Source organism: Lactuca sativa, chromosome 7 (genome assembly GCF_002870075.4).
Source record: "Lactuca sativa cultivar Salinas chromosome 7, Lsat_Salinas_v11, whole genome shotgun sequence".
Lineage (NCBI taxonomy): Eukaryota > Viridiplantae > Streptophyta > Magnoliopsida > Asterales > Asteraceae > Lactuca > Lactuca sativa.
The window spans coordinates 10,218,999-10,291,087 of NC_056629.2; the positions used below are offsets into that span (position 1 = coordinate 10,218,999).

The 72,089-nt window shown below is 37.1% G+C and overlaps 2 protein-coding genes across 2 annotated transcripts; both read right to left on the minus strand.

The window, feature by feature from the left end:
* Positions 1-16,014: 16,014 nt before the first annotated feature.
* Positions 16,015-17,664, minus strand: LOC111881375 (uncharacterized). Its single transcript, XM_023877769.2, has one exon. The coding sequence runs from the start codon at positions 17,662-17,664 to the stop codon at positions 16,015-16,017; it is 1,650 nt and encodes a 549-aa protein (XP_023733537.2).
* A 224-nt stretch (positions 17,665-17,888) lies between these two features.
* LOC128127194 (uncharacterized) lies at positions 17,889-18,578 on the minus strand. The gene has a single exon (XM_052765617.1). It carries the CDS (start codon positions 18,576-18,578, stop codon positions 17,889-17,891), a length of 690 nt encoding a protein of 229 aa, XP_052621577.1.
* Between the last annotated feature and the right edge of the window lie 53,511 nt (positions 18,579-72,089).

Genomic DNA, 72,089 nt, shown 5'->3' on the forward strand with positions numbered 1-72,089 from the left:
ATTCTATATTTGTTGATATGATATTATTATGTTTATATGAGATTGGTATTTTGGGGTTAGCTCACTAAGCTTTCAGGCTTACAGTTTCAGTTTATTGTTTCAGGTTCAGCGGATGGCCGCGGGAAGGCGAAGGTGTGGCCGTACACTTCCTTGATTGATGATTATGATTTCTGGAAACTCTAATGTTTAAAGTATTTTGAAAACAAATTGTAATAACTGAATGGTTTTAAATAATTTAAAAAGTTTTAGATTGGCTCGAATTTTATGGATGTTACATAAAGTACAAAGGTGTTTCTTTATTGTAAGTTCCTTCGATCCCCCTTCAATATATGATGCTTTTATTAGAAAATTGCTCAGAATCACCCTCTTACTTTCTCTCTTCTGTTTTGATGTATTTTGGGCGAAAATGACGAGTTAATGTCTTTTATTTTTTGGACTGATGACAACTTTGCATCATGACTTTATTAAGGTCGCGTACCGACCAAACGCTTTGCTAACTATCTTCTTGTATTGCGACATAGTACTTGTCATGACCCTTGCATCGGTCAATCAAAGGTTTGTAATAAAAGTAGCATATCAATCTACTTTCAATATGTATCGTGTCTTATTCCTTCACCAGAGGAATCCTAAAAAATACTTTATCATCAATCTTGATTTTACGTAAACTGATTCTCATCTCGAGTTCGCAACCCTTTGCCGGTTGCGCCACGACCTGCTGGTAAATCCTACCTTAAATATTTTCCTTATTTTAGCCTTTTTAATCCATTTAGTTGTATATGCATTTCTTTTCCTCTATAACTCTCATTTCCATTACTATAACAATTATTGACACATCATGTTCTAAAGTTTTAACCACCATACCTCTCGAACATATTAATTTCTTAATATATAACATAAGTTCTACATATAAAGTTATTAGCAAAAATCTCACAAAACTTACAAGGTTATTTAAATGTGATGTTACAAGTTCTCTCTCTCTCTCTCTCTCTCTCTCTCTACCCCCCCCCCCCCCACATACAAGAATTCATCCCTGAAATCATTTCAGAATATGTCGGATATTTAACTCTAAAATCTTCTTATGTCTCCCATGTAACGTCTGATCTATTGTGATGTTTCCAATGGACCTTTACGAGTCATAATTTTTTTATTTCGATGATCCTTTTCCTTACGATGCAATATCTTTTCGGGTTGTTCTTGATATCTCATATTCTCATACACTCTAAGTTCCATAAACATTATAGGAAATAATTTCCAAGGTCATTAACTACTAGTAGTATTTCTAAATAATAACATGGTCCTTCAAGGTTGGCCTCATAACACAATTAGCAATAAGGAAATGAAAAAAAATACTTTTTAATTTATTATTAATTAATAGTTTAATCAGAAATTATTTTGGTATTAAATTAAATAGTTTAATTAATTAAAAGTGTTGAATATTAATTAATTCCTAGAGATTAATTGGAATATTCTAGAAGCCTCTTAGAAGGCAATTAGGGACAAAAATTAGGATAATTATCCTAGTATATGGCAGGTTTTGATACGGATAAGGATTATCCTTAGGAAATTGATTAACTGAAGGATTGTATTTGTTGCCTATAAATAGGGTGCTTGGGATCAAATCGTAGAGCATTTTTTCTGCCAAGATTTTGTGGTTTGTGTTCTTACCTTTATTTACTTTAATATTAAAGTAGGTTGTTATAATTAGTAAAACCAATATATTATGGTGCATGTACACTTAGGTAAATTCTGATTGTTTCCGCTATCTTTTGAAAGTGTATTAATGTATTAATAACCTAACAGTGCCACTTCCTCTCCCTTCACGCCATTCATACTCGAAGGGATGTAACTCCTATGAATATCAACTAAGTCCAAGGAAAGCTTGAACTTCTCCGTGAGTAATAATTTTGTCAATATATATGTTGGATTCTCCTTGGTATCATTCTTCAATATTAAGAACATATCCGCTTCCAAAATATCACGAATGAAATTCAAAATGACATCAATATGCTTCCTATTCTCATGATACATAGGATTCTTTGCAATATTCAATGCACTCTAACTATCACAGTAAAATACAGGCTTCTCCAACTTCAAACCAAAACTCTGAATAAGATCGTGTAACCATATCTCCATTTTGATTCCTTCCGTCATAAACATGTACTCAGATTCAATTGTAGATAAAGAAACGATATTGTAACACTCAATATTAGGTATTACCTTTGAAGCCATTGAAATTTTAAATATTGCATAATAAGTCCCTTAAGTATGTTGGGCGTACTTCATGGGTACGCTTAGCGTACCATGCATGGATGATCATGGAGGGCCAGCACGTACGTTGGGCGTACCAAAGGGTACACAGGGCATACGTGATGGATGTTCAAACCCTAATTTTTGGACTTGAGATCTATATAAGAATCCTTATCTCATTTGAGCTTCACCCTTACCAGCCTCCTTCACCTTCAAACGTCCCTGTAACGCTAAAATGATTAGAGAGTGTGTTCTTGAGCTTTTGAGTGCTTAAACCCCATCCTTTATGTGTGTTAGCCACTAAGAAGAAGAGGAATCAAGATTAAACAAAGAAGAGCCTCTGGATCTTACATTTTGAGCAGTCTAGGAAGCTTAAGGAGGTAAAAAGCTTTCACCTTGGTTATCATTTCCATTTCTAGAGCTAGGGTTTTCTCCTTAGTCCCTTTTTGTGTTCTTGAACCACCTCTTGAGAGTTTGAGCAACTCCAGAGCTTAGGGAGCATAGATCTGAAGTCCTTTGGTCCATTCATAGCATAAAAATAGAGTCTTTATGGATGTTTTGACCTCATGCATGGATTAAGACTCTTGGAAAGGTCTTAATGGGTTGTTGGGAGCATAGGGGACATGCAAAGGCATAAAGTTGCCAACTTTATGCCTTAGGACGTCTTAATGAAATCAGATCTAAAGTTTGGACATTAGGACATCGAGTACTAAGAACTTAATGGAAGATAGTTCTTAATATGATTGTACGTTGGGCGTAAGTTAGAGTACATTGCACGTACAGCTCAGGGACTCAGTACACTACGCGTACCACAGTGGTCGCAAGGAGTAAGCACAACAGATGGACTCGGATTTTTTTAGGCTTGTAAGCTTTTGGGCCTTAATTAGTCATTGGGCCTGGTCATGTTTTGGAGTTGGTGGGCCAACTTATATGTTTTGGGCCATGGATTCTATGGTTGGGCTTTATTGGGCCATGATGCCCATTAAGGATTTTGAAAATGGACTTTGGGCTCATTAGCAAAGGAAGACTTTTTAGGCCATTGTTAAAGGACTTAGGGTTTGGGTTCTTCAAATGGATTGTGTTCAATCCTAACCTTGGGTAATGTTATTACTGTTCAACACGGGTGGTTACGGACTGTTAGGAGAGCATCTTTCGAATTCAGCAGACAGAGGTGAGTCTCCTCACCATACCAATGGGTCTAAGGCACCAAGGCCGGCCCATTTTGTGATATGTGGTACACTAGCTATAGTAGAGTTATGTGGTATGATATTTAGTTGTATGCTAAGTGGTATGCTAGTGTTTATATGATACTTGCAGCGAAGACCATGGGAGGAGGCCATGACACTTGGACAAGACCATGTGGAGGAGCCCATGGCTTGATTATTAAAGACCATGGGGGGAGCCCATGGAATTCGAATGAAAGACCATGGGGGGAGCCCATGGCACTTTGGTATAAGACCATGTGGGGGGAGCCCATGGCATCCATATATGTTTGTATGCATGGATTATGTGATATATGTAGCTTTTATTGCTAATATGATATGTGTTATGTGGATTGTGTGTAAGGTATGCTCTGGGGAACTCACTAAGCATTAGCTTACAGTTTGTGGATTTGTTTCAGGTACATCTAAGCCTAAGGGCAAGCCCAAGGCTTGATGGCGCAGCGTGCACTCTCTCTTAGGCGTTTTTATAAGACACTCAGATGATTTGAAATAAAATTGTATTTGATATGAATTTTGAAAACAATTGTATTTGGGATTTCATGGTTTTTGGAAAGTATTTTGGTTAATCAAAAATGAAATTTTCTTTTGAAAAATCGGGTCGTTACAGATATCTTGTAACTTTGACTTCCAACTAATGACACATCCAAACAAAGTCAAAATATAACACATTTGCAACCCGTGCTTCAACAAATCACCCCCATTATCAAAGTATGCATATCCAATCAAGTCACTTTTCTTATTAGCTCCATACACCAAGAAAACATATGTCGTTCCGTTAAATTATCACATGATCCACTTGACATGTAACATCCTGACTCCCAGGTATGAAATTTTAAGAATTTTTGTACATCATATAATACCTACTCGACGAGTTGGAGGCCCCAAGTCGTGGAGTAAAACCTAATAAGGCCGCATGGATTATGGAACCTACTCGACAAGTTGGAAGACCCCAACTCGGCAAGTTGAGGCTATGGATGAAAACCCTAATTTTTACGGTTTGCACCCTATTTAAAGGACCTTAAGTCCCCTCATCACCCTCCCTTACCACCTTATTGTACAGAGAGAAACCCTAGTTGTGCTTTATTACTTTCTAGAGTGTGTGTGAGCTTTAGAAAGTAAATCTTTTGTTCTTTTGGAGGAAACTAGAAGCTTGAAAAGGTTGGATTGCGTAGAAGGCCTTAGATCCGGGAGCTTCACTGATTTTGCAACCATTTTGAGGTAAAAATTCGCCATCTTGATCATTCCTGATCTCTCCATTAGAGATTGTATGGTATTTTCTAGCTTATTCTTGAGCGATTCTTGGTTTTGAGCATGCTTTGAAACTAGGACTTCAGATTTGAGCATCTTAGGGCCTCGTTCAGTATGAGAGCCTAGATAAAATCTCAAGATATCATAAAAATTGGATCTTAATTTAATGCTGGTGGACGTTGGGAACTATGGTTCATTCTATGAGGTTGTCATTGTTTTTTACCTGACCAGGTTTGTAGATATCATATTAACATGCTTTACTGATTTTGTATTCTTAATTTGATTTGGTTTTTATCATTTTAGATAAGTTTACATAGTTTTCCCCTTTAACATGCAAATCCTTTTTATAACAACAACTAATTTTATGGGGTTTTAGTTTTGCATTCATCAATTTATGAAAATTTGATGGTCTTTAGAGCAATTAAGGGGAAGGATAAAAATGAGATGTTTACATTAAAGTAGTATACTTTCCTACCGATGTGATGAAATATTAGTTTGGGAATTATTTAGTCTGATTACTTCTCATAATTATGGATTCTTTTTTAATATAAAATTCTTGTGAAATGTCTTAGTTTTCAGGCTTTGTCTTGGTGCATGGCCTGATCATGGTGAAAGAACAGGTGGTTTTTATGCATGCAATTGTTATGAGGCAGCAAAACAAGAGGGAGTGGTAAAAGTTAAATTAAGATTTACACCATTTAATAAATCTTTTACACATTTGGAATTATTAAATAATAAATATTATGTATTTTGTTGTCTGCGGTATGATGACATAGAGAAACAAAGAGAGATGGCTAAAAACTTTTTAGAAAGATACACTCATTATTATGAAAGATGGGCTACAAACCAATCTGTAAGCTTACATCATTATGTTTATATTATGTTTCTTTTTTTATATATATAAAAAAAGATTGACTTTTAACATGATAATTTTTGTTTTCTGCTCTGTAGTCTAGACAAAAGGCCCTGGCAGATCTTCAGCAAATGCAAAACACACACATAAGCCATTTTTTAATACATCCTTTATTTTTTTATTAAATCTGTAACAAATACAAAGCATATTTATTAATTTAATTTATTTTTTGTCTTAGTTTTGGGGGAATAATGAATATACAGACGTCGAGTTTGACAAGGTGTGTGAAGAATGGACTATTTATATCGTAAATTTTAATTACTAGTGATATGAATTTGACAATTACTTTTTGATGAATTTGGAACGTATTTTTGAATTTGACATTATAGTTCATGTAAGCCTTTTTATATATGTATGATGTTTTAATTTATGTTATTAGACATTAAATATGTAATTTAGTTTGATTAATAAATCACAATGGCTGATCACTTGTTTTTTGTTGTTAAGTGCTCATAAGTTTTGATCCATCTATTCAAAGCAGGGTTATACTTACCAAAATCCGATTTCTTCAACATGATTGTGGACCACTATGGCTTCTTCGTTGATGAGTTGACCCCGAGCACTGTTAATAAAATCGTAAGTTTTGAACTGATTTTCCGATCTTTGGGCTGTATACCCACCTTCTGGGTTTTCCATTACTTCTTTTGTTCAACTACGAATTCTGGTGTTCGTACTTTAGCGTAAGGCGGGGCATTCGTCAGTTAATCTCTGAACAAGATGCCATAAAGAAAAACTGGCAAAGGAAATGGCTCTGGGTTAACCAGAACCTTGTGGGGCGTGAGTTTCGAAAAACACGAGACTTTACTGATCGCCTTCCTAAATTGTTCGGGAGCAACCTAACCCTCGGCAAACGACTAGGAAAAATCATTGTTGTCAGGGAAAACTGGGAAGATTTCGTTCTTGTTGCGGCCGGTATGAGTGCCACCTATCGAGCTCGTGGGAAGACGGCGCAATTGTACGTCGTGATATGCGTTATCCACTCGTCTCCTTTTCCCCATCCCCACCTTTTTTTATTTTTGAAAAAGGAAAAGGGGTAGGAACATAGTATCTTTTGAGTTCTTATATTCAACTATTATTTGTGCAGGTGCTGAAGCTGATATTTCTTTGGGGATGGCCCTGCGCGATCACTATCGAGGTAAGCTCCATCACCGGGAGATCGATCTTGTAGAGGCTCTTCCCCTTCTTGTGTCCAAAAGGCGTATGCGAGAGCTTTCTGAATTGCTCTTGGTGGAAGGGGGAAATGTTGGTTCTAGAGGGCCTGTATTGCCTTCCCCGCTAGCCGTTGGGGTCGTTTCCCCAGTTTGTTCGCCAGGTCCTGCTCCTTATGGTTTGCCTATGGGGGTATAAGCAGGAAGAGGTAGTGCTCTTATTCGGAAAAAGGTGAAGTTTGTGCGTGGTGCCGTTGTCAGACGAGGATACATAATCTGATGATGTGGGTCTTTGTTCTTGTATAGCGCATAGGACTGTGTCTGTGGCCAGGCTTCTTGGTGGTATTGGGGGTATTCTTAATGATCGATTTTCTGTGCCTGAGCAGAAAGAGATAGTGGTAGTGCCTAATTCTCCGGAGGTGTCATCCTCACCGTTTGCTGGTTCACCCTTGGTTAATCTTGGTTCCAGCTCTATGTCTTGGGGTGCACCGAGTTCGCCTGAAGGTTCTTTTCAGTGTGAGAAGCCTTCCTTGTTTGACGAAATAGGAACTTTGTCTCACTCCCCGTCTTTCGAGGCCTATGCTCCGGGTTGGGCGATTACTAGAGATTCCTTACTGTTGGAAGACACTACCGCCCAGGAGTGGAGTAGATGCGTTCATCCTCTAGCTACAATGAGTTCGCTTGCGGGTCAATCAAATTCACGTATGGATGGTGATCTTTGTTATGCCGTGACCCAGAGTTCTGCCCTTATGGTTGCTGCTGCCGAAGGTGTTTGCCGCGCTGGTGCGAATAAAAGGCGGTTGAAAGTATTGTAGGGTGCCTTGGCAAGCATGAGGGAGGAATTTTGTGATTCAGAGGCGGTGCGCCAAGTTCTCTCCGAGCAGAACTGCATTGTGGCTTGCGAGAAAGCCGCTTTGGAGGACCAAGTGGCCACTTTGGACCGATCAGAGCGACTTGAGGACCAAGTGAGTTGTCTTAATCTGGAGAAAGGTGCGCTGGCAAGTGAGTTGGCTAGGTGCCAACGTCAACTGGCCCGTTCTCGTGTTGATGGTGCGGCCGCTCGAGGTAGTTTGCAATTGATATTGGAGAAGGGAGTGGTTTGTGTAATTAATAAAGTTATTGAAAGGGCGGAATTCGCCAGCGGGATCCAAGGTGTTTGTGAGGCTTGTAAGGCCCTTGGGTTTGAAAAGGGGAAGCAACTGGGTGGTTGTTCCAAAAATACCGGAGAATCTGAAGTCCCAGACCCTAGCCATGTTGCAAGAAGAGCTGAAGAGGTGGATGCCACTCTATCGTCCCTAGCTGAGACAAATTTCGCGGGCCTCTTTCGCTTGGGGGAGCTGGATTATGACGACTTTCACCATTTTTGTTACAGGCCGAATCCGGGAGGTTCTTCCTCAGACTCCGAGGGCTAATTTGTGTCTTGCACTTTTGTTCGTTGTGTAGTTTCCTTTCCATGTACTATGTGTATAGTAAAAAATTTTGGCTGTTAATAACCATAGATTGTGTATTTTGTTTTGTACTTTTGCACGGAAGTGTTCTCTTCCGTTTTCTTTTTGTATGTATACACATTGTTGTGGCATATTAACACATATATTATGAATTGTCTTGTGGTGTCTTTAAGGACAGGCTATTCTACTACACACTTCCTTGTTCTAGGGTTTGCATTAATCGGCTAATGCGTGCTTCAGATGTCATATAACTGCTATTATTGAGCTATGCTCCATTGATTTGTATGCTTAGTTAGGCTTATTGTGTTAAGCCATGAAATGTTAGTCACTGTTGTGGACAGTACTGTATGGTCTATCTACCAATACATAGGTCGAGATCGTCACCTCAAGACCTTTTGTTGTTGTGATATCAGGGTGAAGGTTATGGATCTTTTAGAACCCCTTGTTCTATGCCATTAATTTTGATTTATGCATTCTCAGCTCTAAGATGTTATTGGCACATTGTAGGTAAAGATTATGACTCTTTTAAGACCTACGGTTGCATCCTTGCATAGATTTTGATCAAGTAGCATAGGTGATCAGCCATTGTGATTTATTAATCATAGGATGGAACAATTTGATATGTAATTATACATATCAAATTGAAAAGCAAAAACTAATTTTTATGAAAGGTAGGCGCACCCCATCGGACTTAAGGCGCTTTAAATAGTGAGCCAACCTTGTATCTTGAAATCGTGAGTCCCTAAGACATAAAGTTGGCCCACCTGCGTCTTGGCCTTCTACGCAAAGTAAGAATGCCTCGGTGCCTACAAAATATGTTGATATATGCATACCATAGGTAAACATACAACTCAACATTAAAGATAACATATTAACACCTCTACTAGCCTAACAATATAATATAATCTAACAAGCTCATACAACCTAACCATACCTTAGCACACATAGATACCTATTGCAGTGGAAAGTATAATGAGAATACTCACATGTTCAAAGAGGTGAAATCAACTACTCGAAGTCCAATGAAACAACCACTCGAAACACCTAACAAACAGAGACTAAACCTCTGTATTTAGCTCAAATCCTTAAAGTTGACCAAACATCAAAACATTCAAGAAGTCAAATCCCAATGGTTGAAGTCAACGGTTAAAAAGTCAACAATTGGTCAACCAGGCGCACCGCACCCACTACATGACAAAACAGTCGATTTTCTAGCATAAAATAGACATGTATCTGAAAACCCAAAAAACGCATCGTTCTTTTGAAGGGGGCGCCACGTCGAGACCTTCTTTACAACTAGAAATGACTTAATCCATTACGTCCAGTCCCAAACTTCTAGATCTTGTCCTTAACAATGTATTAATGGATAAAGTTTCGAACTTTTTTTCATTAAGACATTCCAAACAAGCAAGATTTAAACTTTAATACCAAAAAAATGACTTAAAGAACCAATAACTTACATGACTTAAAGGACAAGCACAAGATGACAACTTTCCAAGTCCAAAAGGTCCAAAGAGCATTCCTAGGTGCTCAAAAGATATTGGACTCATCTTAATTCCAATATCATAAACAAAATGGACCAAAAAGCATATAATATGGCCAATAATAATATCTAGCAAAAGAAAGACCAAGTTATGAACTTTATACTACAAAAGACCAAAAATGGAGTAACTTTGCTGGATCCAAACTTGTAACAACTTTCCTTTCAACTAAATAAACTTTCTTGATCTTCAAGCTTCACTAAATCACCACAAAAAAACAATAAAATTGGTTCAATGAGAGATGATAAGCTCACAATACTCAAAGGAGGCTAGGGTTTCACTCAAGGAACATTCTAAGGTTTAAGGAGGTTGAGAAATGATAAATTGTTGGAGTTAATACACCTTTAAAATAGTCACAAAACCGTAAAAACACATTCAGTCCATTGAGCCGAAAGTGTGTCACAATTATTAAGAGGCGTTCCTCTCTTTTGTGATTAATTCCAAATTTTTCAACAAATGCAATAAATGGTTTCCTGTTTCGCCCCATCCTTCTAATTTCTTATGGATTATAAAACCCTCAATTAAAGTGTGGAAAAACACCATCAGAGATAAGGTGTTACACATAATTTATGATAAATTAAAATCTGATTCCAAATTTCTGATAATCTGAAATCTGATTCAAAATTTCTAATAATTTAAAATCCTATTCAACATTTCTTATAATCTAAATTCTGTTTCAGAATTTCTATTCATACAAAATCTTATTAAACATTTATGATAATATGAAATCTGATTCAAAACTTGTGGTAATCTAATAAGAACTTCAACATTCAAGTTATTACAGCAAATTTAGTGATATATAAACATTAAGGGCCAAATTAAATGATAATCTGATTCAAAATTTTAGATTTCGGATAAACATTATTTCATTAATATTACTGATTTTGTCATGTATGGTTCAAGGCTAAACTAGAACATAAACCCAATTTACTGAATACTAATTTAGGGCTAAAGTGCTAAACTAGAACAAAAAGAAAGGGAAATCTCCGGAAAAGTCCCAATATTTTACCTTAATTTACGAAAAAGTCCCAAACTAAAGTTGGTTTATGAAAAAGTCCCAAAAACCGGTAAAAATGACGATTTGACCCTATATTCTCGGTTTACCGGTTTCATTACTTACCCAGAAACATTAAAGTCCTATTATTTTACCATAATTTTCATTAAAGTCCTATTATTTTACCCTAATTTGGGACTTATTCGTAAATTATGGTAAAATAATGGGACTTTATTAAAACCGGTTAAGTAATGAAACCGGTAAACCGGAAAAATAGGGCAAAAACGTCATTTTTACCAGTAATTAGGACTTTTTCATAAACAAATTTTAGTTTGGGACTTTTTTGTAAATTATGGTAAAATATTGGGACTTTTCCGAAGTTTTCCCAAAAGAAAAACATAAAACTTTTACTGAAATATAACCGATTTCAGTCTTCAAATAACTCAAAGTTGCAATTGGTTTCGTTGATTTTGAGGCGAGTCGTCTCATGTATGGATTATGTATTATCGCTTTGGTGGTGGTCGACTCAACTAACTGACTATCGTTGGATGTTGGTTATAATATATATATATATATATATATATATATATATATATATATATATATATATATATATATATATATATAATTGGGCCTGTGTAAATACCCATTTTGCCCCTCAAATTCGGCTCTAATTATGTATTTTACCGATAGATCTATACCACTTTCATTTGTAACTAGATATTAACTACGTTATTATTTGATTTAGTTTCATTTTATACTCTCTGTAGAACAACCTCAATTTGAATTCCATGATTATTTAGAATATTTCAACCTTTTTAATGTTAATTAATCCGGTGATATTTACATACCAACAACCAACATAAAATATATATTTCATCCATCACATTAATAATCAATTATTATTTCAAAATAGTAGTGTTAAATTGTCAAAAACGTCATAAATGGTCTCTATGGTTTTCTAAAATCTGAAGTTTAGTCCTCGTGGTTTAAAAACTTCATAGATGGTCCCTATGTTTTCAAAACTTTTGACGATCGGTCCTTATTGCTAACTCCGTTAATTTTTGTCCGTTAATTGAAGGGCATTTTCGTCATTTCACACCACAGGGACCATTTATGACCTTTTCAGTTATTTTAAAAAATAAATAAATAAAATAATATGCAAAGGGTCTCTCTCTCTCTCTCTCTCTCTCTCTCTCTCTCTCTCTCTCTCTCTCTCTCTCTCTCTCTCTCTCTCTCTCTCTCTCTCTCTCTCTCTCTCTCTGGACTCATGAGAACTTCAAAGAACATCACCCCAAAACACTCACATTCTCTTCATCATAGTCTCTTTTTAATTCATCTGTTGCTTAAATAATATACATGGTTAGACCTTAGTGGTCACCATCCACTTAACCCCTAAATGACAAAAGAGAAACCCAAATCATTTTGTACAATGGGTTAGATCTGCAATAGGAACCAGTGAAATTTAGAGCTAAATTCATCCAAAATGGTGGTTCGTGAAATCGCACACAGAGAATCCTAAATGATAGGGTTTTGAGTTGTAGGTTTTAGAACGAGGAAGAAGAGGCAAAAATATACAAATTGGGATTGATTATTGGAAGAAATCTATTTGGGTTTGTTCTTCAAACACATTAAGACATAAACACATGAATACACCATAATTATATTATGAACATGGAGGAAGGAGGACGAGAGGCAATGAAATAGATTTTTGAAATTGATTCCATCTAGTTGTAAAAGGTCCAATTTTGAAGGTTAACTAAACCTAAACCCAAGCTTCAATTTCAAACCCCAACTTGATGGTCGTCTTTAAAAATCGACTTCATATGAAGGCTTCGAATAAACAATAATGGTGAAGGAAAGATTTCATAGATGGTTTTAATTTATGAAACAATAGGATAGTTATCACCTGTTTCTATTTCAACCTTCTGATTGATCCCCATGTTCTTGCCAAGCTCCACTGTCATAACCCAATTATAATCTAAATGAACTTCCGCCCTTTTCTGCAGGTATTCTAATTCCATTTTTTTTGAAAAGAATAGCTTTGGATGAAGAAGTGTGAAGAAGATGAAGATAGGTCAAAGTGATGGAAGAATACTAATCTCGTTGAATAACAATCAAAGCGGTGGAAGAATAGCAATCAAGGCTTCAATATGTTGTGAAGACCGATCAGATCAGATCTTCTTAGCGACATTATCCGAGAGAGAGAGAGAGAGAGAGAGAGAGAGAGAGAGAGAGAGAGAGACCTTTGCATATTATTTTATTTTTTATTCTTTTTTTTTTAAAATAACTGAAAAGATCATAAATGGTCCTTGTGGTGTGAAATGACGAAAATGCCCCTCAATTAACGGACAAAAGTTAACGGAGTTAGTAATAAGGACCAATTGTCAAAAGTTTGAAAACATAGGGACCATCTATGAGGTTTTTAAACCACGGGGACTAAACTTCAGATTTTGGAAAACCACAGAGACCATTTATGATGTTTTTTCTTTTGAATATATATATATATATATATATATATATATATATATATATATATATATATATATATATATATATATATATATATATATATATATATATATAGTTGCCTTATAATTTAATGAATTTTTTCTAGACCGTAGTCTACAGACAAGAGCAGATCCTATTTAAACATTTAATTTATTGAATGCAAATTGCAGATGCATCATACTTGTTAGTATTTTAAATTTTGAATATTAATTTAAATTTGCAGTCATTTAGCACTGAATTATAAGACATACTGAGAAATTAAATAAAATAATAGACTAATTTCCTTTCTCTTGTTTATTTAACATAGAAAATAATAAAAAGAGAAATATTATTCATTTTTCATGTTTATTTAACATAGACAATAATAAAAAGAGAAATAAACTAATTTCCTTTCCACCTATTTAAAACCTTATTTTTTTTATAGAAAAAACAAAAAAAATATTATGAAGACATTATAATTAACAAAAAGAAATTAAAATGCGCCTAGACACAATCACTCTATTATCACAAACATGTTCTATAACACCCGAAAATTCGACATAAAATACACCCATATATCTTCTTTAAAACATTAAACGATGGGCATACTATATATTAAACAACGAATTGCAAGTAGTTATTACACATAGCAAAAGAAAACCCATAGATCAAACTGAGTAGTTACATTGTTATTTTTTACATGAGAAAAACTATAAAAGCTTTCTTGCGGTTTCTCTATCATTCATTTAAACAATATCACTACTTCCTGAAATATGCATCAATAACAAATAGGGTAAACTATAAGTTTAGTGAGTGAAACTATTTCATACGGTATAACAAACCTATAAGAGCGGAGGGTGTGGGAGGGAAGGTTCCCTCACTTTTGGTGGACCAAACCCCTCTTTCCCTCACTAAAAACCCATGGGATGGGTGGGAAACCCTTCCCTCACTTTTTGGTCCAATAAAAACCCACTTCCCCCGTTTGGAATAAAAAAAGAAAAAAAAAAAGAAAAAAATGCACAACCAATCGTTAGAAGAGAGAGAGAGAGAGAGAGAGAGAGAGAGAGAGAGAGAGGGACTCTCTCCCCCACCCTCTTCCCGCTGCTTCTTTCCCGCACCCCCGGTGCGGTGTTTCACCATGCAGGAAGCCTCCCTGCGGCTTCCCCGCTCCCCACTCCGTCCGGCCTAAAAATATCACTTATTAAAATATCTCCAAAATTTTAATCAATGATTCACCATATTCCAGTATGTGGTATTACAACCACCAAAGTTATCACTACTACTGGTCCATTGATATTACAATCACCAACAGTACCATGACTAACAATTCTTGATATCATGGTCTTACAGTCACCAAGATTACCACTAATTCATTAGATTCATACTTAGGATATTACAGTCACCAAGACTATCCCAAATACATTTCTTCTAGAATCATATCAAATCATTGTTGTGCTTAATCTCTCTCCACAACACATTATTTATATATTGATAAATGCAGTTGATTAATTATACTCAAATCATACTTTGAAAGTAAGACAAGTTTTACTCACCTTATCACCAGTTGGTTGCTTGAAGTCCCGATACTCGAGATTTTATCCACGGCTGCATCTCCCATAATTGCTACAATGACAAAACCATGCTCAAAACCAACCGGCACAAAATCTTATCCGATGCTCAAATCTGAAGTCCTAACATATGATATCTATGAGATGCATCAAGACTTGCTGGACCGGTACCACCAACCCATTAGGCTACGATTACATATGTAATTACACATTTTTGTTTGGCTATCTTTATCAAAATTATTAGCAATAATGATTAATCGTAGGAGTGGCGTTGGAGTAGTGGTACCGGTGGTCATGGTAGAGCACGGTAGTGTATGTGGTAGCGTTGGTGGTTGAGATAAAATTGTGAAGATCATCATTCCCTGTTTTTAGAAATAGAACCACGGATGGGGGAAGAAGAAATAAGAGGATAATATGAAATTTGAAATGGCTCCAGGTAATTAGAGAGATTTTTAGAAGGGGTCAAACCAAATGAAATGAGGATAATGAAACTGAAACGGAGCAAACCCGTGAATCATACAAACACGTTAAACAAAAAATAAGATATATATGTTTTTTTATCTGAGAAAGCATTTCTAGTAGGGAAGAGAAGGCATCATGCTTTCTTGAACCTGCAGGAAACCATAAGCCTTTTGTTAATATGAAACGGGCAAACCAACATTGAATCAAAGAATCACACATCAAGCATTTAGAGAGAGAAAAAAAGCTTGTAGAAATTGGAGGATGTAAAGTTCAGAAGCAAGAGACCAGATATAGGGGAAGGTGGGCGAGAATCGTGAGAAATTTACCAGGATCAAGGGAAGATGAGGATTTAACATTCAACCTAGCAGATTAAAGATGGTTATGTCAAACTCTTAAGGGGGAATTCAAATGAAAAAGTCTCGGTCAAGCTGACGATTAGTATTCACATTAGAGTTTTTAATTTTGTTAACTTTTTTTTATCGTTGACTTTTTGACTTCTTGACCAATTCTAATGCATAAACTTGTTTTATATGATGCTTTATAGGTTGTATCCAGGGCCGGTTCTGAGGATTCAAATGCCCAGGACGAGATGGATAAAAAAGGCCCTTAGGCCTTAACGTGTAACAAATTAACTTACATAAACTAATATTTTTATTAAAATAACGATAAACTTTATGGCAATAAACAAAGCAAAATCATAGTATTTTGATGAGTAATTACATATCCTAACAGCTAACCAAGAATTCTTGAAGCTCTCCTAGCATTCTTGATTGCAAATTGGTTGATCAACTCTTCATAGTCTATACTCTCTAAGATTTCATTCTCGATAGATATCATTGCCAAACCGCTAAGTCTTTCTTGTGTCATTGTGGAGCGTAAGTAAGATTTCACAAACTTCAATTTTGAAAAACTCCTTTCTGCAGATGTAACCGTTACTGGAATAGTTAACAATATTCTATATGCAATGCTTGCATTTGGGAAATAATCAAGTTCTTTCAAAAACTTCAAAACATCTATAGGGTTGCTAAACTCATTGGTTTCCAATGTCTCAAATAATTTCAACTCCGTATAAAGTTCATCGGCATCAATATCCGATCTTTCTTCAAACTTGAGTGCTTTTTCAAGACGATGACAATACGACTTTAGATCTTTATCTTCAATTCCCCTCAAATTATGTGGAAATAAAAAACCAAATACTCTGTCATACTCTTTGAATTGTTCAAATCTTGTCTCAAGAGAAGAAATAGCTTGATCAACAATGAATAAGAAATAATTGACTCTAAAGTTCTCTTCAGGTGTAAATGAAACTTCTTCGCTAGTTGAACTCTCATCAAACCTTCTTTTCCTTTCAATCAAACGCTTTTGTGGAAATATTGGATCAATACCCATTTCAATAGTAATCTCCTTAGCTTCAACAATCGCTTTTGAAAAACCAGTTTCTCTATGATTCTTGAAGTACCCAATCAATTTGTTTATTTCTGTAATAGCATTATCAAGATGCATATCCTTTGATTGTAACTTCTTACTCACAATATTTACATGGTTTAGTACTTCATACCAAATAACAGTTGATACCAAAAATTCAAAGTCACCAAGTTTTTTTTCTGCTAGTGAAGTTGCTTCACTTGCAATTGCAGCATCATTATCTTTTTCTCCAACTTGAAGTAAAGCTTCCCGTACATCCACAAGTTGAAGTTTAATAGCCTTTACACTCTCAACCCGGCTTTCCCAACGAGTTTGACACAATGACTTAAGACTCCAAGCTTTAACATTATCTTTCAAAATTTCCCACCTCTTAGTAGAATTTGCAAAGATAGTATAAATGCGTTGGATGAATCCAAAAAAGTTCTTTCCTTTAACACACTTGTTAGCCATATCACATAATGTAAGATTAAGAGAATGACAACCACAAGGAGTGTAAAATGCTCTAGGATTTATATCTAAAAATCTCTTTTGCACCCCTTGGTGTTTTCCTTTCATGTTTGCTCCATTATCATAGCCTTGTCCACGCATATCATCAATTTCAAGACCAAGAGACTGTAACTCCTCAAGTGTAATATCAAATATTCCTTTTCCAGAGGTATCATCAACATTCAAAAAACCTAAAAAGGACTCCTCGACAGTAACAGAGTTATATGATAACGTCAAATACCTCACTATTATAGTCATCTGTTCCTGGTGACTTGAATCGGGAGTACAATCAAGTATGATTGAGTAGTACTTTGCTTCATTTATCTTCTTGATAAGTTCTTTTTTAATTTCTTGAGCTAGCAAAGATATTAGTTCGTTTTGGATTAAGTGGCCAAGATAATGCACATGAAGCCCATCACTTGTGATCCGCCGCACATGCTCTTTGATAACCGGGTCAAACTCTTCCAACATTTCAATGACACCCAAAAAATTTCCGTTACCTATTAAATAAAATTAACAAATAAGAAGTGAAATCAGTCATAATAATTAACAAAAAGGTATTTGTTGGAATTAGAACAAAAAAATTACAATTTATAGTTACCTTTTTGATACAACTTTTCATTGGATCCACGAAATGCTAAATTATGTTTAGCAAGAAATTTCACTACTACAATGATTCTCAAAAGGACTTGTTTCTAGTAATCTCTTTCTTTCTTGAATTGCTCGTATTGAACTTTATCAATTGTTTCATTTAGGTTCAGTCTTTTACGCATATCAAACCACTTATTCCTATTTGTAAGATGATCCAATGAAATTTCGTGTTCTTTAACCCTAGTGGTGACATGGTGCCAATCTGCATAACCATCACCATCCAATTTACCTTTTGAAATCCCTTTTCTAAACACTTTACAACATAAACAAAATACTTTGTCAATCTCTTTTGAATATACTAGCCATTCTCTATCACACTTCTCCAAATTTGGTAAAGTTCTTGTATATAAAGCTGCAGAAAACCGTCTACCAAATTTATCGTAGGGACCATACATAATACTATTATCTCTTTTAGGGCCTTTCTGGACCAAAAGTTTAATCTCCTCAGAATTAAGTTTTTCCCACCTTCTTGGATCATATATATCAACAAGCTCTTTAACGGGCACTTGCTCTTCTGCCTCTTCTACTTCTATATGCTCTTGCTCTTCAACATGCTCTTCAATGTGCTCTTCAACATGCTCTTCAATGTGCTCTTCAATATGTTCTTCAACATGTTCTTCAATAGGTTGTCTATGGATAAACTTATCTAGAGCACCGGCGTCAGCCTTTCTCTTTTCTTCATCTAGTTTTCTTTTTTTACGTTTTTGACTACCGGATGGTTGTTTATACTTCATGTCTACAATTTTACAAACAATAAACATAATTTGATAAGTAATTATACAATAAACAATTCATTGATTTCATTTATACAATAAACAATTATACAATAAATGTAATCTCATAATTTAATTTCTGATTCTAATAATATATTTCAAAAATTGATTTCATTTAACATTGTGAATCATTCAATCAATTTCAATATGATAATATGACATAATGACAATATGTCATAGTGATAAACAAATAAACAATTAAAAATTCATGAATCACTTTCAAGAATCTGAAAATTAAATAGTTTATCTAAACGAATAAACAGTTACACAAGAATTTGAAAAACTGATAATACATTCAAGTTTTCAACTGATTGTCTAACACTCTAAGTCTCTAATCGTGATTGACCCTAACAACCTAGAATTAGAAGCTGATGTATCAATATTCAATGGATGATGATTGTTGATTATTGGCTTATTGCATGCTGTGAGCCTATGTCGATGTCGCTACTCGCTAAGAAGCTAACCTGATGGGTGATTGTTGATGCTGTGATGCACAGCTGACTGCCCCTTTCGTTTCCCACTTTCCCTGCCCTGATTCGGTGATTCCACAGACCACAATTGCTGCAAGGATTTTTTTAAGGAGAACGACTTAACGAGACAGATTAATCGATGATGAATTGAACAAATAACAATGATCGATCGCTTGCTGGCTTGCTGCTGCGCCAATTCGCTTTAAGTTTCACGCCTGATTTCCGATTCTGAAATTCTAATGGTGTTGGATTGCTTGGGCCTAACGAATTCAGTGATCTACTATAAAAAAAAAAAAATTGGGCCCCTTAAATTTTTGGGCCCTGTTCCATTGCCCATATGGCACCTGCTCTAAACCGGGTTGTATCTCCTAAAATTCAACATTTGAGGCTAAATGTTTATATATATATATATATATATATATATATATATATATATATATATATATATATATATATATATATATATATATATATATATATATATATATATATATATTCTTTCATAATATTTTTCGCACGAATAAACCTCATGGTTTGATTTCGTATCGCTTTTATTTCCACAAGAAATGATTATATTGGTTTTATATATTTCTTTGTATGCATTTACTATTTTATTGTTTAGTTATCTAATTTTTGTTATTAAAATATTAACATCTATAAATTGGGTCTAGCCTATATGGCTAACAAAATATCTAACAATAAAGTCTTTAGTTCAACGTCGGAGATATACTCACTCGTAATTCTAAAAGAAGTTATAACCCGTGGAAATCACGGTTATAAAATTAATTAAATTTTTATAGTAAGAATTCAAAATTATTAATCAATTATTTTAAATTTTTTTTTAATTAAGAGATATTTTTTAGTTATAAAAAATTATAATCGTTAATTTAAATAAATATGTGAAATTATATCACATTATAATTTGTATTAATTTTATTTTAATTTTATTCTAATGTTAATAATTTAATGTAATTAGAGTGAGAGATTTAAATTTTGAAATATGAATTTTGAAATGGAGATTTAATAAGTTGACAAGTGACATGCATTAATTAGGAGGCCTAATAGGGTAACACATGACAAAAAAAAGAATAAAATATGCATTAATTAGGAGACCTAATAGAATGACACTTGTCAAAAGGAGATTAAAACTATTCTTTTATATAGATATTAATGCCTACTATATCTTACCTCACATTTATCCATTCCTCATCCACCTTAATTCAAAGTTGGGATAATGACTTTAACGGATAACATACTTTATCTTTTGGTCACTAAATTATTTTTCATGTTTTATTAACCCTTAAACTTGTTGGAATGTGTACCTTATTTCATTATGACCGGTAATAGTGGGTTTTGCCGGTTTCCGATGTTGTTTCCAGCCAAACATGAGTTTTCCGGTCATCTTCTCCGGTCAAACTTGATTTTCCGGCAGTGTTTACGGCTAACCAATCACTTGTAGAAATCGGATTGAAGTAGCAAAACACTCTCCCTTTCTCTCTTCTTTTTTCTGCCTAGTTAATGGCCAAGAATACCTCCTATGGAGGTGTTGTTTCCTCGAAAATCATCAAGAAGAAGCAGCCTCTTGCTCCACCACCATCTAGTCGAGTGAAGCAACAAAACACCCCTGTTCTGTTCTGCTCCTTGCCTCCCTCAATATTCTTTAATTTTAATCAAGAAAACCTCCACTAGAGGTGGGGTCTTTCGGCAGTCAAGAGGGAAACAACCCCCCAACTTGTTTTTCTCATCCCTTCTCGTCGGATCCACAACAGCAAGCTCCCCCTGATTATCGTTAATCTGCCTTGCTGTAACAACGTAAATTTCCAACCAAAATTTTCAATTTAAAAACACATTTATCCCAATAATAAAAATCACAAAATATCTCAATGTCAAATCATCAAAACTCATATCCAAAAACTATATATAAAAACTCTAGGATCCTCTCAATCATAACTCAATCTCTGATGTGTGTACAATCAAGCGGACGCCTTCCCGTGATCCTGAGAAGTACTCGAAACACATAACACATAACACAGTAAGCACAAAGCTTAGTGAGTTCCCTAAAATAACACATACATCATGTTAGCCACTCGAGGCTAACTCAATACGACCCTCCGGTCAGTGTGTTCCAGTGGAGACCCTCCGGTCCCACAACTTGAGTGGACCCTCCGGTCCTAACTCAATAAGTTCATAATAGTAATACTCAGCATAAATCACAAAGACATAATGCAGAATATATGTAACACCTTATTCCTGATACGCATTTAATTTTAAAGCATTTTTGTATTTACTCTGGGACTCGACGAGTTGGAGGCCCAACTCGTCGAGTAGGGTCGTGATCCGCGGGCATTTTAAGTGACCTACTCGACGAGTCGGGAGACTGACTCGGCGAGTAGGTGCTGTTTGAGGGAAACCCTAAATCCGAGGGTTTACACCCTATTTAAACGCCTTATTGCAGCCTCCATTGTCCTTTATGCTCCCATAACACCTCTTATCAAAACCCTAGCTGCTTTTAGTGATCTAAGGCCAATTTTGGTGCTTTTGGTTGGTTGTGAAGCTTGGAAGGAAGGGGGAAGCTTGGTAATTCGAGTTGGGGCTTGTAGATCCATAGATCTTATTCCATCTTCAGCTCAATCAAGGTAAATGCCCCTTGTTTTGGTCTTTCTTTTGGTTGTTCATCTTTAGGGCTTAGATTTTGGGTGCATTTAGGGCTTTCTAAGCCATTTCCGGATTTGTGAAGTGATTCGTGGAGTTCTACTTTCAGATTTGAGTTATTGGTGGGGTCTCATGGCATAAAGGTGCCAACTCTATGGCCATGAGAGCCGCATGCACATTGTAGAGCACCTTTTATGGATTTTTGAGCTAAAAACCCCATGCATGTGCACCAAGTTTGGAACTTTACGTATAAAATGGACATTAGGAGGCCAGATCTATGGTTTTGATGTGTTAAGACCCATTTAAATCGACTGTATAGTAATGGTCAAGGATGGACTCGCCGAGTTGTTCTTGGGACTTGGTGAGTCGAGTCGTAATGACCACCAAATCCATTTTGCGAATGGACCAGTTATTAGGGAGAGAAGTCCCGTAGATGTTTAGACGCGAAAAGGACTTGAGAACCATGGGACTCAACGAGTGTATGAATAGACTCGGCGAGTCTAAGGCAATCTCCCAACCCTTGAAGATGGACTCGACGAGTTGTTCTACAACGCGGCGATTCATAGACTGGACATGTTCTTATGAGGGATATGAACTCGCCGAGTTCAAGGAAGAACTCGGTGAGTCGGATGAAGATGGTCCCGATAGTTTGAAGGAAGAAGAACCCATCGAGTTCTTGCTAGACTCGACGAGCGGAGTCGGGGTTGTATCGGATTAGTGGAGTATGGACTCGACGAGTTGGCTGGCCAACTCGACGAGTCAGGTCAACTAGATGTTGACTTTGACCAAGGTTGACTTTGTCTGGTTATGATATTGACCCTAGTTAGGGTCATATGTTCTGTTTGATGAATTGAGGATTGTCGTGTAGGGATTGAGGAGTCGAGGGGAGCCGACCTTCACGCCGGGGTTAGTTCAGACGCTACATGACATCGAGGTGAGTTACCTTTCAGTAGGGGTAGGTCTAAGGCCACAATGCCGACCCATCAACAGGGATATTTAATAGGTAATTGTCTTTGTGATAATTATCTTGGTTTGGTTATGTGACTTGGTCATGAGATATTCTTGCGTAATATCAACGTTGTGTTAGTGGTAGTGACAAGGAATAGTTTTTCCCTGGCATAGGTCGTTAGGACCAATGGGTAAGTCAGTACCCCGATATGCCTGCCTGTATGTTTATACCTTGCTATTGTATGCTAGTGGTAGGGAGTGAAATAATCCCTAGTTACCGGTTGAAAGATACTGATGGTAGTTACCGGTTGAAAGATACCGATGATAGTTACCGGTTGAAAGATACCGATGGCGGATACCGGTTGAAAGATACCGATGGTAGTTATCGGTTGAAAGATACCGACGATATTATATGGTATGCGGTATGATGGGGGAAATCACTAAGCTTTGTGCTTACAGTGTTTGGTTGTGGTTTCATGTACCTCTTCGTCAAAGGGGAAGGAGTCGACGGTGTAACAGTGCATCACACACATGATTTCCGAATGGAGTTTTCTGGGACTGTACTCTGATTTTTATTACTTTCAATGATATGGTTTTCAGACACGCTGTTATGGTTTTTATAAATTGATATGACATTGGCAATGTTTGGTAAATTATGTTATGAATTACTTAATTAAAAATGAAATTTTTTTGGCCTCGATTTTTGGGATGTTACAATATCGCAATACACAGATAGCACATAAGACATCTCAATCACACAAAGATACCACTCATGGTAAGTATAGTGAGTAGACTTACCTCGTAAGCTAGCAAGTAAAAGTCTCGTACTCAGAAATCTCGAACTAGCCTCTGCCTAACATATTGGATAATTGACTCTAATTAATACTCTACTCATACTCAAATACACCAATGGTTGTTCTCTTTTTCTCTCTAACTCTTGGAAGTGGTAAAAACTACACCAACCAGCTCGTGAGCCAACTTTAAGTAAATGAAAGGTACATGGCCACTATTTTGTATCCAAATTTTATATTGGTGGTACCCTCCAATATGAAAGTCTTAACTAATTTAACTGATTGTCCTCAAGTAAACGTTTAGAAATAGTGAGCCAATTTTCAAGAAAGGTACATTTTCAAAAAATTCCTAATTTTTGCTAGGTTGTCCTCAGGTAAACGTTTAGAAATTGCTTATGCCAATTTTGATTTGTATTCAGCTTTATCTAAGCCCTAATTTTTAGGGTTAGCTCACTATTTAAAGCACCTTAAGTCCGATGGGGTGTGCCTCCCTTGCATTCTCAGAGGCTTAAACCCTAAATTCAAGTGGTAGCCTCATCCAAGAGTGTTGTGAGATTTGTGGGTACATTTTAGGTGGTTTTTGGTGCATTTTAAGAAGATGGAACTTGTTGTAAAGATGGGAATCAAGGAGGAGCTTGTGGATCTGGCATTTGGGACTCATTTTCAGCTTGATGAAGGCATATAGATTTGATCTTGATCATTCATCTCTTAGATCTACCATTGTGAGTTTTAGTTCATTTTGGTCCCAAGGATGGAACTTAATGGTTGAAATCCGATCCTTAGGCTTAGAGTTGCCAATCTCTATGTTAAATGAGTCCCTAAGGCAGAAAGTTGCCATCTTGGAGGTCTTAATGGGTTCATGCATGAGTTAAGACAATTTCCATGGAAGTAGATCATCATTTTTGGAGTTTGAGCTTATGTGGGTCATGCAAAGCCATCAAGTAAGCAACTTTATGGTTTAAGACGTTGAAGAGGACTTGGATCTGCAATTATAGCTTATGGAGTGGAGTATTAAGCACTTAATGGAAAAGTGGCTTAACAGAGGAGTACGCTAGGCGTACATTTAGGTACGTGCATCGTACACTCCATTCAGGCAGTACACTAAGCGTATAGAAGAGTACGCCTCGCGTACTCATCAGTTATGGATTTGGTGTGTTTTAGGCCTCGGGTTGGGCCAAGCAATGGACTTTGTGTTTTAGTGCCGTGTTGGGCCATCAAGTTTGGGATTGATATTTATTGTGGAGGCCCATGATGGTTTTGAGCCGAATTCGGAATTGGGCCATTAAAGGACTTATTGACATTAGAGTGTTGGGCTTTTGTTTTGGGTTTGGGCCTTAGTTTTGGATCATACTAGGCCAGGGGTAGAATGGTCATTTTACCCGATGCATGGATTAAGAATTTTTGTATGGGACCCAATCGATAATTGGGTATATTGTTTGGTAGTGACAGCTCAGGAAGCTAGTGGGGCAGCAACTAAGGAGTTCATGCGAGAAGCTTCTGCAATGCGAGGTGAGTCTTCTCACCATACCAATGTGTCTAAGGCACTAAGGCCAGCCCATTTTATGATAGTTGGTATACTTGTTGTGTAGAGGTGTGTGGCATATTTATGTAGTGATACGTGGTAGAGATTGTTTTTACTGCTGATGGTAGAGATGGCCTTTGTGGCTAATGGTATAGATAGCCTTTATGGCTAACGGTAGAGATAGACTTTATGGCTAACGGTAGAGATAGCCTTTGGGGCTAACGGTAGAGATAGCCTTTGGGGCTAATAGTAGAGATAACCTTTGTGGCTAATGGTAGAGATAGCTTTATAGCTGATTGATATGTGATATGGGGTAGAGGTAGCTTTTGTAGCTAATTGATCTGTATTATGTGGTAGAGGTAGCTTTTATAGATAATTGATATGTGGTATGCGGTAGAGTTAGCTTTATAGCTAATTGATATGCGATATGTGGTAGAGATAGCTTGCATAGCTAATATGATATGTGATATGTGTTATGTGGATTGTGTATGGGGTATGCTCTGCGAGACTCACTAAGCTTTGTGCTTATGGTTTACAGTTTTGGTTTCAGGTATCATCGATTTGGAAACGAAGAGCTCGGATGGATCGTAGTGCACACACCTATGATTTCTGCAATGAATGATCTTGGGATGAACTCTGATAAATTTTTTACTTAATGATGATTTGAAATGTTTGAAATAAATGGTATCAATGCTGTAGTTACATTAAAGGTGAAATTTTTACCCTTTGGTTTTGGGTCATTACAAAGTTCTTAAGAGGTAGTTTTGAACAAGAGAGGTTTACGCAGGGTGTAACCTCTATGTACGCGGGGTGTAACATATTTTTTTCCTGTGATCTTCTCTATGGACATCGAGTACGCAAGGTGTACTTAGGGAGTACACATGGCATACTCCCAGAGGTGCATTTTGGGCTATTTTTGGTCCTTGATGCATTTTGGGCCTTGTGACATGTTTAGTTGGGTCTAGTATGGGAAGGGTAAAATTGTCTTTTACCCTTAGTAAGAAAGGATTTGATTCGGACCTTTGATTATGGTTTATTACCCTAATTATTTATTATGGTAGGTTTCAGATATGTTCAATGTGAGGAGCCTTTGTAGCAACAGCTCAAGTGTGTGATTGTTTATCATTAGATTAGGGTGAGTCTCATTATAGTATTTGCAGATCGAAGGCACCAATTCCGGACCATTGATTTATGTTTATAGGATGAGAGTTGTCTTTTTGACTCTTGCATGTATCGTATGTATTTGTATGTATAATGGGTGGGGACCAACGCCAGGCGAGGCCTGGTCAATGTGTTAGGGGGGCATCACAAGTTACTGACAGATCTATATCAGACGGGGCCTATTATATGTATGGTATGTGGTATTATGGGGAACTCACTAAGTTTGGTTCTTACGCTTTATGTTTAAAATGTTTTTCAAGTACTTCTGGTTTGAAGGGGAATGACTCGACATGATGACACCACATTCACCTATGCTCTGTATTTTATGATTTTAGATTGTACCCTGATAATTATTTTCTTCATTGATATACTTTGATGGTTTTTGAAATGAATGGTTGGCGGCTTTGCTAGATTTAAAACAAAAAATTTTACTTAGTATTTTTGGGATGTTATAAGTTGGTATTAGATCCTTGGTTTGAGGGATTCGGGCACACTCTGAGGTGTGTCTAAACTCAAACTGAGGAATATGTAAAAAGAAAAATATTTTCTAAAGGGTTTTTATAAAAATGGGATGTGATGCATGCAATCGGCTGAGCTCAAGTAAGTATTTCCCAAAAATACCCATAAATTTCTATTTGATTTACTATGTGAATATGTGTATAACATGCTAGATTTGGGCTAAGGACATGCTAAAAAATTGTATGTTAGGAGAGATGCCTTTGTATGCCTATTGTAGGAGCCTCTAGAACTGCATGTTAGTATGAATTATAGATGTTATGATAGGATGACATGTTTAGACAGTGAACTGGTTAGAACCCGTTACTCGAATGTTGCTTGCTTTGTGCTTTTAGGAAGCACTATTAATACTAGTTAACTATCAAGAAAATATGCTAGGTTACATGTTACAAAAAGTAGATAATTTTAGAAGGTTAGGTTTAATTCTATTGCACAACTCTTGTTTGATTCCAACCATTGTAGTGTGAGACCTTACAACTAAAGAATTATCTAGTGTCTGTTGCATGTAATTATATTTGTAAGGTAGTTAGTGGGTGTTAATGGGGGGTTTCTTCTGTAGGCGATGGCGGATTGTGGTGGGAAGGGAATCCTAGGAGAACCTAGGAAGCATGATAGATGCGTTGTTAGAAAGAACAGGGAATGTTTGGTAGTAAGGGAGTCTCAAAGGGGAATCATGACAAATATTGAGGAAAGTATGGATAGGTGTGTAAGTTAGTATTGGACCCGTACTACTGGAAGCACAAAATATGTATTAGAGTCAAGGAGAATCACATAGATACTAAGGAACTTGCATGGTCTGAGATTTTTCGAGTGTTTTATGATGGTTTGCATTGTTTGTTTTTCTTATGGTGGTCAATCGAGGTGGTTCAGGTCCCGGTGAGGGATCGGGTTCGAGTTTTGGAGTCGGACTCTTGGATGATCTGATGTAAGAGTTCATTTCGTCTTAGATTACCCGAAATATTCTAGCACAGACTCCTGTGATCTTTGGTACGATCAAGGAGGGAATTTATGGAGATTTTGGATGAGCGTTTAAGCATGTTTCGTACTTAGATTGTGGCTATTTTGGGGGAACGCTCTCTAACCTTTTGAGAGTTTGAGTTCTTCTGGAAGAAGGACCCCATTGTTGACAGGTGATGGTTAGCGAACATCACAAACGCTTACCAGACTACCTCATGTCTAGAGGAGTTGGAGGTCATACTTGCATCCTGTCTTCTGAAAGATAAAGCTCGTGCTTGGTGTGAGGAGGTGGGCCATGCTTAGGATGTGAGGCCGTTAAGACGGTGACTTGGAATGACTTTGTTACGAGGTTCAAGGGTGAGTTTGCACCAGTGATTGAGGTTCAGGAACTAGCAAGGGAGTTTCAGGACCTTTTCTAGACTACTGAGACTGTGATAGAGATCGCCATTATGTTCAATGAGAGGGCTTTACTGGTTCCACAGTATGTGGTGGATGAGGAGATGAATATGTTCACGTACCATGATACACTGAAGGATGAGATACGAGAGTTTGTGAGCATGTCTAGTTGCAAGACTTTGCAGAACATGATAGCAAGGTCCTGTGACGAGAGATTGATCTGGAGACTATAAGGAAGAGGAACACGGTTCAGGCTTAGGTATCAGAGGGCTCAACAAAGAAGACCAAGGTTTTTGACTCTCGATAGAGGGGACAACAAGGCCACAACAGCTGTGGCAGGTGCAGTAAGGTACATGATCGGGTTTGTAGGGTTGGTGGTTATGGCTACTTCAGGTGCGGCAAGAAGGGCCACTACAACAAGGATTGCACCGCCACCACCACTACCCATGTATCTGATCTAATTTTCTTTTATTGCAACCATAGAGGCCGTAAAATGGAGAATTATACAAGCTTAGCAGGTGGAGCATGTGCATCCCCTGCTAAAACGACTTTGAGGATAACTGATGGCAGTCAAGGGAACGCAAATGCGTCAGTTATGAGGAGCCGAGCTTTCCAGCTGTAAGCCAAGGAGCCTCGTGTAGCACCAAATGTTGTTACTAATATGCACTTTCTCCTTATTTCATTTTTTCTTTGATGTTTTTGCTAATTATATATTTGATGGTATATAGGGACATTCCTAGTGAACGATGTTCTGGCTTTAGTCCTTGTTTATTCGGGCGCCACCGGATCGTTTGTATCTATTGCGCTCAACAAGAGATTTGGTGACGCTCCATGGGAGCTTAAGTATCTTTTAGAAGTGGAGATCCATAATGATCTTCCTGTGTGAGTATCAAGGGTTCATCAGGGTTGTGTTCTAGAGTTATTTACCGAGCGGTATTTGATTGACTTGGTTCCTATTCCTTTACACAAGAGCATGGTTATCGTGCGAATGAATTGATTGATCCATAATGGGGCAATGATTGATTGTGAGAACTAGTTAATTCAGGTTCAAACCCTAAGTGGGGGAGAACTATGTGATGAGGGTGCTCAGTGAGGGTCAAATCTCTGTTTAGTTGCAAGATCTAGGAGGTACATTCAACAAGGTTGTTCTGCATGTGTGACTTATGTATTGGATACCAGGGAGGAGAGAAAGAGGAGGATTGCTAATGTGTCAGTTGTTTGAGAGTATTCCAATGTGTTTCTGGAGGACTTGCCTATAATGCCTCCATAGAGGTAGGTGGAGTTTTGTATTGATTTGGTTCCTAGTACGGCTCTGATAACCAAGGTACCTTATCGGTTAGCGCCGTCGAAGATGCATGTGTTGTCTACTCAGCTGAAGTAGCTGTTAGACAAGGGGTTTAATAGACCGAGTATTTCACCCTAGGGAGTGTCGATATTTTTTGTAACTAAGAAATATAGCTCCCACATGATGTGCATCGATTATCGGGAGCTGAAAATTTATCGGTGAAGAACCGTTATCTGTTCCGATGATTGATGATTTGTTTGACCAATTACAGGGGTGTCTTGGATCTCCAAGATTGATCTGCATTCTGGCTATCATCAGATGAAGGTTAGGGATGAGGACATTCAGAAGACGGCATTTAGGATTTTTTATGGTCATTACGAGTTCATGGTGTTGTCTTTTTGGCTCACCAATGCACCGACAATGTTCATGGATCTCATGTATAGAGTTTGAAGGCTGACGTTGGATCAGTCAATGATTGTTTTCATTAATGATATCTTGGTTTTTTCTAAGACCAAGGAGCAGCATTGGGATAATCTATGAGAGGTTTTGGAGACTCTAAGGAGGCATAGTTCTTGGGGCACCTCGTAAATCAGAAGGGTATATTGGTTGATCTAACCAAGATTGAGGTCGTGATGCAGTGGGAGGTTTCGAAGTCTCCATCTGAGATTTGGAGTTTCCTTGGTTTATCCAGGCATTATCGAATATTTATTACGAATTTCTCCAGGATGGTAATTCCGTTGACCAGGTTAGAGAATAAGTCAGTTACTTTCCATGGGGGCCTGAGCAACAATCGACGTTTGAGACTTTGAGATAAAAGTTACGCGAGACTCTGATTTTGACTCTACTTGAGGGCATGGATGATTTCGTAGTATATTGTGATGCATCGATTTCGAGATTGGGGTAGTGTTAATCTTAAGGTTAGGAATCGACGAAGAGGTTCTGAAAGTGAGTCAAATCTGGGTTGTTCGGGGGAGTTATGCAAGAGGGAGCTGCTGCCCTAGTCGAAAGTTGAAGGAGTTAGCAAGGAGTTATTTGCCAAAGAAGCATTTAACCATTCTCCGATCTATTTCATATTAACTGGTTCACCAACATTAGCCTCCGAAGACATGATCCATAGTAAAGAAGTAGACATGGTATGAATGGGATGCAGAGGGTCATGTGATAGATTACGCTTCAAGGCAGTTGAAGCCTCATGAGGCAAATTATCCCACCCATGATTTGGAGCTATGGGCGGTGGTTTTTGCCTTCAAGATTTGGCGTCATTACTTGTATGGGGTTCTTTGTATCATTTACACGGACCACAAGAAATTGAGGTACTTTATGGATCAACCAAATTTGAACATGAGGCAACACAAGTGGCTCGATGTGGTGAAGGATTATGATTGTGAGATCCTTTATCACCCTACAAAGGCCAACGTGGTGATCGATGCTCTCCGTTGCAAAGTGGTTGGTACTCCTATCTGATATGTATTTTTTTAGGATGACAGTGATTAACCCACTCTTGGAGTAGATCTGCGAGGCTTAGGTCGAGGCTATCAAAAGGAGCACCAGAAGAGTGAGCACATAGTGGGACGTGTGTCCTATTTTGATTATGATATATGGGGATTGTTGACCCTCCATCGTAGAGTTTAGGTTCCATATTTTGGGGATACGAAACATATTTTGATGGAGGATGTGACAACTGGAAAATTTCTAGAGCAATCAAGGTCTAACCCTTAACTGTGTACAAGTGAATTCGCATCATAACAATGATAAAATAAGAACTTTGAATGCCATAAGGGCATGTTTATATAAGTTATTGTATGAGCATACTTTGAAAACCATACTTATATATGTTTTATCTACTTATATATTAAACACCATGCATACATAAACTAATACAAGGTAACAAGACTTTAGGAGTCAAAAAGATCAACAAAGGTCAAATGAATCACATTGTTTGAGTATCTTCAATTATAGGTCCACTACCTTTGAGTTTTCGACCATATAGGACCAAAATCTCCTTTATGGAAATACCTAGGACCGAAAAACTTCTCTTGGTTCATGTCTAGAACCGAAAATAACTTCGTGGAAGTATACCATGACCGAAATCACAGGTCTAAGGCCCATTAAGGCTAAATTCCTTTCTTCTTGAACCGAATCCCCTTCTTGATTGAGACTAGGACCGAAAACTACTTGGTGTGTGGGATATTTGATGATTTCGGTCATGTTAGACCGAAATCACTCCCACTTGGCCCGAAAACCCCTTTTAGATTAAGATAAGATGCCTTCCCAATACACTATTACACTTACCAATGTAAATATCAATCCACTAACACTTCTTATCACATCATCTGATCTGATTCCATATATATATATATATATATATATATATATATATATATATACACACCCGCGAAATAGAGACTTTCCCAAACTCATTTACCGTTAACCTATTTTCACTTCATATTCTCTCAAATACAAACCTTTATTCTCTGCAAGTTCTTCACAAACATTATCCCCGGAAGCTTTATGATCCATATTATTCCTTAGTATTTTGGTAAGTTCCTATATCACTCTAGTGTTTTTGCGAACATCTCATGATTATTATCATCTTAATCACACATTATTATGTGTTTAAAACCATTAGGATTACGACATCCTTCCCGTATTCTAGCTCGAAGTTACCATTTCTATCCCGTTACGTAAACGCGATCACAATCAAGGTGAATTCATGCCCCTAAGTTTTTATAATTTTTCATTGTTTTAGGGGGAGGGGGAATACAAGTAAAACACAAGAGCTCTTGTGTTAATATTTAAATTATTTCAAATAGTTTCAATCATTATTGTTACTAAGTTTATGTATGTATATATATATATATATATATATATATATATATATATATATATATATATAAATTTATATGTATGTATATATATATATATATATATATATATATATATATATATATATATATATATATATAAATTTATATGTATGTATATATATATATATATATATATATATATATATATATATATATATAAATTTAAGATTCAACAGGCTTAGAATTGGTGATTTTGCTTTATTTCCTGTTCCTTGTTTCATTGTGGGCTTAGGGTAGAATCATTTATTCGACTGTCTTTTTAATCATAATTATATATATATATATATATATATATATATATATATATATATATATATATATATATATAACTATTTAAACGTGTTATACAAAAAGAACATTTTTATAATTTATTTTATTACCATTTGGACATAAATGTTAAATTCATGGAATATCTTTATCAAGAATTTACGATTTCAAACTTGCAAAGTTGTTAATAATATAAAGGTTTTCATTTTAGTCAAACACATACTATAAACTATAATAGGTATAGTTTATGGAACTTACATCTCTTTTTACCAAGTTCGAGATACAATACAAAAAGAAAATATAAACTATAATAGGTATTGCATATGGATCATATGCACTATATTACCAAGTTCAGAATACATTACAGAAAAAAACATATAAACTACAATACATATAGTTTATGAGACATACATACAGTTATTTATTACAAAAAGGAATTTTCATTATTCTACACGTAACCGTCAATATAGCTTTGTGAGACACATTTCACGTACTTATCTAAGTACCAACGAAAGCCCTGAAATAATAACCAGAGTCTCCTGGAGGGAGAGCGTGACACTTGTGTTTAGATCTATACGACAATCCCGCACCTAAACTGTTAGCTACAGTTAGGGCGGCAGGCCTAGGGTGACAAATGTCATACCATTTCCGACGCCTGAAAAACGTCAAATTCATGCCATCTTAGGTCATCAAGCATGGTTATAATAACTCACAATTTAGTATTGAACAATATGATTAGTGTACGAATACGTAAATAACTTCACGTAGTTTTATTAAATAATAAAGCTACAATAATATATTTTACACTACAGTTGGTGGATCCAGGCACATATACTCACAAAATTTCATACAAGTGCAACTACAATATACTAATTTCTTAATACAGAGAAACTTACATTTCAGGAAACATTCATTTTATGGTTTTATGTGAATTAAAACTACATCATACTATTTCATAGTATAACAACTTTTACAGGTTTTGGTCTTAGGGTATTAAGACTACAATACATTTACAATAGAAAATATAGTATTTTCTAGAAGAACACACTTACATTTTCAAGGAATATATGACAGATTTTAAGTACAAAATGCTTATGAACTCACCAACTTAATTGTTGACACTCTTTTCAAAACCACTTGTATTCTCAGGAAATCAGTAAACAGATACCCACATAGGTTTTTAGAAGACGGAGCTTCATAGAGTCATGACTTTTAGTTTATATTGTACATTTTGGTGTGAAGTATACATTGATTTGAACAAAGATGTATAAACTATATATTATCAATATCATGGTTGTTGTACTTTGATTACTATTATATAACTATTGTGATATTGTACAAGACATCATCCGCCCTCGAACGTTTCCGTTGTTCCGGTTTCGGGGTGTGACAGAGGAGGCGCATAAGTCGAAGTTTTATATTCATCCTGGTGCGACTAAGATATATAGAGATCTTCACCTTAATTATTGGTGGGCCTACATGAATCAGGATATGGCCTGGTATGTGGAAAGGTGCTTGACTTGCAGGAAATCAAGGCTGAGCATCAGTTACCTCACAGACAGATGGAGCCGTTAGGTGGTCCCATATATGAATGGGAAGAGATTATGATGGAGTTTATCATGAAGCTACCACAAACATCATGAGCGGTGGATTCGATTTGGGTTATCATGGATCGATTGACCAAAAGTGTGCATTTTATTCGTATTCAGGAGAGTATCTCTGTAGAGAAGTTAGAATATGTTTATATTTGGGAGGTTGTAGCATGTCATGGGGTGTTAGTCTCAGTAGTTTTGGATCGGGATGTTCGGTTCACTTCCAGGTTTTGGAAGAGATTTCATGAGGAGTTGGGTTATTGTCTGCATTTCAGCATGACTTTTCATCTATAGACCGAGGGACAGAGTGAGCGGACTATCTAGACTTTGGAGGATATGCTTCGAGTATGTGTGTTGGATTTTGGTGGTAGCTTGGATACATACCTTCTATTGGATGATTTTTCTTACAAGAATAGCTGCCATGTAAACATGGATCGACCTTTTTTTGAGATTCTCTACGAGAGGAAGTGTTGGACCCTGATTTGTTGGGGTGAGGTCGGTCAGCAAGTTATAGGTAGCATTGAGGTGGTGCTCTAGACTATTGAGTTGATCTAGCACGTGCACATGAGATTGAAGACCGCGTAAAGCTGGTAGAAGAGTTATGATGATAGGTGTTGATCATATTTAGAGTTTTAGATCGGACATACGGTACTCCTGAAGGTGTCACCTTGGAAAGGTGTCATCTGGTTAAGGAAGCGGGGCAAGTTGTGCCCCAGATATATTGGTCCTTTTAGGATTATTTCATGGGTGGGCAGGGTTGCATACCGTTTGGAGCTACCCAAGGAGCTCAATCAAATTCATAGCACTTTTCACATCTCTCAGCTGCAGAAGTCTTTGGTTGATCGCTCCATAGTGGTTCCATTGGAGGATATTTCGGTGGACGAGCGCCTAAAATACATAGAGAGACTGGCGGTGATCCTCAATAGGAAGACCAAGACCCTAAGTAGCAAGTTGGTGAACCTGGTGAAGGTGAAACGGCAACACCAGAAAGGCTCAAAGTGGACTTAGGAGCCAACAGATGAGATGAGGGAGCACTATCCAAAGTTATTTGCAGAGGCGGACTTCAAGGATGATGTTTGATTCAATTGCAAGAGAGTTGTAACATCTGTTTCTAGGTATTTCCAAATCTGGTTTTATAAAAAATCTTTGCACAAATAGTCCTTCTGTATGGCATACCTGATGTGTATGTTGTGCGTAGGTCTTGTAAGATGGACGCATACATTTAATGTAGTACACATGGCATACCTTGTGTATGCAGGGCGTAGAGCCACTGAGTTCAAACCCTAATTTTTAGGGTTCAGACACTATTTAAAGGCCTTATAACCCTCGTGGCCTCCCTTTTCTTCGGTCTCCACTCATCATTTCTGTCATTTTGAACCCTAACCTTTGAGAGCTTGTTTTAGACCTTTAGAGTGTTCTTGGAGCATTAGGGAAGAAGGAGAAGTACACCATTGAGGATTATTGGGCTTGAAGCTTGTAGATCCAAAGTTTCCTAAGATTTATGTAGTAATTTCATGAATATTTCTGGTATGCAAGGAGAATTAATAAGAAGTCCTTGATACTATTTTATGTCGTAAATTACATTTTATTCTTTACTCTTTGCGTGGGTTGTAACACTCTGAAACAATTTGATAGCATGGATACTTGAGGAAGAGGTTATTGTGATTTATTAATATATTATAAATATAATATATTAATTGAGAAAACACATTATTTAATTAGTATTGATCAGGAATTAATTTGATATTAATTTAGTAATCAAAAGAAACTAATTAAAGACACAGGGACTGACTAGGTAAATCAGTAATACTTCTAGTTGGACTCATGACTCATGTTGATTAGAGTTGGACTAAACCCATGTGAAAGTCCAATAAGGTTTAGCCCAAAAGACTAAGAAATATGAAGAGTCATTAGGGTTTGCATGGTTGTAATCCTAAGCTATAAAAGAAGTACCTAACACCCTAAAATCGGCCCCCTATGCACACTAGAGTTGTAGCTAGCAGATTTTGATCTCCCAAACCTCTCACTCAAGTCCATTATGTTGTTCTTCGATTGTTATAAGAAGTTTGAGGCATCACACTTGAGGTGATAGGCTCCTAAAGGTCAAAGACAAGCAAGCTACTACACAAGGTAGTCTCCTAACTATTTTTTATGATTTAAATGTTACCTTGCATGCTAGTTTAGGCCTTATGCTTTGGAAAACAATGTTGCATGTATAATTAGAGAAAACTTAGATCCAAAGCATTAGGGTTGTATGTGCACCATAGTAATGTTAGAGTACGTAAAACCTATCAGTGGTTTCAAAGCCATGGGTGTTTTCTATTATATTGATGTAAATGTTTGATTTTCAAAGTTGGAAAAATGACTTTTCTGGCCACTGCCTGATGAACTCGATGAGTCCATAGATGGACTCGAGTTGGATGAGTTTTATAACGCCTGTGTTTCCGGGCTTGCCATTTTTAGCAATGTAATGGTCTAGGTTAACCTTTGTAACCCGTTTTGAAATAATAAGATTGTATTATTTGAGTATTATGTGTTTTGTGATTAATTGCTTAATTATGTGGTTTGATTAATTAAGAATAAAAATAAGCGTCAAAATTTAAGTGTAAAATAAACTTAATATCTTTGATTTATGTTGTAGTAGTTGAAACGAGGTTTCCGAATATATATATATATATATATATATATATATATATATATATATATATATATATATATATATATATATATATATATATATATAGAACTCCCAAATCTGACTTCGTATGAGGAAGTTATGATTTATTGAAGTTTCGGCTTAGCGGTATGCAGCCTGTTTTACTCGATTTGAGATCGAGGGGTTTTTAGCCGAAGCAATCTAAATGAGAATCGAAGATCTCATTGTTGGTATCGAAGCGATAAAAAGTTAGGCGAGAACGGACGTCAAACGAAGAAGTTATGAATTTATAACGAAGTTTTTTTGTCACGGCCTATTAAAAATAAATAATAAAAATAAATTCAAAATTAGCCGACGAAGTCTAAACGAAAGTTGTAGAGAGTAGTCTCACCTTTCCGAGGATATAAAGAACGTCGAAAACGGAGTTCGTATGGAGAAGATATGAATTTCCGAAGTTTATTAATTATTTTGTATTTATTTTTAATCTTTAATTCCGACATTATCCGAAGGGGAGTCAGCAGTCCGATCCGAGGTACGCCCCGCGTACTCCGAAGAGTGTCGACACTTCGGATGACGCATGCAGTGACGACTTCGGAGACCAGTACGCCCCGCGTACTCCGAGGCTCCAGCCTCCTATAAATAGGATGCGAGGGCAGCCGACCCATTTGCCAATTTTTCTCTTCTCTCTCCCGTTTTGCATCGTTTTGTGCGCCAGAAATATCCCGAAGCCCCGGTATTGTTCCCGAGCCCCGAGGCAAGTCCCGAGATCCCGAAGATCCCGAGAAGTGCGGTTTCCGAGCCGAAGCTCTGCCTGCGAGAAGTTCGATTTTTGAAGAGATCTTCCAGATCTGCTGAGGATTACTACTTCTGCAAGTCGTAGTGCTGTCCGATCGTCTTCTGATCAAGTGAGTGTATACTACCTTTCATAAACACGATAATAATACAAGTATGGTTCGAGTGTATTAAGTATATTGTTGTTTATAGGTGTGAGTGTGTAGTTACTTTCTTCAAACGCATAATTATGAAGTATTTTATACGGAATACGTATTATATGTATAATTTTGTGGTTATGTGTGTGAATGTGTATTCACTTTCTTGTAACTCATAGATATGATTTATTCTCTATGAGATATTTGTTATGTGTGTGTGTGCCTCATCTGTTATGTGATATATGTGTGGATTAAAGCATGCTATACAGGTTTTTAAACTATGTATACAAATTATATAATTTTTATCGACTAATATGTTGGGTAGAACATGGGTAGATAGTTGGTGTGTAATAAACAGATCAGAGGCCTCGTTGTTGTTTGATCTAGTCATCTAGCGGAGTTTAGATGACGACCGCATACTTTTCTAGATAGTCTTGTGGAAACATTAGTAGGTTCGTGACCTGTAGGTGTTAATGAACTTGGGTGTTCATTCGCTGCACTCCATCCCCCTCATGGTTGCCTTATTTAACTTATATTGCTGAGGTACCCCCGAAGCATGTGTTGTCGCCCCGATGAAATATTCTTAGACTAGGTCCCTTATGTTAGTTGTCTTAGGGACATTAAAGTGAGAATAACGGGAATGGGTAATTGGGTTATTGTTGGTTGGTGAAAATTAAATATGATTATTTATTGTGGGTTGAAAACCCTATATGCTCACCAGGCTCCCAAGCCTGACCCACTCAGTTTTATTTGTATTACAGGAAGTGCGCAAGGGCATGAGATGGATGAACCATCAATTGTTTTGTTTACAAGTCTGCATATGTTTATATTTGTTGAATGACTTGTAATGTATTCGTTTATGCTTATTGGTCTGTATCGGAACATGACACCCCGAGTTTTGATTATAATGAAAATACATTTCTTTTATGAAATGCTTTGGTAAACATTGTTTTATCATGTCTTGTTTTTGGGAACAAATTCCGAAACTCTTTCAAATCAAAAGGATTTACTCTGAAAATATTTTAAAAGCATAAATGAAAATCGGTCTTTTCTGGCCGAGATTTTGGGGATGTCACAGTTGGTATCAGAGCATTAGTTTAAGCGAACTAGGAATTTGTAGGATTTGTAGAATTAAACTTAGAATGCTAAGTGGAATTTTGAGATGTGTGTCTATTGTATTTTAGACTCGAGCACTAGTTTATTTTAGGAAAGTTGCCTAAAATGCTTTTATGTGCTAAATGTTATATGTTGCCATATATGATATTATTTGTTCGGATCTATGGTCTGTTGCCGACCGGATCTAGAAACCTTATGTGTGTAGGATTCTAAGCGTACGTCTACGATATTAGAACTAGCATGTAAACGTTTCGGAGTGATAAGGATGATTTAAATATCTATCGTGATTGAGGATCTAATTTCACCTTATTCGGTGTGTAGATCAAAATGGTGAGAACAAGAAGTGGAGTTGGAAATGCTGACGAAAACAGGAATCAACCACCAGTGATTGAACAAATACCTGTCGTAGCAGCAGCACCTGAGCCAATAACCATGGCTGGTGTGCAATTGATGATTCAGATGATGTTGGATCGTCAGATGGATGAAACTAGACGGTTGCTTCAACACAATCGTGAAGAACTGTCAATTCGTGTGGAAGTGCCTGAATTAAATGAAGGGCACTCGGAAGGTGGAAACTTCAGTGGGTCTGTTGGTCCAGCCAACCCACCGATAGTTAGACAAGATAACCATGATGGAAGGAATGATGGAATGGGATGCAAGTATAAGGACTTTCTAACTTTCAAACCATCGACCTTCAATGGAAAGGAGGATCCGATTGGAGTTATGGATTGGATCTCCGAAATGGAGCTAGCCTTCATGACTTGTGGCTGCAGAGGTAAGTTGTAGACTATCTATGCCGTGCGTCAATTTCGAGGAGGAGCCGTTCGTTGGTGGAACACTCTAGGGAAGACTTTGAGCCCTAATGAGCTACTGCAATTGTCATGGGCAGAGTTCTTGGTGCAGTTCAAGCGCAAGTTCTGCTCGGCTCAAAATCTATTGGAATTGGAGGAACAAGTTTCTAACATTGACGAAAGGCAGCATGTCAGTTGATGAATACACCAATAACTTCACCGATAAGATGGAGTCTGCTTTGCGCATCGTTCCAGATGAGATGACAAAGGTGGATCGGTATGCGAAGGGACTCCCATGGGAGTACGAGGTGCCAGTACGTCAGACACTTACTCTAGAGGCAGCTATCTGGGTTGCCAAGTCTGTTGAGAACATGATCAAGGGGAGAACCACCGACAAGGTTGATGTTGGTGAGAAAAGAAAGTTTGAGGGAACATCTGGTTCCGGTAAGAAAGGAAAATTTTCGAAATCTGAGTCGAAAAAGTTTGGAGGAAAGGGGGGCGAAGCGAAGTGGTGTGATAAGTGTAAGAAAAAGCACTTTGGGAAATGTAGCGAGGATGTAACCTGCTACAAGTGTGGAAAGGTTGGACATTTTGCCAATGAATGTCCGAACAACAAAAGCATGTGTTTTGGTTGTAATGAAGAGGGGCACATTTTGAAAGACTGTCCGAAGAAGAAGGGGGTAGCAAAGCCCAACATTCCACCAAAGCCGAATGATAAACTATATGATAATTAGATTACTTTAATTTGATCTACGTGTTTCTTGAAAAGTTCCATAACTTGTTCTCAAGTTATGGAATATGATAAGTTTTTATTTATGAAACTATTAACTATTGTAAGTTATAGAATTCAAGAGATCTTGAAAGGTTTCATAACTTGTCCTTAAGCTTGGAATTTGAAAGGTCTCATTCATGGAACTTTAAGATCCATAAGTTATGGATATCAAAAGTTTTTACAAGTTACAAAACTTGCCCTCAAGTTTTGAAACATGAAGAGTCTCATTTATAAAACTTTAATTCCAAACCCTAGAATTTTAAAAGTTTAAAATTCAACCCTTATACTATTACAATATTAAAGTTTAATACTTATATGTATAAGACAAGTCAGTCTTACCGTTAGTTGGCCTCATTCACGAAGTTGGTCTATAAGGGGGTATAAGGTTACTGCCTATAAAATGGTGGTTTAACGGGTGTCCACTCTCACCCCCCGCTTCCTTAACTGATGGAGGGTCGTTAGTCGAACGGGTAGGATAGGACATTAATTTTCATTAATAAGTATAATGATAATTATTAAAGTAACTAAACTTTTATAAATTCCCAATCTTAGTTACTTTAAAAAAAATTTGAAAATAGTGTAAATTTCAATAATTATCATTATACTTATTAATGAAAATTAGTGTGTCATTTAACCACACACGCTCCACTAACGACTTTACAAGGTGCAAAGTGCTTCCATTATCATGACATCCCTCTTCCGAATTGTAAAATATTGTGTTGGGTCCTAGCGTTATAATTTCATTTGGGTTATATATTAAGGATCATCATCTACTCTAAACTTTGTCTTTCTTTTCAGATGTCTTCGAACATTGTTTCCAACCCAAACCCTTCAAGATCTTTCTCCCTCGTGAACTTATGTGGGAGGTTCATATTTGATGGATCAAACATCAATGATTGGATTCGAAACATCCGAATGGCCATTCGCTACGAGGACAAAGAATATGTCCTAGATAAAGAGCTTAAGGAGATTGATGAATCTACCGGTACTCCCAAACAGATTTTTGAATACAAGGCCCATGAGAGGGATGCAACTAAAGTGTTGTGTATTATGATTGCTACCATGACTGCGGAGCTTCAAAAGTCCTATGAGGACTTTTTGCCTTATGAAATGCACCAATACTTGATGGAAAGATACCATCAAAGTGCAAGGCAGGAAATGTATGAAATCATAGTCTCCATGATTACAACCAAAATGAAGGATGGAGAGTCCATCACAGCCCACTTACAAAAGATGCAAAGATTTGTGGACCGTTTGCTGAAGTTGAATGTCAACTTCGATGAAGAGTTGGCCATAGATATTATTCTACACTCTTTACCTCCTTGTTATGATCAGTTTCTTATGACCTATAATATGAACAAGGAGGAGGACACTCTAAGAAAACTTCAAGGCCTTTTAAGGATTGCTGAAAGTAGTCTTAAAGGAAAATCTGTTGTTTCTACTCCTACTGTTGCTGCCGCTGTCCTGGCAATTGGACATTGGATGGGAAAGAAGAGGAGGACTCCTTCCAGGAGCCATAAGGGAAAGTCCCATGATGGATCCTCTTCTAGTGGGACCAAAGTTGGTTTTGTTAAACCCTCTTCCAATCCAAAGGAAGTCGAGTGCTTCCATTATCATGAAAAAGGGCATTGGAGATGAAGCTGCCCCAAATACTTGCTGGACATAAAGGATGGGAAGATCAAACCCTCCTTTGCAGGTATTTATACTATTCTGTCTAATAACTCATCACATGCTAGTTCTTTGGTCCTAGATACAGGATGTGGTTTTCACATTTGTCTGATTTGCAGGGACTAAAAAGAAGTAGGGATGTGGAGCACAGGAAGATGAACTTGATCATGGGGAATAGGAAAAAGTCGCTTGTCACCAAGATTGGAGTTTATACTTTATTTCTTAGTAGTGGGTTAAATTTAGAATTGAATAATTGTTGGTACTTGTTTGATATGACGATAAATATTATTTCCTTTCATAGTTTGTACAAACAAGGTTTTACCTTTTCTTTTAATAATGAAATTGGTAGTATTAATGCTTATTATAATGGTACATTTTATTTTGAAGCATTAACTTGTAATGATATATATGCAACTGTGATGGTTGTAGATAACTTAGGAAACAATGTGTTGCATATTGATCCGTCCAATGTTTTGGATAAAGCATGCTTATGGCAATATCATCTTGGACATGTTAACAAGAAGCGCATAGCCTAACTCCAAATGGATGGAGTGTTGGAGTCATTTGACTTAAAGTCGGATGACACTTGTGAAGCTTGTTTTCTTGGAAAGATGACCAAGTCACCCTTTACTGGTACTTGTGAAAGGGGTGAGGGTTTGTTGGATCTCATACACACCGATGTGTGTGGACTCTTCAGATCCGCCACAAGGGATGCTAACCGCTTCTATGTGACTTTTACTGATGATTATAGTAGATATGGGTATATCTACTTAATCAATCATAAGTCAGAAACCTTTGAAAATTTCAAAGAGTTTAAGCAAGAAGTGGAAAATCGGCTGGGCAGGAAGATAAAGATGCTCTGATCCAATCGAGGAGGAGAGTATCTTAGTATCGATTTCCAAGACTATCTTAAAGAATGTGGAATTGTTTCACAATTAACGCCACCTAGGACACCACAGCTTAATGGTGTGGCTGAGAGGCGCAATCGAACCTTGCTAGACATGGTTCGTTTTATGATGAGTGAAGCTTTGTTACATATCTCATTCTCGGGGTATGCCTTAGAGACTACCGCCCATATCCTTATTCTAGTCCCAACTAAAAAGGTTTCCAAAACACCTCAGGAGATGTGGATACGGAAGGTTCCCTCGTTAGCACACATCAAGGTTTGGGGTTGCAAGGATTTTGTGATAAAAGAAACTCACGACAAGCTTGAACCTTGTAGTAAGCGTTGTATTTTCATCGGTTACCCACAAAAATCCTTTGGATATCTCTTCTATAGACCGAGTGACAATGATGTCTTCGTTGTGAGGAGAGGAGTCTTTCGAGAGAGAGAGAGAGAGAAATCATATGCCAAAAGGACAGTGGGATGCAAATTGACGTTGAAGAGTTTCAAGAGTTAAGCGATGAAGGAACCTAAACACTAGCGCTCAACCCGAGGAGGAAACTCCTGTTGAACCAACTGCCACGTCCGTACCTATGATATGTTCTAGTAGAGTCAGTGTTCCACGTGTATTATATGGTTTTCATATAATAGCTGATGGTGATACATTTATCAGTGATAGTACACTGGTAAACATGGATGAACCTAACAACTACAAGGAATCCATGTCAGGCCTCGAGTCTGCAAAATGGAAATAGGCGATGGACATCGAGATTCAGTCCATGTATGACAATCAAATTTTGGAACTTGGTTGACAATGTACCAGGTCGTAATACAGTCGGATGCGAAGGGCTTTACTCAATTATAAGGCGCGATTGGTTACGAAGGGCTTTACTCAAACTCCTGGAGTTGACTATGATGAGACCTTCTCACCAGTAGCAAAGATTAAATCTATAAGGGTTATGCTAACCATAGATGCATTTCATGATTATGAAATATGGCAAATGGATGTCAAAACCGCTTTCCTTAATGGGAAGTTGGCTGAAGATGTTTACATGAATCAACCAGAGGGTTTTCTTAATGCAAAGTACCCTAATAGAGTGTGTAAGCTTCAGAAATCCATTTATGGATTGAAACAAGCATCTCGTAGATGGAATCTTTTTTTCGATGAGAAAGTCAAAGAGTTTGGATTTTCGAGAAGTGAAGATGAGTCCTGTGTATATGTCAAAGCTAATGGGAGTATAGTTAGCTTTTTCGTGTAGTATGTGGATAACATATTGCTCATAGGAAACAACATTCCAAACTTACAGGAGGTTAAGTCCTGGATTGGGAAAAGTTTCACTATGAAGGACCTCGTAGAAGTTTCTTACATTCTAGGGATAAGGATATTGAGAAACATGAGTAAAAGTCTAATAGGACTTAGTCAAAGCACCTACTTGAACAAGGTTTTGAAACGGTTCATCATGGAGAATTCCAAGAAAGGAGACTTACCAATCCAGAGCAATACCAAACGGATTAAGACTTTGAGTCCGAGTACATAGGCTGAGATAGAAGAAATGAGTCGAATACCATATGCTTTTGTAGTTGGCTCGATCATGTATGCTATGACATGTACCCGCCTTGATGTGGCCTTTGCCTTAAGCATGGTCAACAAATATCAAGGGAACCCTGGTAAAACTCATTGGATTGTGGTAAAGAACATTCTTAAGTACCTGCAGAGGAATTAGGATTGGGTCTTTACCCTCGGAGGGAGTGATGACTTGAGAGTGATAGGGTACAGTGACGTCAGCTTTCAAACCGACAGAGATAATTTCCGCTCTCAGTCGGGCTGAGTATTTATCCTTAATGGAGGAGAAATAACATGGAAAAGTTCCAAACAGGAAACTGTGGCCGATTCAACATGCGAATAAGAGTACATAGCAGCAAGCGAAGCAACACAGGAGGCAATATGGTTGAAGAACTTCATTGGAGACCTTGGAGTTGTATCGGCTGTAAAGGAGCCTATGGATAATTTCTGTGATAATGAGAGTGCATTAACCTTAGCCAAGGAACCAAGGGATCATGGAAGATCCAAGAATATCTACATAAAATATCACTTTATAAGACATCAAGTAGAAGAAGGACTACTCATAGTGAAGAGGACATCGTCAGAGAAGAACCCAGTAGATCCACTTATAAAGGGACACTCTAGAACACTCTAGAACAATTTGATAGGATGGATACTTGAGGAAGAGGTTATTGTGATTTATTAATATATTATAAGTATAATATATTAATTGAGAAAACACATTATTTAATTAGTATTGATCAAGAATTAATTTGATATTAATGTAATGATCAAAAGAAACTAATTAAAGACACAAGGACTGACTAGGTAAATTAGTAATACTTCTAATTGGACTCATGACTCATGTTGATTAGAGTTGGACTAACCCTGTAGCAATTGTTCACTCATATATTATCAATCGGCGTCAGAAATAGCATCACAACTCCGACCACTAGGTGTCCAGTCACCGAGCGCATCCTTCTTTAGAGATCGAATATGGAGATCGAAGATGTAAGGGAAACATATGTCAACAAGTGGGCCTGTGGGTGCCCTAGTAAGTTCAAACAAGAAAATTAGCACTTGGGACTAATTTTGAGATGGACTACAAAGAATCCTATTTTGGGCTTCCCCAATCTAGTTTCTGGTTTTATTTAGCTATGCCTACAACATAATAATGACTCAATTTTAAAAGATAAAATGCAACCATTTCATGCTCATGTTCTACAATCTTCGACCAACAAAATACGTTTTCAAAACACGTATTGCGGTCCATAATCGCTCGGCATTCTAAAAAAAATGGACCTAATTCGTTTTCCATGGACTATTGTGCTCTAACTAGGCTGCAATTTCATTTTGGGCTCTTCCAAAATAAACTTTTTCATATCATTGGACAAGTCCAACAACATCAAGATGGACAGTAGAAATGGTCCTTCAACTTTTCTAGTTTTTTCCTTTTTTTTTTTTTTTTTTTTTTTTTGTTATAGAAATTGTCCTTCAACTCTTTTTTTTTTTTTTTACAAACCATCCAAACACTGATTTCATTTAAAAATTTGGTGTTTTGCTAGCTATTATCATGCATGATTTTCCTTTTCATATATGAGATTTTCTACCATGCATCGTTTAGTTATATATAATAACTATTATTTGTAGGTTAGCAAACAAAAATAATGTTAACCTACCGATTAGAAAGGTCATTTTTCATGTTTTTTTAGAGTTTTTACCAAAATATAATTTTTTTTCAAAACACTCATCTTTTTGTTTTTTTCCTCACACCAAACTTGAGCTTTTTCAAATTGGTTCGACTGTTCGGGTTTTTTTCCCCTGCTTTAATTAGTTTTTTTTGCCCTAATGTAGTGGTTTATTGGTTTTAATATTTAAATCACATCTTTTAAACCTGTTTTAACTTTTTTTCTTACTATATATATAGTGCTCATGTACTTGTCGACATAGCATCATGGTATTATTGTTTGCGATTACTAACTTTATCTTATAGTATTAATGGACAAAATCATTTTAATTTACTTTTTAAAATAAGACACAAACTTACGACATACGTTTATGTCTGTCGTAAATCATTAAAATTTTACGATACATGACATAAATTTTATGACAGACTTTTATGCCTGTCAAGAAAAGCCTTTTTTCTAATAGTGAGGCGTAAGCACCAAGTAGAGGGTAGAAAAATAGTCGGGTTTCATTGCCTAACCACTCATCCATTGAGTATGTTACCTTGCTCAATCTGTTGGAATTTTAAATTTGTTGTTCCACCGTCTTTTGATTTATCCTTTCGATTAAATGAAAAAACCACGCTTTAGTGCAAAAGCAATCATTAAAATGTCAAAAACATGCGACCCAATAAAAGGGTGACGAGGGAAAAGAGAGAAACGAAGGTCGGAAACAGGTGTCTAGCAATCAGCGAAGCAGTGGTTTGAACGCGGGGGAGGAGAATAAGTGGTGGAAAGATGATGTGATGAATCGACGTTGAAGTCATGGCGTCGTTCAGAAGGAAATCGACGTGGTGTCCATTAAACTATATGGATTTAATTTTAGTGGAAGGAGATAAATAAGGCTTTTATATATAATAATGATAATGATATATATATATATATATATATATATATATATATATATATATATATATATATATATATATATACACACACACACACACACACACACACTAGTTTATAGGAACCACATTTATAAAATAATTAAATTTTCATATTAAAAAAATAAAAATTATTAATCAATTATTTTAAATTAATTATTACTTAAGAGATATTTTTTAGTTATATAAAATTATAATCGTTGATTTAAATAAATATGTAAAGTTATATCACCTTATAATCTGTATTAATTTTATTTTATTTTATAATCTATTTTTATTAATTTAATATAATTTGAGTGAAAATATTTATAATTTATAATTTATAATGGAGAATCAATTATTAATTTAATGTATTTAGAGTGAGAAATTTAAAATTGATAATTAATAAGTTGACAAATGACATGATTGGTGGCATATAATCTTAATGAGGAGTTCTAATAGTATAACACTTATCAATAGGAGAATAAACTTACCAATTTATTAGAATAGGGATATATATATATATATATATATATATATATATATATATATATATATATATATAAAGTTAAATTTCGATAATTTTAACTATTATTTATAGGTTTTCGTATATTTGGCTTTTCTACGAAATATGACAATGTACTTTCATTTATCACATTTTTAGATTGTTATTTCATAAAATTTTGACCAATAATAAAGTATGATGCTATTTTGTATTTAAAACTTGAAAATCATCAAAACTTTGATAGACACGCATATATTCTCCCCCAAATATGAAATCCGTAAAAGAGGGGGCGTTGAAACTTACATTCGATGTGTGATCTCAATTTGTGTGCAGTTGGTTCATTCGTGTGAAGCTTCTCGTGAGAAATCGCATCCTGGTGTCTTTTTGAGTTAAAACAAAGTCTGGGACTATTTTTATAATATTTTAAATCAAGGGACTTGTTTTAAGGTACTCTATATTTTTTGTAATTTAACTAACACAAGGACAATTTATGAAATTTTACATCCAAAGGGACCATTCTTGAAATGATTAAATCAATGGGACATGCTTTGAAAGGATTTATGTTAAGGGGCTAATTTTAATTTAAATCTACAACTAGGGTGACTAATTTTGTTAAAATCACCAATATATTACAATATGGGGGCGAGGGCTTCATTTTTGCGTCTGATTGGAGCAAACGGGAATGAAAGTAACGATGAGGGGTAGCCACCCAACTCCGGCGGTGGATATAGATCGCAAGGAGCGAGGACATCGATCTTCGGGTGACCCTTGTGGTTTGATGTCTGTATGATTGGGAAGGAGAAGCACGAACATAAGCAGTCAGTTAAGAAGCACCTATCGTCGCTTAAGAAATTACGAGTAGGGGAGGGGCAGTCGACCTCTGGCGAGCTCCTCATGGGTCCATTTTTCATCATCGGCGCTCATAATCAAGAGGATGAAGAATATAATGACATCAGATGGTGAGAGGGTGGTCTTGTGGTGATCAACAGGAAGAAAAAAAGAGGTGAAGGCGGTAGCTTTCATCTGTGGTGGCGAGGGAGGATGTTGTGGTGGCTTCCTGCCTCCTGTCGCCAAGAATTAAACACAAGGGGCAGGTGGGGTTTTGAGTGTTGCTTCTAGTTGTGCTCCAGTCAATCAGGAACAGGGGCAGAGTCAGAATTTAAGAATAAAGGGGGCCGAGAGTCTTACACCATAATAATATATGAAAATATAATATTATACCTGAATAAAAGCCATAGGGTCTAAAATTTTAAAATAGAAATTAACAAGGAAAAACTCATCCAAATAGATTCTACATCGATCATTATATTAATCGATCAGCAAAATTTAACTGACTATAAACATTGATTCATATTATCCAAATCATATTTTCAATTCGTTTGAAAAGATGAAGTTGGATAATATGTTTTTTTACTAATGATTTACTATATGATTATAAAAAAAACCAAATTGCCAATCGTAATAATATAATTAATTATAAATTAAGAAATTGTTAAAAGTAAAATAACAATAAAAAATAACATTATTAATGTAGACTTGAAATGGAAACTGTAGCGTAGATGTTATCGCTGATTTCTAATTGAATAGGATCATGTATTTATGGGAATTTACGGGAGTGGGGTAATAAATAAGTAAAAGTTAAATCATTAGTAAAACTTTTAAGTGAATTATAGGATACACATTGAATATAAATAAAAATAGAGGGGGTTATAATGTTTATACATACATCCCATGTGGGCTTGGTAACTATATTATTAATATATACAAAGTTTACACCATTTAGTTAAAATCGTTGAGGGGGGCCAAGCATCCGGCAGCCCCCCTACTAACTCCGCCGTTGATCAGGAAGAAGAGGGCAAAAGCAGTTGATTTTTAGGGGTGTTTGGATTGTTCAATGTCGACGGAAAAGGGAGACGAATGGGGCGGAGAAGTGTGTGACTGGAACCGCCAATCAAGGGGGTGTTTTTGGTTGGCCCGATAGGTGTTCACAGGAGAAGGAAAAGAAGGGTTGTTGCCCTTTGTCTTGGTGGTCGGCATAATGGCACCCACCATTGGTGATTCTTGGCATCAACATAAAAATAAAGAAATAGGTGAGAAAGAAAGTGAGTTTGAGAGAATAGAAAGATGAAGGAGAGGAATAGAGAAGTTAGAGAGAGGGTAGCTTCAATTTGAAGCAAAAAATTTCTTTCATTATTGAAGTCAATATATGACTTTTGAAAGATATTTTCGCCAATAATCAAATGTTATGTATTTTTTTTGTGATGCAAACCTTGTTTCTCGATTCTTGTACCATCATATGGACTCATGAAATTTTTCTGAAAGTTCCTGCTTATTGTCCCGCTTGTAGTGTCTCCAGAAATGCAGATGAAATTCAATTCTGATATACTGAGCTCCGTGAATTAACGTTTAAAGTTTCGCGATTAATTGTTTCGGATTCAATAGATTTTACGAATATGATTTTGGTCGAGATAAAAAAATATGATAAAAATGAAATAAAATAATTTACCATAATTTGAGTTCAAAAACGTGTTCAAAAGTAAATTACGATGTTCATATCTATTCCAAATGAAGCAGTGCATAGTTCGTTTAAGGAAAATCATATAAAGACTGATTTTTATAGATTTAAAGAGACGTAACTGATTCATATGATCTCTATTTTGGGTGTTCTTTATATCCACGGAATTAGGAGAATGTAATCTATATAAACTTATTATCAATAACTCTCAGATATACTTAGTGCAAAATTTTATTTTTAACATCACGAATAGAATTAATTTTTGGTGATTTACGATTCGATCTTCAATGATAGATGGTCTGAACCGTTTAATATACATTATAAATATAAAATAACACACAATTGGTCCTTAATACAGAGCGGTTCGTGGTGGTTTGTGTAACGTCCCAAAAATATGATCAAAAATTTTTATTTTAATTTAAATAAAACAGTATTCCCAAAACATTATACATACAAACCAAATGAAAAAAAATGTATTAAACATCCTATCAATCAGAGTAACATCTCAAAAGCGGAACCATGTGGTGTGTGTGATGTAGTAATCCCGAGCTCTTCCCCTTGGAACAAGAAGTACCTGAAACATAAACTGAAAACCATAAGCACGAAGCTTAGTGAGTTCCCCAAACTACCCTATATCATACATAATAAATCACATACTGCCCTATATCGGGCCCCACTAGGTTTACATATCTATTATTCTTAGGCCCCGCCTGACATCGAGCCCTGCCCATTATGTGCATTCAATATATATCACATAAACAAGCTAACACATACAATGATCATAAATAATAGCATACATTTTAGTCATCAGGCCTCGCCCGAAATCGAGCCCCGGCCGATATATATAATAGCACATAACACATGCAAGGGTTACGCAGACTCCTAACATCCTAGCATAAACAATAAGGGCCGGCATTGGTGCCTTAGACCTGCTAAACCCAGTAAGGAAAATCACATCGACTGTTGAATCTTACTGAAAATCCATGGTTGTTGGTCCGATGAGTCCCCGAGCTAATCAATACTAAAATAACAGCCAATTAACATTTGGGTTCCAATCCATAACCATAAATCCATACTTGGGGTACAAAGACCATTTTACCTTGAACCTAGCTTGGTCGAAGACTAAGGAACAACTCACAATTTAAAATACCCAAAAGCCAATTAATCAACCAAGGTCCAATTATGGCCTAATTTTTCGAATTTGGCCCGAACCCTTACATGCGCCTTATCTTAAAGCCCAAAACGTTTCCTAGTCCAAAACACTTGCACTTTGAAGGCCCAACAAGAACTCACACACTCAAGCCCAAAAGAAAGCCCAAAACTAAAGCCCAAAGTGCACAATCCATCTGACTAAGTATGCGGTACGTACTCAATTATACGCTAAACGTACACACTATTTGGCTTGTATGTTGCGTGTATAGACTTCTACGCCTAGCGTACTCATCCATTAAGCCAAACTCTACATTAAGCTCTTAATTCTCAACTCCAAAAGTCCAAACCACATATATGAGTCCGAATACGTGTCAAGGACCATAAAGTCACTGACTTGGTGACTTTGCATGCCCCAAAAGAACCCAAATTCAAGGAATAGCATTATACTTTCACCAAATGGACATAATCTCATGCATGGGGTATTCAAAACCCTAAAGGTGCCAACTTTATGTACCTTGAACATTAGAAACACCAAGAGTGGCAACTCATAGCTCGTGGAGTGGTACCAAACCACTAGATCTCATTCATGGAGCCAAAAAGGGAGCAAAATCATATATATATGTATATATATATATATATATATATATATATATATATATATATATATATATATATATATATATATCAAGCTGGAAATGAAGCAAATAATCAGGATCCAAAAGCTCTTCCTTGATCCATCACCATGCACCAAGCTTCTACTTCTTGAATATGAACCGATACACACCAAAATGGACACAATGAGCTCAAATCACAAAGGAGAGGCTTAGGGTTTCGAATATGTGGCTAAAAGGTCAGTGGAGGGTAAGAAATGAGGGTTTCATGAGCCATAGAGATAGTTATATTATGTCCAAACCCAAAATTATGGTTTTGATTAAAGCTCACATATGCCCCGCATACGTTTCCAAAACCCCGTCCAAGCCTTGCATGAGTACACTAAGCGTACCATGTGGTACGCCCCGCATACTCGCTTTGCAGCTTATACACCAAGCGTAACATGTGTAACACCTCGCGTACAACACAAGGACCAAAAGGCAATTATCAATACACAAGGGTTAATAACGAACATACCAGGATTCCAAGTGTTACAATTCTCCCACACTTGAATCAGACTTCGTCCTCGAAGTCCGCTGCCCCAAACAACTCCAGATAGTGTTCTCTCATCTCATCCTCGGGATCCCAAGTCCACTCTGATCCCTTACAGTGCAGCCACTACGCCTTCACCAACTCGACCACCTTGTTGCTCAAGGTTTTCGTCTTCCGATCCAAAATCACCACCGGTCTCTCAATATAATTCAGGCAGCTATCCACGTGAATATCCTCCAATGTCACCACTATGGAATCATCCACTAAGTACTTCGTCAATTGAGAGACGTGGAACATGCTATGAATCTAACTGAGCTCCTCTGGAAGATCCAAAGGATAAGAAACCCGGCCCACCTGAGCCAAAAGCATGAAAGGACCAATATACTTGGGTCCCAACTTGCCTTGCTTCCTGAACCAAATGACACCTTCAGGAGAACCGTATCTCCCACTTGGAACTCGAAGTCGGGCCGGGGCCTGTCGTCATAACTTTTCTGCCGAATCTTAGTTGTCTAGAGCCTGCTCTGAACCTGCTGAATCAGCTCAGTGGTCTTGAGTACCACCTTAGTACTCCCCATAACTCGCTGACCGACGTCGCCCCAATAAATTGGGGTCCTGTATTTCCTCCCGTAGAGCATCTTAAAAGGAGGTCGATCAATTCTAGCCTGATAACTATTGTTATAAGAAAATTTTGCTAACGGAAGATACGTATCCCAACTCCCTCCAAAGTCCAACATCTATGCACGCAACATATCCTGAAGAGTCTAAGTAGTCTGCTCACTCTGACCATCAGTCTGCAGATGGAATGTTTTTCTAAAATGAAGACGAGTGCCCAACTCATCATGAAACCTCTTCCAAAATCTGGAAGTAAAAAAGAAAATCCATGTCAAAAACCACTGATACCGACACCCCATGATGTGCCACCACCTTCCTGATATAAACTTCGGTCAACTTCTCTACATAAATACACTCCTGAACTGGAATGAAATGTGCACTCTTGGTCAAACGATCCGTAATGACCTAAATAGAATCCATTCAGTGTGCAGTCCTGGGTAGCTTCGTGATAAAAGTCCATGGTGATGTCTTCCCATTTCCATACGAGAATCTCCAACGGCTGAATCTTGCCGTGAGGACACCGATGCTCGAACTTGACTTTCCTGCAAGTCAAGCACCACTCCACCTACCAAGCCACATTCCGCTTCATGTAGGGCCACCAATAATCAGGACGAAGATCCCTATACATCCTCTTTGCCCCGAGATGAATGGAGAACCTCGACTTATGAGATTTCTCCATTAGAATCTGATGCACACCTCCCCAATACGGAACCCAAACTTGACGATGGAAGGACAACAATCCAAGGCTATCATAATCAAAGGAAGCCACCTGACCCACAATGTGCTCGCTCTTTCGGTGCTCTTCCTCTATAGCCTCGACCTGAGCCTCACGAATCTGCTCTAACATTGGAGTAATCACGGTCATCCTCAAACATATGTCTCTAATAGAAGCCACGACCACCTTGAGGCTGAGAGCATTGACCACCATATTTGCCTTCCCCGGGTGATAAAGGATCTCGCAATCATAATCCTTCACCACATCCAACCATCGACATTGCCTCATATTCAGATTCGGTCGGTCGATAAAATACCTCAAGCTCTTATGATCCATGTAAATAGTACAAAGAAAACCATAGAGGTAATGCCGCCAAATCCTAAGAGCGAAAACAAAAACAATGGCCCCTAACTCTAAATCATGCGTCGGATAATTCGCCTCATGAGGCTTCATTGCCTCGAAGCATAAGCAATCATGTGACCCCTTTGCATCAGCACTGCCCCCAAACCTGTGATGGAAACATCACAATAAACCACGAAAACATCAACACCCTTTGGTAGGGTCAGAATCGGCGCCTCACACAACCGGTGTTTCAGAGTTTCGAAAGTTTCCCGCTGCTCAGGCCCCCAACGAAATGTAACTGTGTTCTTGGTCAGCCGGGTCAATGGAACAACTATCTTGGAGAAATCCTAGATGAATCTCCGATAATAACCAGTCAAACCAAGAGAACTTCGAATCTCAATGGAGACCTCGGAACCTCCCACTGCATCACGACCTCGACCTTCACCAGATCGACTAGAATACCCTTTTAGTTGACAAGTTGCCCCAAAAACTGCACCTCGCGCAACCAATACTGACACTTGGAGAACTTTCCAAAAAGTCTCTCCCTCCTAAATGTCTCCAGCACTTACCTCAATTTCTCCTCATGCTGCTCCTGAGTCTTGGAATAAACCAAGATGTCCTCGATGAATACAATCACAGACCGATCTAACATCGGTCTGCACACGTGGTTCATAAGATCCACGAATGCGGCTGGAGCATTGGTGAGCCAAAAAGGCATCACCATGAACTCATAATGACCATATCAAGTCCAAAAAGCTGTCTTCTATAAATCCTCATCCTTGACCTGCATCTGATGATAGCCCAATCGAAAATCAATCATGGAGAACCAAGATGCACCTTGAAGCTGGTCAAAAATATCATCAATCCTTGGGAGTGGATAATGGTTATTCACCGTTACCATATTAAACTCCCGATAGTCGATACACATACAATGAGACCCATCCTTCTTCTTCACAAACATAATTGGTGCTCCCCAAGGCGAAATGCTCGATCGAATAAATTGTTGGATTATGTGTCTAAGCCCATAACTATAATTGGTAACCATTCGGGTTGCATATCATCATGACAATTTGATAGGATGGATACTTGAGTAAGAGGTTACTTATGATTTATTAATATATTATAAGTTCTAATATATTAATATGAAATCATATTATTTAACTACTATTGATTAACAATAAATTTGGAATTAATTATGTGATCAAAAGAGACTAATTAAATATATGGGGATTGAGTTGGTAAATCAATGATTCTTATAGTGTGGGCAAATTGTTATTTAGGATGGGCTAAACCAATATGGTAGTCCATGGAGGTTTAACCTATGGAGCCTAAGTAATATGAAAGGTCATGGGCATTAGGGTTTGCATGGATGTAACCCTAGACTTTGCCACACTATAAAAGGACTCCCTTAGCACACAAAATCAACCACTAGAGTTCTTGGATTTCGCTAGAGCCGATTTTGGAGCTAACAACATCTCTCTCAAGTTCTCCTTTGTCCTAGGTGTGTTGTGAACCGTTTGAGGCATCACACTTGGGGTGCTAAGTTCTTAAAGGCCAAATACAACAAGTTCTACAAGCTACATAAAGAGGTAAACTCCTAACTAGTATTCAATATTGTTTATGTTAATTGTATGCTAGTTGTAGGCTTAATGTTTTGGAAACAGTATTGCATGTATAATTTGAGAAAACATAGATCCAAAGCATTTAGGGTTGTATGTGCACCATAGGATGTTGTAGTATACTAAAATCCAACAGTGGTATTAAAGTCATGTCTAGTTTTCTATTATATTGATCCTTGGTTAATTGTTAAAAGTAAGGAAATTCATTTTTTTGGAATCTGCCTGATCACCACAAGGTGGTGACTGTTCGGTGGGCAAAATATTCACTTTTTTGGCCTGTTTTGGATTAGGATCATTACCATAAAATGTTTTTGTTCATAAAATTTGATTTTTTTGCTATGGTAATGATTATCCTCATCCCAATAAAAGATAATTGTCATAGTTTCAAGATTTGTATTAGTTTATATGATAGGCTTATTTCTTGCAAATGGTTGATATTAATTATCTTGACTTATGAGTTTAATTAGATCATAGATATATTATTTGATAATTTATGTTAGTTAAAAAATACCATCTAAATGCCCTTTATGAACTCCATAATTTGTCCTCAAGTTATGGAAAATGAAAAGTTTTTCTTTTAAATGTTTTTAAAATCTTCCATAACTTGTCCTCAAGTTATGGAACTTGAAAAGTTTTTCATAAAAAACATATTAAACTCATAAGTTATGGAAACCAAAAGTTTTGACAAGTTTCAAAACTTGCCCTCAAGTTTTGGAATTTGTAAAGTTTCACTTATGAATACTTTAATTCCAAATTAAACCATAGAGTTTTAAAAGTTAAAATTAAACCCCTTATACTATTATATTATTATAAGTTTAATAATTATATATATGTATAAGATAATTCAGCCTTACTGTTAGTAGGTCTCATTCACGAAGTCGGTCTATAAGGGGGGTATAAGGTTACTGCCTATAAAATGACAGTTTAATGGGTGTCCACTCTCACCCACCGCTTCCTTGACTGGTGGAGGGTCGTTAGCCGAATGGGTAGGATAGGACATTAATTCTCATTATAAGTATAATGATAATTATAAAGTAACTAAACTTTTATTAAATTCCCGATCTTAGTTGCTTTAGGAAAAATGTGAAAATGGTGTTATTCCATGAAATTGCACTTTGCACCTTGTTAAGTCATTACTGGAGCGTGTGTGGTTAACCGGCACACTAATCTGGGACTGATAGTGCGTGGCAAAGGGTAGGTTGATGTTAATCATAGATTAATGGAGCGTGTATGGTTAACCGACACATTGATTAGGTGGTTTGTAATATTGGGTGTACCAAGCTAATTTGCATGGTTATTGACACCTTGTTTATGATCCTCGGCATCCCAGTCAAAAACTTGAAGGGCAGAATCGAGATTTAAACATGTCATTGAAAAGTTCAATGTATCTCAAAAGATCTAGGAATTTCAATTCATTTAAAACTTAATAATCAATTTCATTTTTCATGGTGGAAATTGGTAAATCGTCATTTACATACCTTCAAATTTTTTGCAATTGGGTTACGGCACCCCTCCTTCGAGTTGTAAAATATTGTGTTGGGTCCTAGCCTTAATATTTCATTTTGGGTGTTATATTAAGGACTTAAATCAACTAAACTTGAATTTCTCCCTATAGATGTCTAGTTTTGACAACTATGGTCTTCCCGAATCTTTTAGAAAAAGCTTTCCTCGTGAAGATGATGTTCTCCGAAATCATACTTCACTTCCTCCACCTCCTCCGATAATTCTCCTTGACCGACATGTTCGAAGACTTGAAAAGTTCGAGGTCACTCAAGCCCTATTGGCAAGCAAACATGAAGATGTAAAGTATGTATGTGCTCACGTCTTGGACACGAAGCTGCATATTGACAGGCTAGGAATGTTGGGTGTCAAGTTCCCAAGGAAGTTGGCTATTGACTTGGTTCTTCATTCATTTTCCAAGTCATATAGTGAGTTTGTTAAAGACTACTATGTGACAGATCACAACATGACCCTTATCGATCTTACCTATTTGCTAATTGTTGTTGAATTAGAAATGATTTGGGGCACTGGTAAATCAAATTTGAATGGAAGATCAATTTCCCAAGCTTCCATGGACATTGAAAATGGAAACATTAGAAGTCCAGAAAAGATTTCTCTTTCCAAGGGAAAGGGAAAGGCTAAGTTTGAGATTGTCTCATGTGTCGATTTGAAAGAAACCATTGGTTTCTACTGCCATTTAGAAGGACATTGGAAACGAAGCTGCCCTAACTACCCAAGAGATCTAAGAAATGGTAAAGTCAAAATGTTTGACTCTAATTCAGGTAAGTCCACTGTCTAACTCTATTAAGTTCCTATTTGCAGATTCTTAATACATGATGTAATGTAATTACATTTTGATGTTTTGTAGCATCAAAGAAAAGAAAGGAAGCTTAAAGGAAGAGTAAGTTGATTCTTATCGCGAAGAGATGGATTTCAATTGCATGGCTCGATGATCAAAATTTTGTGTTGTTGCTTAAGAGTTATGATAGATTACTTAGGAATAGATTACAACATAGTTTTCATTGGTATTTGCATTATAAGGACAACTTTTCCTCACTTTTATAAAAAAGATTTTTTTTTTAATTTTTATCTTATTTTAAGTCTCCTTATAATGGAATTTGTGAAAATTATTGTTAACATGTTTCCATTGATAGCAATATTGGAAAATAGATTTGATTCTTTCATTTGTGGTAGAGTCAAAATTTACCAAATAAGGAAAGATTCTCATCACCCAAGTTTCAGTTGGATAGAAACTTGGAATCATGCAAGTTGTATTGTGTGATGAATGAGAACTTCATCTTTGGGAAATTAAGACTAATTCCTTGTTCACATGTATATGTGAGTCAAGTGAAGGACTAGGGGATCGGGTACACTTGGTTGTGCGTTGGTCGGGTCCACCACAAAGAAGAATAAAGCTATTCGTCATGATTTACTAAATTTTAGTAAATATGGTTATACTTTCAAGATTAAGTGAAATTTGAATCATTGGAAAAGTTTCAATGTATAGCAGAGCGAATAAGAAGAATCAAATTAGGCAGAAAGATAAAAGTTTCTCCAATCTGAAAAGAAGGGAGAGTACTTGAGTATCATGTTTTATGATCATCTTAATGATTATGAAAACCATATCACTATTGATCCTCTAAGGACATCTTAGTGCATTTGTATGGCTAAAAAGAGGAATCGTGAATTGTAGAAATGGTTAAATCAAATAGATGAATCATACATCGTTCCATAATCAAGTCTTAGAGTTGCACTTCAAGATTGTGCCTTTAGTGACATAATCTTAAGAAAGGTTTATAACAATTATCAAATGTAGAGTAAAAGGTAAGTTGTGATGTTTTGGGTAAAAAAAGATCAACTAAGACCGATTGTCAGAAGTGTTTGTCTTGATAAGAAACTGCACTAAATCTTGAATATTTGTTTGTCAAGGAATATTTTTGAAAAAGAGAAACTAATATGTAATGAGGTCAGTGGGAGTCTTAAAGATATTTAAGAGTTTCAAAACCTAATCAAGAATAAACCTGTTATTAATCACTAGCACATGACTTGAGGTCTGTAACCTATCGTGTTGACATATTCTTGTTTCTGTCCCCATTCCAGTTAAAGTTGACTGTGCATATGAGTTCTGAGAGTTCTCAATTGGTTGCATAACAACCTCGAAGCAATGGTAGGCCTTCGTGTTGCGGGGTGGCAAGAAATTAAGATTGAAAAAGTGCAGTCCTTATGAGTTTGGATTTGTCACTAACTTTGTCTTGTGGTCATGGTTTTGACAAATTCACATGGATAGGAACAAATACACCCTAAAATCTAAGTGTCATAAGGTTTCTCTCAAATTCATGAAAATGATTGTGAGGAAACGCTTTCACTAAGTAGATTTTAAGGAGATAGAAATTATGATATTTGCATTCTCAAATTCGATTATGATTACGACATCGCTCTTCATAGTTTGAATTGTGAGAAATGGAAAAAGGTCTAAACATTTGAGACTTATAGCTGTAAGTTCTAAAATTGTTTAGACACACATGTGAGCTATCTAAGGAAAGATGTATGAGTTTGAGAAGCCTAAATAAAGTCTTATTGAAGCATCTCGTATCAGAAATATGAACTTTGGTAAGAAAGTCAACAAGTATTGATTTCTAGAAGTCCAGCTTATTTCTGGGTACATGTCAAGGCTAGTGGGAGCATAACTGTTATGCTCATAATAATCTAACTATTATGCTAGTAGGAGCACAATTATTACGTTAAGTGTTGTGAGTTAGCGATGTTAATTATAGAAAACAAAGGTTTCAATTCGCAAAGTTGCAGGGTTTAAAAATTTGTTTTGCTATAGTTAAGGGAGAGGAATTCATACTTCATTTCAAATCTAAAAGCTTAGATTGAGATTTTAGTCAAGAATATATGGAAATGTTATAGCAAGAGACTGGTATAGTATCACGTCTTTATGTAAAACATTATGTATTGTATCTGTTGAGCATCAGCGCTACCGGTTGATCTAAAACCAATTGGTGTTAGAAAGGGCGCAACCTTACCCATATAGCGCATTAAGCCCTTAAGGACCAGGCGTTGTATTGCGGCACTCCAGACCATCATGCGAGGACTTGGTCGATGCCATTTCTAACCCCCAACAATCCCCCCTCAGAAATTGCTCCTTGAGAGAATAGAACCTCGCCACTGGCTCCGATACCACTTGTTGAGCATTAGCGCTACCGGTTGATCTAAAACCAATTGGTGTTAGAAAGGGCGCAACCTTACCCATATAGCGTATTCAGCCCTCCAGGACCAGGTATTGTATTGCGGCACTCCAGGCCATCGTGTGAGGACTTGGTCGATTCCATTTCTGACCCCCAACAGTATCCCATATGTTTCAGATATAGGATCGATTACATAAGCTATAATATTAGTCTGTTCTAATTTTCCAAATGCCTAGGGCATTAAGAGGGAAAAGGGACTAGAACTGGATATGACTAAAATGATTAAGCAATTGTCGAGGACAATCTGAGGTTTACTAAAGATTGATTTCTCATGGATAGTTAGAAGTATAGGGTAAATTTTGGAAGGACCATATTGACATATTTTGAAAAGAGGAAACTCTTGTTTAGAAGTGATAGTCAAAATGGGAATATGGAAATGTTTCCATAAGTGGAAGTTATTCATTAAATATGTGTAAGATTAGAAAGCTTAATGCAAGAAGGATGTTTAAAAGAATGTACTTTGAATGTGAGACTTTGTTTCCATGGAATTGCTCTCCATTGGAATACTTTGTAATGTTTGTTGCCAGGTCTTTGTGATTTTTGTGCATAGTCATTACAAGAGGATCATTGCATATAAGTTTAGAGTCTAACAGATTATAGTAAATGGCTATAATTTGTATTCTTACGTTTACGATAAGGATTTGGAATTGTGATATGAGTGTCATTGGAAATGTTTACAATTGATTTATTTCACAAAGTAAGGACCATAGGTAAAACATAGTGTGCATGCTTGGAGCATGGGCTAACTATTGTTTTAATTCAAGTATTAAGTTGATCAATCGAAACATTATACAATGAATAATGTGTAATCAATATGGTGACTAAGTAAAAGGTGTTTTATTTATATTTAAAAGTTTTGAGACCATATTGGATTCAATTATTATTGTGTTTCACTTTGCATGTTTTGACTTCTCGAATAACTAGGTTATTCAAACTATCCACAGTCGATCGTACTTTGGAAGTAGGTATTGAAGCTAGACTGTCATGAATGGGTCTGTAGATTGTCTAAAGGCTTTTAGACATAACACACGTTTGCTGCAGTGTTCATGAGTACTTCTGGAATAGGATTCGAGTATTGGATGAAACCCACGCTTATCTGAATCACTTCATGGATTTTATCACGAGTGATTGTGAGACGATAATATCTTATATTCTTGAAACCAAGACATGTGAGTTGTAGTTTGCAAGTCGGTTGCACATTGACATATGTAAACGCACCAGTAACTTGGTATTATAAAACATATAGTTGTGTGTGATTTGATGAGTAAATTAAAGCAAGCATTTGAGTCTAATTTTATCCATTCCTTTTACCCAAAGTGGGATAAAAGCGATATATGTGGTCCCCTCGATGATTTAGTGATGACAACCCTAAGCGCTTGGCCAAGCCTGGACTGATTTGATTTGTTCAATTAGTCGGTCGTCTTAAATCGGAAATCGGGAAACAACAGATGGACAGAGAGAATTATATAATCCATGCCTCAGTCCATACGATATCTAGAATGGAGGAATATATGATCCCTTATCTAATGGACGTGTCATTGACTAGGTCAGAGTTCGACAGTGGCTTTTAAGAGCTACGATTGCTAGTCGGGATTTTAGAGTCGTACTTGTAAAACTAGTTATTAGACTTATCCAAATGGGAGACTGTTGGATTAGGTATCTAAGCCCATAACTATAATTGGTATGTACTTGACCCGAGAGTAGCATGGTCCATTCGGGTTGCATATCATCAGGACAATTTGATAGGATGGATACTTGAGCAAGAGGTTACTTATGATTTATTAATATATTATAAGTTCTAATATATTAATATGAAATCATATTATTTAACTACTATTGATTACCAATTAATTTGGAACTAATTATGTGATCAAAAGAGACTAATTAAATATACGGGGATTGTTTTGGTAAATCAATGATTCTTATAGTGTGGGCAAATTGTTATTTAGGATGGGCTAAACCAATATGGTAGTCCATGGAGGTTTAACCTATGGAGCCTAAGTAATATGAAAGGTCATGGGCATTAGGGTTTGCATGGATGTAACCCTAGACTTTTCCACACTATAAAAGGACTCCCTTAGCACACAAAATCAACCACTAGAGTTTTTGGAGTTCGTTAGAGCCGATTTTGGAGCTAACAACATCTCTCTCAAGTTCTCCTTTGTCCTAGGTGTGTTGTGAATCGTTTTAGGCATCACACTTGGGGTGCTAAGTTCTTAAAGTCCAAATACAACAAGTTCTATAAGCTACATAAAGAGGTAAACTCCTAACTTGTATTTAATATTGTTTGTGTCAATCGTATGCTAGTTGTAGGCTTAATGCCTTGGAAACAATATTGCATGTATAATTAGAGAAAACTTAGATCCAAAGCATTTCGTGTTCTATGTTCAGCATAGGATGTTGTAGTATACTAAACCCAACATAAATCACTTATCTAACAGCTCCTGCAGCTGTGTAGACAAGTCCCGCATCTCGGGAGGAGGATACTGATACGGTGCTTCGGCTATCGAAGCCACAGTAGGAACCAAATCAATCCTGAACTCCACCTGCCTTTCTGGAGGCACCCCAAGCAAATCCTCCAGAAACACATTCGGGTAATCCTGGACAATCGACGCAACATCTATTGTCGCCTTACCCTTATCTCGGGTATCCATGACATAGGCGACATAGCATGAGCAACCCTACTGAAGGTAGCATCTAGCCCTTGCTGCAAAACATAAAGTCAACCGACGCTCCAATCCCTCCCAATGATAATCCGAAGCTCCACATGTCCGGAACTCCCTGAATGTCAAAGAACGTGCACCCATTAGTTCCATCATCTTAGAATGAAACGAGCTCAACCGGTAATCCAGAACCTCCAGAATACCCTCCTTGACCGTACCGAAGATCAAAAGTGTTTGATCATGAATGAAACGAGTAATCTTAGATGAGATTAACTCCCTAGTCTGCTCATCGAGCTGACCGATCCTGAGCCTGAACCCTCATTGGCACCAGAACTGCCAACAGGCCTGCCTCTTAATGTTACCATAATGAAAATAGACCGTATAAACCATCAGAATACGCATCGAAATATATATCGAGGAAACACCACTTCATAGGCTCCATGGTTTCATCGCAGCTCTTCTTGAATCGAGTACGAATGCTCTGCTTTCAATAGTATGGGCTCATACTACCTTCCACATCTATCCGTACTTTCCTCAAGATTTTCCTTGACTCAATCAAGTTACTTTATATCCATATAATTTTCCCTCACAGATAAGGCTCCCAACACTAGTTCTCATCCAAGGTTTTCCAAGTGCAAACTTCATACCACTCTCTGTCATCAGCTGTAAAAGGAACCCCTGCTAACTAGCTCACGAATACAATTACATATCACTGAAACTAGATACTTCTTCGAATGAGAAGTCTCACACTAGAACAATTTGACTCAAATAGGAGCTGCGCAATAGAGTTAAAACCTAACCTTCTAAAATTATTTAGTTCCCATCATATGTAACTTAGAATATTCGTTTACTAGTTAGCTGAGGCTAGTTAGAACTCCTAAAAGCACAAAGCAAACAACATTCGAGCATCAAGTAACCAGAACAAAGCATAACCTAATCAGACCATCCTATCATTGACTGATCAGTACTAGCATGCAAGTCTACAAACTTATACAATAGGCATACAAAGGCATCTCTCCTAGCATTCTATCATGTAAAAATTGAGCAGATACTTAGCCCTAACTAGCATATGATTCACATATTTATAGATCAAATCATATCAGATAATATGTATGGGTAACTTGGGAAAACTTACTTGAGTTTGGCTGATTGCATGCACCACACCTTTTTTTATTTTAGAAAAACCATTTTCTTAAAAATATATTTCTTTTTGTAAAAACTTTACCAAATCCGTAGTTTGAGTTCAGACACACCCGAGAGTGTGCCCGAATCCCTCAAACCAAGGCTCTGATACCAACTTGTAATGTCCCAAAAAATATGATCCAAAAATTTTATTTTTAATTTAGATAAATCAGTATTCCAAAAACATTATCCATACAAACCAAATGAAAATAAGTCTATCAAACATCCTATCAATAAGAGTAACATCTCAAAAGTGGAACCATTTGGTGTGTGCGATGCAGTCATTCCAAGCTCTTCCTCTTGGAACCAGAAGTACCTGAAACATAAACTGAAAACCGTAATCACGAAGCTTAATGAGTTCCCTGAAATATCCCATATCATACATAATATATCACATACTGGGCCCCAACCCTACATCACGAGCCCCGTTCGGTATACATATTGTTGGATTAGTGTCTAAGCCCGTAACTATGTTTGGTAAGTACTTGACCCAGTTTTGCATGGTCCTTTTGGGTTGCCTTCACAAAAGCAACATGATAAGATGATTTGTAAATAAAGAGGTTATTATGATTTATTAATATATTATATGATTGATATATTAAAGGAGAAATCATATAGTTTAATTAATATTAGACAAGAATTAATTTTGTGGCTAAAAGAGATTAATTAAATAAAGGGGACTGGAACTGTCAATTGTGTGATAGTTGGTTTTGGGTTGTGGATCCTTATGGATCATAGGGTGGACAAAATTAAGGTCTATGGACTCCTTGAATTCATCCAAGCCTTATTTTAGAAGGATCCTTGGACTGCTTAAGGCCTAAGTTATACGATTAGGGTTTCAGGCTGTAACCCTAGCAGCTTAAGTATTTAAAGACCCCAAGGGCTACAGTAATCGGCTACTAGAAACCCTAAGGAGTTCATAGAGCCGATTTTGTGCCTACAAACTCTCTCCAAATCATCCTCTTGCTTCTTGGTGTTTGTAAGCCATTAGAGGAATGACATTTGTGACTCTAAGCTCCAAGGATAACAAGATTGAAGTTTTCAAGAAGAGGTAATCATCTAGATCTATTTTATTATGTCAATTTCAAATTGTTTACTCTAGATCTAGGGTTTTCAAGTCTTGGATGAAAAGCATGTTCATTAGAGAAACCTAGATCCAAGCATTAGGGTTTGCATGTGAACATAGGAATGTTCTTATGGCTCAAACCCAGAAGTCAAAACCACGGATCTGAGTCCTAATAAATGTGTAGAACCACAAAGTCACTGACTTGGTGACTTTACATGCCCTAAAAGAACCTAAATTCAAGGTATAGCATTATACTTTCACCATGTAAGGTCCCAATTCAGAGATCCAAACCAATGATCAAAGCAAACAAGAATAAGAATGAGTAGAAAAAGAAGATTATCAAGCAATGCACACGTCTATTTGATGGGTTTTAGCCATAAGAACTTTCCTATGTGCGCATGCAAAACCCTAATGCTTGGATCTAGGCTTTCTAATAAACATGCTTTGAATCCAAGTCTTCTAATGACTAATTAGGTTAAATAACAACATTGAAACAGATCTAGAATCATACCTTTGAGTTCCTTTGTTGATCTTGAGGTCTTGGAGCTTCTAGAGTCACAAATGTCACTCCTCTAATGGCTTACAAACACCAATAGCAATATGAATGATTTAGGAGAGAGGAGAGGGGAGGAATTCGACCAGAGTTCTCTTACTTTTTGAGATGTGTCGAATTCCATCAGCCATAGGGTCTATTTATACTTGTAGACTCCTTAAGGGTTACAACCTAAACCCTAATTGGATAATCTTCTCTTAAGGCTATCCAAATCCATTCCTAGATAACCCTTTGGACGATTTGAGCTATCCTAACACTCTTAGAATTCGTCCATACCATATCCAAATGGATTTACAGTCTAAAACTTAACTATCAAACAATTGACAGTTTATACCCCTTTATTTAATTAATCTCTTTAAGTCACCAAATTAATTCTAATTAATTCTATGACTTATATTAATCAAATAACAATATATTATTCCCATAATATATTAATAATATTTACTCTCTCTTAATAAATCATCCTATCAAGTTGCTATGGTGAAGGCAACCCAAAAGGACCATGCACAACCGGATCAATTACTTGCCTAATATAGTTACAGCCTTAGACACTATTCCAACAGTCTGCCACTTGGATAAGTCTAGTAACTATACAATTATAATTCGGTTTGCAATCGTAGCTCTCAAAGACGCTGTCAACTCTGATCTAATCAATCTTGTCCTTTAGATAAGGGAACGTACAATCCTCTGTTAGATATCATGCTGACAATCCTATGGAATGGTTAGTCAAGCATTTAGGTTTCTCGATCTCTGATTTATTTGACATAGAACTTAATCGAACACATCAATTCAGCTCTGACCGAGCCCGGCACATAAGTCAAATCAAATCATCGAGCGGCCGAGATATCGCTTTTACCTTCTTAGATAAAAGTTACAGATAAACTTCGACTTATATGCATTTACTTATTCATTAACCAACTATACACAACAATGCGTTTTATGACACCGAGTTACTGATGCGTTTTCGCATTATCAATGTACAATCAATTAACAAATAATAAACCATATATCTAGGTTTTAAGACTATATGATATTATCGTCTTGCGATCACCCTTTTATATCTTATTCCATAAGGTGATTCCAGCAAGCGCGGGTTTATTCCAATGCTCAAAACTAGTTCATAAGCACTCATGAACGTTGCAGCAATCCTTTGCTATGTCTAATACCATTTAGACATTCTACACACCAATTCATGACAGTCTTCATTCATATCTACTCCCAACATATGAACGATTGTGGACCATTTGAACAATTCGATTATTCCTAATAAACTCAATTATTCTGGAAGTCAAAACATGCAAAGTGAAACAATAGCTAAACAATTAACATAAGATAGTAACTTTACTCATAAATAAAAATCCTTTATTTATTCATCAAATGTCAATTACATTTATCTATTACACGTTTCTAATACTATCTAATCTATGCTAATATCATCCTTCAGCCCAATACTCCTAGCATGCTGCAAGTGCTTAACCCTAATCAGTCCCTTCGTAAGCGGATCTGCTGGGTTATCTTCTGATGATATCCTCTTCACTACGAGTTGTCCTTCTTCTACACGATGTCTAATGAAGTGATATTTTCTGTCGATATGTCTTGATCTACCATGATCCCTTGGTTCCTTGGTCAAGGCAACCGCGCCTTCGTTATCACAGAAAATCTCTACTGGCTCCTTTATGGCAGGTACAACTCCAAGATCACCGATGAAGTTCTTTAGCCATATTGCCTCCTTCGACGCTTCGCTCGCTGCAATGTACTCTGATTCGCACGTTGAATCAGCTACGGTTTCCTACTTGGAACTCTTCCATGTCGCTGCTCCTCCATTTAGGGTAAAGACCCAGCCCGACTACGAACGGTAGTTGTCCCTGTCGGTCTGAAAACTGGCGTCACCATACCCTCGCACCTTCAAGTCATCACTCCCTCCGAGGACTAAGAACCATTCCTTCGTCCTCCGAAGGTACTTAAGGATATTCTTCACCGCAATCCAATGTGCTTTGCCAGGATTCCCTTGATATCTGCTAACCATGCTCAAAGCGAAGGCTACATCAGGGCGAGTACAAGTCATAGCGTACATGATTGATCCAACTGCGCAAGCGTATGGTACTCGGCTCATTTCTGCTATCTCAGCTTCGGTACTCGGACTTTGAGTCTTACTCAATTTGGCATTACTTTGTATCGGTAGTTCTCCCTTCTTTGAGTTTTCCATACTAAAACGTTTTAGTACCTTCTCTAAGTAAGTGTTCTGACTAAGTCCAATTAGTCTATTACTTCTTTCTCTTACTATCCTTATTCCCAAAATGTAAGAAGCCTCTCCGAGGTCCTTCATAGCGAAGCACTTCCCGAGCCAAGACTTAACCTCCTGCAGAGTCGGGATGTCGTTTCCTATGAGTAATATGTCATCGACATATAAAACGAGGAAGCTTACTATACTCCCACTGGCTTTGACATATACACAAGATTCGTCTTCGCTTCGTACAAATCCAAACTCTTTGACTTTCTCATCGAAGCAAAGATTCCATCTGCGAGACGCTTGCTTAAGTCCATAAATGGACTTCTCAAGCTTACACACTCTATTCGGATGCTTCGGATCCACAAACCCCTCTGGCTGAGCCATGTAAACATCCTCAGCCAACTTTCCGTTAAGGAAAGTGGTCTTGACATCCATTTGCCAAATCTCATAATCATGAAATGCGGCAATAGCTAGCATCACTCTAATATATTTAATCTTTGCAACTGGTAAGAAGGTCTCATCGTAGTCAACTCCAGGAGTTTGAGTAAAGCCCTTCGCAACCAATCGCGCTTTATATGTGTGCACGTTTCCATCCACGTCGGTCTTCTTCTTGAAGATCCATTTGCACCCAACGGTCTTACGTCCGGGCACGTAATCAACCAAATTCCAAACTTGGTTATCATACATGGATTGGATCTCGCTATCCATCGCCTCTTTCCATTTCGCAGACTCCGGGCCTGCCATGGCTTCCTTATAGCTATTAGGTTCATCAAGATTTATTAGTGTACCATCACTAATATACGTGTCCCCTTCGGTAGTAATATGAAAACCATAAAACTGGGGTAGAACTCTAACTCTATCGGAACGTCTAAGAGGTAAGGATTCGTCAATCGGTTCAACCGGAGTTTCCTCCTCGGGTTGAATGCCAGCGGTAGAGGTTCCTTCATCTATCGACTCTTGAATCTCTTCAAGTTCGATTTGCCTCCCACTGTCTCCCTGGCTTATGAGTTCTTGCTCTCGGAAAACTCCTCTCCTCGCAACGAAGACCACATTGTCCTTCGGTCTATAGAAGAGATATCCAAAGGATGTCTGCGGGTAGCCGATGAAAATACATCGCTCACTTCGAGGTTCAAGCTTGTCGTGAGTATCTCGTCTTACGAAAGCCTCGCAACCCCAAACCTTCATATGTGCCAACGAGGGAGCTTTCCCTGTCCACATCTCGTGAGGTGTTTTGGCAACCTTCTTGGTAGGGACTCGGTTAAGGATATGGGCGGCAGTCTCTAAGGCATACCCCCAAAAAGAGATTGGTAGTGAAGCACGACTCATCATAGAGCGAACCATATCCAATAAGGTTCGATTACGCCTTTCTGCCACACCATTCAACTGCGGTGTCCTAGGAGGCGTCAATTGCGAAACTATTCCAGACTCCTTGAGATAATCGTGGAATTCAAGACTTAGGTACTCTCCTCCTCGATCGGATCGAAGCATCTTGATTTTCCTGCCCAATTGATTCTCCACTTCATTCTTGAATTCTTTGAACTTTTCAAAGGTTTCTAACTTTTGCTTGATTAAGTAGATATACCCATATCTACTACAGTCATCGGTAAAAGTCACGTAGAAGCGGTTCCCATCCTTCGTGGTTGATCTAAACGGTCCACATACATCGGTATGTATTAGGTCCAATAGACCTTCGCCCCTTTCACATGTACTCGTGAAGGGTGATTTAGTCATCTTCCCAAGTAAACAAGACTCGCATGTGTCATCTTCCCTAAGGTCGAATGACTCCAACACTCCATCCTTTTAGAGTTGGGCTATGCGTTTCTTGTTGACATGTCCAAGACGACAATGCCACAAGGATGCTTTATCCATACTAGTGGAAGAATCAATATTCAAAACATCATTTCCTAAGTTATCAACAATCATAACAGTTTCATATATTCCATTACATGGTATAGCTTCAAAGTAAAAGACACCATTTAGATAAGCCAAAATAGAACCATTCTCATTATTAAAAGAAAATCTAAATCCTTGTCTATATAAACCATGAAATGAAATGATGTTTCTAGCCATTTCTGGCGAATAGCAACAATTGTTCAAATGTGATAACCACAGGCGACGATCTTCTGTTCCCTATGATTAGATTGATCCTTCCTTGCTCCACATCCCTACTTCTTCTTAGTCCCTGCACATTAGAACAAATGTGATAACCACAACCGGTATCAAGAACCCAAGAAATAGCATGATTAGAATCGTTAGATTTAATTGTGTATATACCTGCGAAAGATGGCTTGATCTTTCCTTCTTTGATGGCTTGCAGGTACTCTGGGCAGCTTCTCTTCCAATGTCCTATCTTGTGGCAGTGGTGGCACTCTGCCTCCTTCGGGTTAGAGTAGGGCTTAGCGGGATCAACTTTGGTCCCACTAGAAGAGGCACCATCTCGGGCTTTCGCCTCGCGAAAGTTCTTTGATGAAGCTTTCCTCTTCTTTCCCTTCCCTTGACCAATAGCCAAGACAGGAGCAGCGGTCGGATTGGGAGTAGGTGCAACAGACTTGTCTTTGAAATTGCTCTCAGAAACCCTCAAGAGACCTTGGAGTTTGCTTAGGGTGACGTCTTCTTTGTTCATGTGGTAGGTCATCCTAAATTGGTTGTACATCGGAGGCAAAGAGTGAAGCACCATGTCGATCGCCAAGTCTTCCCCGAAGTCAACATTTAACTTGCGAAGGCGGTCGACATACCTTTGCATCTTTTGCAAGTGCACGGTAAGAGATTCTCCATGACCCATCTTCGCGGAAATCATGTTAGTGAAAATCTCATACCGCTCTTGTCTCGCGTTTTGGTGGTACCTCTCCAATAAGTCTTGGTGCATCTCGTACGGGTACATGTCCTCGTAGGACTTTTGGAATTCGGAGTTCATGGTAGCGATCATGATGCAATATACCTTCGTTGCATCTCGCTCATGAGTTTCAAAGGCGGTGATTTCGGCTGGAGTAGCGATTTCGGTGTTGATTTTCTCGAGCTTCTCATCAAGGACATACTCCTTGTCCTCATAGCGAGCAATGGTGCGAATGTATCTTATCCATTCGCTAAAGTTCGTTCCATCGAAGGTGACCTTTTGGCAAAGGCTCATCAACGTGAAAGAACTAGCAGCAGCGTTGTTTGCGTTCGACATCTATAATTAGAAAAGGACAAAGATAGATTAGAATAAGAATCCCTAATTATCACCCAATAAGAAAAATTAGGGCTAGGATCCAACAATAACATTTACATACTAGAAAAGGGATGCCGTAATCTAACATGCAAATAAATTGAAGGTAAGTGAATGACGATTCACTAATTCTCCATCACAAAACTTAAACTATTAGTCCTAAGTGTTTTTGAGAATTCCTAGGTTTGGATGAGATTCATTGAAACTATTCAATGGCATGTTTAAATCTCGATATGCCCCTCTTGTTTGTGACTGGGATGCCGAGGATCACAAAGCGGGTGTGAATTACCATGCAAATTCACATGGTGCCTTCATTGTAACGATCACCTATTCGACGTGCCGGTAAACCACACACGCTCCATCGAACTATGATAAACAATGAATCACCCTTTGCCACCTTCGCTTAGAACCAATTAGTGTGCCGGTAAACCACACATGCTCCACTAACATCTTAGCAAGGTGCAAAGTGTAATTTCATGGGATTGCATCAATTCACTTTTCCTAAAGTAACTAAGATTTGGAAATTTTAAAATATGTGTAGTTACTTTATATTTCTTATTATACTTTTAATGAGAGGATGAGGTTGCCCTATCCTACCCGTTCGGCTAACGACCCTCCACCAATCAAGCAAGCGGTGGGTGTGAGTGTACACCCATTAAGCGCCATTTTATAGGCCGCAACCTTATACCCACCTTATAGATCGGCTTCGTGAATGAGGCCTACTAACGGTAAGACTAGCATTAAGTTATACATATATATATATATATATATATATATATATATATATATATATATATATATATATATATATATATATATATATTATACTAGTAATATCATATTAGTATAG

Excerpts from the sequence above, each read along its gene's own strand:
- LOC111881375 (XM_023877769.2), bottom strand. The coding sequence starts at position 17,664 with ATGTTGGAAGAGTTTGACCCGGTTATCAAAGAGCATGTGCGGCGGATC.
- LOC128127194 (XM_052765617.1), bottom strand. The coding sequence starts at position 18,578 with ATGAAGTATAAACAACCATCCGGTAGTCAAAAACGTAAAAAAAGAAAA.